The sequence below is a fragment of the Oryza sativa genome, chromosome 6 (genome assembly GCF_034140825.1).
Source record: "Oryza sativa Japonica Group chromosome 6, ASM3414082v1".
NCBI lineage: Eukaryota > Viridiplantae > Streptophyta > Magnoliopsida > Poales > Poaceae > Oryza > Oryza sativa.
In genome coordinates, this window is record NC_089040.1 from 15,427,818 (window position 1) to 15,499,906 (window position 72,089).

Genomic DNA, 72,089 nt, shown 5'->3' on the forward strand with positions numbered 1-72,089 from the left:
GGATTCTTCTCTATCTCCTCTATCTTATACCAAAGAAAGCCCCCAACAAATCCGTTATCTATCTCACGAATTTTGGCCTTTTTATTCAGGTGAACTCGAGATAAATCCTAACTTCCTTCACCAAATCCATCCGTTCCCGAGCCGATTTCCTCCACCTTTGCCTATGAATAGCATCCCCTCGGCCTCCTCTTCTGTTTCCCTCTGTTTCCCGAAGTTTTCCCTGACCCTAGCCGCCTCCCCACGTTTGCCTTCTCTCTCCAACTCCGGCCGCCGCTCCAGCCGGCAGTACGCGTCGCCTCCGCCATCTCCGGTCAGTTCCGCCACTTCCCACCACTCCGCAATGTTGATCTCTACCCCGGCCATCGGTTTCCCAAAGTCAACTCCCGCTGGAAGTGTTCCGTCATCATGAACCAGTGGGTTGCCATTGCGTTTTGATCTCCGGCGAGGCCCTGCTGCACCTCCCGTCGTCGCCTTCGGTCGCCGCCGCCTCCAATGGATTCGCAGCTGCGAGGAGAACACTGTCCACCATCTCGTCTTCGCCAAAGATTGCTGGAACGCCGCTGTCATCGTTGACCAGTACCTCACCGCCGTCCCGATCTCGTCGCTGGCCATCTCCTTCGTTGTTCGTCGTTGTGTAAGTGTTGGTAAGGATCGTCGCGTCCTCCTCTTCCTCCCCGTGCTTTCGGTTTCCGCCGTTCTGCCGCCGTTTGCCGTCCTCACCGCCGAATAGAGCCGCCGGCGTCGATCCCACGTGGTTGCCATGTCATCACCTTGTCAAGCTGTTGTCCCTACCATCTAAGTGTCACGCCGTCTCTCAGATCCCACGTGGTAGCCATCTAAAACCTTAGATCAGATCTATCTGAGCCATCCAATTTTGGTCAACTAGGTCAAAGTTGATCTCAGCCGTCCAAAATCAATATAAATCCTGTTATTCCTTTTCAATGGCATATTAGTTCTTTTTACTATATATCGTCTACTAAATTCATTCCAATAATTCCGAGAGGATACATTAGTCTTATATCTCGTATATAAATTATTTGTAAATTGTTTAATTAATTTGGAATAGTCTTTTCTTTAATAGGTTTAATTGGAATTAATCTTGTAAAATTCATAACTAATTCATACGAAGTCAGAATGAGGCCGTTCAAGTCTCATAATTCATCTAAAATCATGACCTATATGTTTATTTACTTTTTATGTACTGTTTATTTGGTTTTTATTAGTCTTATTCTTCGTTTTGCGTGTTAGCTTGTCGTTTCCGTCGTTGCGAAGGTTCGTGAGTGCGTCGGAAGTGTTCAAGAAGATTAATTGAAGACCGATTATTGCAAGGCAAGTCACACAGATCCCAAACAACCCTTTGAGCATGTTGAACCTATTTAAAGCTATTGTTTTATTTTAACTTATGCATTATTTTCGAATGTCATCGGGTGGTGAGCCTTTCCCAATTAATTGTGGCCGGAGATGACTTTATTTTCCAATGGATTAGCTTGGACCTTATATATTGATTAGCTTGGACCTTATATATTGGATTGGTTTAGCTAAATCCTATATATATAATTCCTTAGCCATGCATAGAAACATTAGTTCATTAATGGGATGAATCATAGTACATTATTATTTATGGTTATATTTAATGGTAGCTCACGATGGTTAATCGTGTTATGATAATTAATTGATAATTAAAACCTGATTAATGGTGGGTTGTGAGCACATGGTTTTGAAGGTCGTGCTCATGACAATTAAGGACCGGTTCGCCAACCACAAGCTAGCGTGGGCAATGGCTTTACCTTTTGTACAGCATGGTTCATTGCGGGGCACCAGATTGAAAAGCGGCGAGAAGTCCGTGGGGGTCGCTGGGGAGTCCATGCCTCTAGTTTTTTTTTGAGGGGGTGATTATGATCCAGGAATGGTGCACTGTGGTGAGTTGTGTTGTGCGAGGGGTACTGTCACAGTCCCGTTTCAAGGTACCGTGGTGGTACTGAGAGCATGGTGACATGTTTTAGGGCTGTGTCTTGTGGGTACAGTGGTACATCTCTAGCCAGAGTAAAACTATTCGAATAGCCGTGCCCGCGATCATGGGCGGGTTGAGCAATGTTTTTCATGATTAGTCTCACATCTCTCACAATAATTATGGATGTTATAGCTGGTAATAATTTGCTTAGCTCCTGGTTTAGAGTTAGATCTGTACAGCCGGGTATGGTTGTTCAGGATGGTTGGGCCTAAGCAGCATGGGTGTGTTGTTCAGTGTTGAATAACATTGATTAATTACTCTACTGTTTTTCAATTCTCAAATGTCTGCTAAATGCTGCTTTTGCAAATGAGCCTATATTATGCCATCCTTTGGTATCCTTGTGCACTTGCATATTTGTTGTGTGGCTTGCGGAGTATGTCATATGCTCACCTTGCAATAATCAATCAACCTCAGTTGAAGAAAAAGGATCCAGAAGGAAAAGGCGTTTCGCTTATACCCAGTTGAGCTGCCTATGGGAGTGGAGCTGAAGCTATCGCTAGACCGTTATTCCGCTGGTGTTTTTTTTTGTTTTGTAAATATGTAACGTTATTATTACGATGGATTTGTATATTAAATTGTCAGTTTGTGTACCTCCGTTAGTTCCTGGATGAGGATTCTATGCACAAATTAGTTCGGAAATTACTAGTGAATTTCCGGGCATGACAGAAGATTACCGACAACTCCGGAATTCTTCCAACTTCTTCTACTCTACTCTCTTCCTATTCTAGTATACAATATAGTACAATAGAGCCTCTTATAATTTAGCTCAAGCTTGGAATTGTGTCTTAAAGTGAGTGAAGTGAGGTCTTTATATAGGGGTAGGTATGACGGTTGTACTATGCGAATTGTCGGAAATGCCCCACAACCGCCATCAGGAGATGATCAAGACCGTCCATGCCAAAACCTGGGATCAACGATGATAACCAAGGTTCGGCCGAGCCAGGGGGTTCGGCCGAACCTGGGCTGGGCCCCCCTGGCCTGGCCTCTGGCCTGGCTTCTCTCATGTTCCTCCTCTATCCATTCTTCGGTGTTTTTGGCTGATTCTTCTATATTTTTATGAAGTTCACAACCCATCCTTGTGTGGATACACATTTCTCCTTCACTTTAGTCTGGTTTTCCTCCCAACATCGGGGTTTACCACCTACATACAAATATACACCAACACTTGTGGAATATGTGAGATTAAGCACCTATCACTATGTTGAATGTTTTATTATCTGGACTTTATGGAGATGTTGGCGGTATAGAATCAGCATTTAACAGCCGCCAACAAAACCCTCCACACTTAGCTCTTTGCTTGTCCCTGAGTAAAGGTTAGTGTAGAATGAATTCCTTCAAGATACGAATCAAGCATATAAATCATTCACAACCATACCTGCACCTGTGAACTTTATCAGTGGCTATCTTACCATCTTGAGTAATTGATAAATGGAATGATCTCGTTTCCAGTCCTTCTTGCTTCTCTGTTAGACTCATGGGATTTTTATGAATTTTCGCAAACCAACTCTTTTCCTAATATTGACTTTCTCTCTTGTCTCTCAAAGATATATATTTTCTTTTTGGATCCTCACCAAGGCAAAATGTGCCAGAATTCACCCCTATTCTAAGGCTGATATGTGGAGCTTGGTAGGGATAAATTGTGACATACCTACATCATATATGTTGCAAAGCCAAAAATATGGACTCAAAAAGATCATCAGTCATACTCCTAGATCAAGGGACTTTATTTGTGGTGGAAAATGGAAAAGTGGTGGAAATGATTCTAAGTTTGTCCTATACTTCCTTCTCCCTTTTGTTTTCTCAGCATGAATATGGAAGGGTGTTAACGACCAAATTTGGTAATCTAAGGATCGGATGTGAAGGAGGAATCAAGACGGAGTTCGAGATAGAGATTGTCCCGGAAACAGAGTGAGGATCGGCTGAAGTTCGAATCGGCTACGACTAAGATCGGCAGAGTTCGAGTCGGACAGGGTTAGCCGATCGAGCCGAATTCGACAATATGACACGGCATATGTTGTCGGGTTTGGTTGACGTGCTTCATGATGATTGCCATGCATGGATAGAGTCCTGAGAAGGCAATTGTATCTATTAATTAGGATATTTTATGTAATTTCCTAAGAGATATGTTTGGGAAAAGTCTGCTGCAAAGACTTATGGTATCTTAGAGTTTGTTAGAAATAAGAGTCGTGTCCGATATGGACATATTTTGTAATTCTCGAGTATAAATAGACCCGAACCCCATGTAATCAAATTAACACACACGTTCAATACAATCTCGACGCATCGCCACCCTTTTTACTTTCGTTTTGTTTCGACAAGTTCTTGCTTTCAGGTTGAGCTGCATCGGTTTCGATCAGAGGTAAAACTTGTTATGGCAGCTTGCGTTCTCGGGATTAGTGCTTCCATCTTTATGATACTCTAATCTTATCTATGTAATTCGTCGACTTATCATATATCTTACATAATCTCCGGCAATATACAATCGGCTAACATCTGTCAGTAGAAGACAGCCGATAAGGTTAAATGTCGATGTTGACTTAGATTATATAGGATATCCACCACTCTATGATACATCCAACGGCTTGATTGTCTAGATATTGTTCTTATTTTCATACTTATAGCTGCATCAGTTGAGTTTGATCTTATGAGTCATGATTAGAATCTCAATCTCTAGCCTGTCTTTGGTTGCCGATTAGGGTAGTATCGGGGTTTCAGTCGATTTTATCTGATTTAACTATATTTATCTTATATGCTTTATTGACATGTTAAATCCGCCCTTTATGTTAAGATCTTGTTGCATTCAAATATATTAGGCTTTCGGTTTGATATATACTACTTGCTTTAATATCTTAATATAGAGTAGTATCGGAGTATTAGTCGATACATGCTAGATCTACCTGATCGGCTATGCTATGAGCACATATAATCTTGTTGTTAATATATATTTCAATCTAAGTAATTTATACTGTCTCGGCATGGCGACTGATCTATCCCAATCACTTGATTTAAGTATATATCGACACAAGGATTATATATTGTTAATATTGTTAACGACCAAATTTGGTAATATCAGCATCGGAAAAGAGGATTAGATCGAAGCGGAGTCAAAGGCGAAGATCGATTCGAGAACAGAGCAAGAATCGGCTGGACTCCAGATTGGCTACGATTAGGATCTGCTGGGTCCGAGTCGGACTGGGTAAGCCGATATAGCCGATTCTAACAATACGACTTGGTGTATGACATCGGGTTGAATTGATATTCTTCAAGATGATTGCCACACATGGATAGAGTCCTAAGAATGCAATTGTATCTATTAATTAGGATATTTTATGTAATTTCCTTATAGATATGTTTAGGGCAAAAGTCTGTCGTAAAGACTTATGGTATCTTAGAGTTTGTTAGAGATAAGAGTCGTGTCCGATATGTACATAGTTTGTAATTTTCGGGTATAAATAAACCCCGAACCCCATGTAATCAATAAACACACACGTTCAATACAATTTCGGTGCATCGCCACCCTTTTGCTTTAGTTTTATTTCGACGAGTTCTTACTTTCGAGTTGAGCTGCATCGGTTTCGATCTTCAACAAGAGGTAAAACTTGTTATGACGGCTTGCGTTCTCGGGATTAGTGCTTCCATCTTTTTGATACTCTAATCTTGTTTATGTAATTCGTTGAGTTATCATATATCTTACATAATCTCTGGCAATATCGCTATCTAATCTTCAATTGGCTAACATCTATTGGAAGAGGGCAGCCGATTAGGTTAAATTTTGACGTTGATTTAGATTATATAAGATATCTACCATTCTATGAGACTTCCAGCGGCTTGATTGTCTAGATATTATTCTTCTTTTCATACTTAATGTTGCATCAGTTGAGTTTTATCTATTAAGTTGTGCTTAGAATATCAATCTCTAGTCTGCCTTCTGGTTGCCGATTAGGGTAGCATCGGAGTTTCAGCCGATCTTATCTGATTTAACTATATTTGCTCTATATGATTCGTTGACATGTTAAATCTACCATTTATGTCAAGATATTATTGCATCTAAGTATATTAAGTTTCTGTTTGGTATATTCTGCTTGTTTTAACATCTTAACATAGAGTCGTATCGGAGTATTAGCCGATACATGTTAGATCTATCTGATCAGCTATGCTGTGAATATATATAGTCCTGTTATTAATATATATTTCGATCTAAGTGATTTATACTGTCTCGGCATGGCGACCGATCTATCCCAATCACTTGATTTAAGTATATATCGATATAAGAATTATATATTGTTTACATCTACAGCCGATCGAATAGATTTAATTCTTTATTATCTATTTACAACCACCGATTGATTTACATATGACATCGGCTCAGAGATAAATGATATGTCATCGGCACTTAGCCGATCGACTATCGTTTAAAGGTTTAACCCCGGTTTCTTTGTCTTTATTTCTTGTTGATTGCAGGATCAAATCACCTGGCACGCTAGCATACCCGAAGGCATAGTTTGGACTTGCACTGGAGTTAAGCAGATCTTCCAGGCCTCGTGTTTTACGTCAACACGTTTTTGGCACGCCTGGTGGGACCGATTAGAAGTCAGACAAGCAGTTTTCCTAATGGCTGAGAAACTGCCGCCATCACCATCCTTGGCTAGTCCATGTTCTGTTAAAGAAAAGATCTAGAAGTTAGGTTTGTCAGAGGTTAATGAAAGGAACATCGTGACCATCAATCCAGAAAAGTTTACACCTGATCAAAAGAAAGATTTTGAAGCGATGATGCAGCAAGCACGGGATCAGTTCTTGAACTCATTCATGCAGACCTGCAAGGGAACACTTGTTCAGAAGTACAAAGTGAAGGTAGTTGCTGATGATCCTGGGACCAATTCTTCCAAGGATGAAGAAGGGAAACAGTCTCCAGATGGCTCGGCTCAATCGAGTGACAAATGTGCTACAGATGGTTCTCTGGGAAATCAAGGTGACAACTCTCAAGGAGTACACGGAGTTCAAGGTGATGGTGCTAAGGGAGTTCAAGATGGAGGTGTTAATCAAGACGGCAATGCAGCACAGTTGCAGTTCAACAACTTTCAAGATCTGGTTGATTATGCTGTACACCATACTTTGATCAATCAATCTGGAATATTAACCAATACTTTGGCAAACATGCTGAAGTCAATGGTTGATGGTTCAATGGCCGAGTATCAAGCTACAGGACCAGTTTACCTACAAGGAGGAGTATTCCCTAATTATCGGCCATTAATCACCGATAATCAACCAGTCGTCCAGTCAATCCCTCTTAACGACCATGGGCCGATTTGATTGCAGATGTCATGAAGGAGCAGTTTGGGCTTAGGCCGAAAGATGCTGGAAATTTGTACCGACAACCCAATCCTGAATGGTTTGAGAGGGTTCCTCTACCCAATCGGTTTAAGGTGCCAGACTTTTCAAAATTTTCAGGGCAAGATAGTACATCGACTTATGAGCACATTAGCCGATTTTTAGCCCAGTGTGGCGAAGCATCGGCTGTAGACGCCTTAAAGGTTCGGTTGTTCTGGTTATCTTTGTCTGGATCGGCCTTCACTTGGTTTTCTTCTTTAAAATATGGATCAATTAACAGTTGGGCCGATTTAGAAAAGCAGTTTCACAACTATTTTTATAGTGGGGGTTCATGAGATGAAATTGTCCGATCTGACATCGATCAAGCAAAGACATGATGAGCCTATGCATGAGTATATTTAGAGAGATGAGGAATAAGTGCTACATCTTAAGCTTGACTGATGCCCAGTTAGCCGATTTGGCTTTTTAGGGTATGATTGCTCCAATTAGGGAGAAATTCTCATCTGAGGATTTTGAAAGCTTGTCCCATCTTACACAGAAGGTAACCATGCATGAACAAAGGTTTGCAGAGGCTAGGAAGAATTCCAGGAAGGTTAATCATGTTTGTCCTTATATATATGGATCGGATGATGAAGATGATGGTTCTGAGATAGCTGCAGCCGAATGCGTAAGAAGTAAAAAGGTTATACCATGCCAATGGGTAAAGAACTCAGGGAAAGAGGAAATGTATGACTTTGATATCACTAAGGCTGACAAAATTTTTGAGTTGCTACTTCGAGAGAAGCAGATTCAACTTCCTACTGGTCACACAATTCCATCGGCTGAAGAGTTGGGCAAGAAAAGGTATTGCAAGTGGCATAATTCCGGGTCTCATACGACTAATGATTGGAAGGTCTTCAGGCAGCAGATCCAAGCGGCTATTGGAGGCAAAATCAAATTTGATGACTCTAAGAGGCCAATGAAGGTTGATGGCAATCCTATTCCCGTTAATATGGTGCATACAGCTGGCCGAACAGCCGATGGGGGTCGTGCAAGAGGTTTTCATGTAAATTCGGCTAAGATTATCAACAAAAATCAGAGGAAGTATGTAACAACCTGAAAATTTAATTAGTAGTTTACGTGTCATATGTTGTGTTTCTGATAAAATTATAGGAATTTCAAAAACTTTCTTGGAAAAAAAATTCTTCAGATGATCCTTATGTTTAAAATGGCTAGAAATTTAAACCTTTTGCTAGACTTTTGTTTGGGATGATGTCAATCTTTAGCTATCATTATAGGGAAAGCATTTTTTTTCCAGAAAACAAAATAACCCTATAACCTTGGTGGCGAAATCTAAGTTTCTGGGTTAAGGAAGAATCATCCAATTTTTTAGAGAGTGCTTTGACGCTAATAAAATTCACCAACACAACTAAAGACCTACTCACCAATATTTTTCCTTGCACGAATGGAACAAGAATATAAGAGACTAAGCCAACTCAATACCAGATAATTCATGAAGATCCACCTTTCTTTTTCTCCCTTTTAGCTTTTAAGCCAAGTTGAAACCTCTTTGTATTTAACTATAATGAATGACCAATCGGTAATTTTGTAACTCATATTTCGCTTATTTGATAATCTACCCGATCACGCATAGCTTTTGGCTAGTAGATTAAGTAACTAGTGATTGTATGCTTGTGTACCTGGTTGTAGTGTAGTCCAGTTTATTGGCTTAAATGATTTTCTTTGTTTGGCTAATTGGTACATGTTAAATGAACATAGATACTTTGTAACAAATCTAAGCAACATAAAATTCCATGAAGGTCCTCATGTCAATTAGACAACCTAAGATGACCACTGTAAAGGTTTCATCATTTTATCACCCTTTTTACTACCTCAAATATATCAGTCAAATATAGTTACAGTGATTAATTAGAAACCTAATCAGGAAAATGAAGCAACTCCTAAATGTGCTTAAAAATTGATCAGAAGGATATAGGTTTTATAATTTATTCAAATACTAGATTATTTATCATGAGTTAATATATTTTTTCTAGAATTTTTACACTTAGTTTTGACCTCATTGAAATTCAATTTAGTTCTCAGCATACCCCTTTTCACCTTTTTGCCAGAATTAAAATATTTCGAATTTTTGAGTGAAACTTTGAAAAATGGAAACTAGGTATCTCTAGCTATACACACACCAGATCACCCATTTTTGGAATTCTTGTAGCTAGGTCAAACTAGTTAACCAAGAAGGAGAGAAAATTCCTAAAAATTCACTAATTTCATTGTGTACCTATGTTTCTAGCCTTGCTTTATCTGTCCTATGGGCCCAGTTCGACTTGGTCCCACATGTCACTGACCTGGGCCCGCTCCATATCTCCTAGACCACCTCTTGGGCATGCAACCCCACCTCAGGAACTTAAGACAGCAAGAAAAACCCTTCATCTTCCTCCTCCCTTTCTATTACCAGCCACTTTACGTTCTTCCTTGGGCTGAGCTCCCTCCCCACTTTCTCCCCCAAAATCTTCTTCAAACATCCAAAACCAAACCCTGCATGTCACACCTTTGGATCCCTGGGGCTCTAGGTTTTCCATCCATCCAAATATCTTGCACATGCATGGCCATTTGAGAGAGATCGGGAAGGAGGAACAGCAAGGAGCTGCAGGCTGTGAGGTTGCAGCAGCTGGATGACACATTTCTTTTCTGTGTTGGTAAGTTCTTTCCACATCCATGGCTCCCTACTTGAGTTCCTATAATACTGACAATCCCTTCTTTCTCCACCTCCCTATGGGTCACCGATTCAAATCTTGAGAGCAAAGAGCAGCTACAATTCATATATCTCCACTCCGGCAACAATAACCCATGTTTCCTTTGAGTTCCTCTGTTTTGGTGAGTTCTCATGTCTCTACCTCCTGTAGATTTATGTTCTTAGCTTTAGGATCAAGTACTCACGGTGCTTTTGTCCTGCAAGTAGCGCAAGGTGAGTTTTGTATTGTTCTTCCTTGTACTACTTGATCGTGCTCTTTCTATATTGATAGTTTGATACCCTTCTCTGGTAAACCCGTGTACCTGGCACTGCAACCTCACCAAATGTAGGATATAAATGAGCTCACACCTATCCTTCTGCAGCCATCAGTGGATCATGGTGATTTGCATTAGTGATCCGAGTCATTGTTGACTTTGTCGTCCCTAAGAAAATTAGGGCCAGCCTGCTGCACCTCATCCTTTGGTGAGATTTTTCAGCACCTCGGCAATTTGTTTTCTCTCACACAAAAGGACCTCACAAAGATTGCCTTGCCACTGAACTCCACCACCAATAGCTAGTAGTTGGAAAATTCTAGGAACACTGTTCTTGGTGCTTTAGGTAGATTGTTAATTAGCAAGAAGCATGGGGATATTCAGAGGAGGATGGAACTAAAGTCACTTGGTAATATCTGAGAAAGAGATAACTGGAGTTACAATGTAATTACACTAAATTCATGTGCTAATAATTACTGAACTAAATCAATTATCCCCCCACATAGCTTATGCACCTATATCATTTCTTTCAATTGTAAGCTATGAAATCAAATTTCTGCTAAGGGGCAGCCAGTAGCAGTTCCATTTGTCACATTAAGTCAACGCGCATAGTTACTTCATTCCAAGTCTAAATTGGTGATCGTGCTAAAATAGCACCCCGCATGCGAACGGGTGCCACCGTGAAGTGGCGAGTGTCGTGTTCTCCTCAGGGACCAAGATTACCGGCAAAACACTCCTTATAAAAGCTAGATCGATCGAAAAGTTGGAAAAGATACTGAATAGAATCTTGGAAAGAAACTGAAATTAAAACTCCGAAAACTATAGATGGGCAAACTACTAAGTACAGATCAGCGAAAGGAAGTGATGGGGAGAAAGAACAGAAAAGAAAGAGTGGAGGCAGAGTGCGTCTAGCAGGAATTAGAAATATTGAGAAAGAAGTAGTAATGCTAATCTGAGAATAGAATGGTCGATAGAGAGAGTGAGAGAGAGAGAGACGAAGAAAGATCAGGAAGGAAGTGAAGAGGTGAAAATTGAAGAACTAAACTCTACTACTATGAGATCAGAACAAAGGACAGGCTTAAACACTAATAGACTACAGAAACTTGAAAAGAACACGAAATTGCAGAAAATAAATCTACAGAACTGAGTCTAGACTTTTTTTTTTAGCTTTTCAAGTTAATACAAGAATCTAGGGAAAGCTAAAAGGAAGAAACAAGTTCTCAGAAATTAAACTACTCAGGCTAAGTAAAGTAAAGAAAATTATGGGCAAGATAACTATATTTTATACTATACGAAATAACTAAATTAAAATCCCACTGATAACAAGCAACTGATCGACTAAACGCACAAAATCTAAAGGCAACAATAGGGCATTTAAATTTAGAACAAAATAAAGCTTCTACTGCAAAATAAAACACAGACTCAGACCTAGGTAACTCAGATTTCAGCAATTTAACAACAGAGAAGCTAATCTGGACAAAAAAAACACTATGTTCCAGTATTAGAAGTGCAGGAAAGTAAATTTACAATCACAGTGATCAAATCTCTGAAATAAAGCACAAGTTTTTATCTAACTGAGGATAGGAAAGAATAAACCCAAGTGATGAAACTGTTGTCGAAGCACTGGAAGTAGGATGAAGATTTTTAGGCAGCAGTGAAGAAGAAGGTTGCAGATCGGCGTCCTGGAAGTAGAGCTTGAAGCACCAGCAGTAGCTTGGCGTCCCTGGTGTAGAGGCAGAAGCAGCAGCCACAGATCGAAGCAGAACGAGCAGCAGCAGTGTTGAAGACGAAGAACCAGTAGAGGATGCAGATCGGGTCGTCTCGCACTTGGAGGAAACTGAAGCAGCAGCAACCGAAGGCTGTGGGGGAGGGCTTGCAGCTGGTGGTGGTGAGGACGTCGCCGGCTATGGCCGGTCTCCGGCGACGGCGGCGTGGTGGCGCAGCGAGGAAGAGGAGTATCGATTTGTGAATTTTTTTGTGGAGTGACCGGCTCAGCCAAAGAAAGAGGAGCAATTCTCCTTAAATATCGATTAGGGAATTTCTTCAGTGTAGTGGCGGCTGGGCAGGGAAACCCTAACAGGGTTCTTGGAATTTTACAAAAGACCACCCAATCTTCCTCAAAAACCAATATTCAGTCCATTCCTTTGATTACTTGAAGAAAAATCCATGTTTGCTCTAACATATTTTCAGACATGGTCTTCTATGCATTTCCGAGCTCCAATTTGCAGAAATTGCGCCTAGTCACGCCAACCTACAAAACATTGTCAAAGCATATAAAATGGCCCATTTTAAACTATAAATTACTAATTTTAACTATTCAGCAACACAAAAATCGATGTATTATAATAAGATGCTATGGGAAAAAGCATGTAAACACTGGACAAATTTCATGATATCAATTGGGTGATTCAAATTGTATTAGAATCAATGAATTTGGCTCCTTGGTGTGATATAAATTTTATTCACGTAAGGTTGCTAAAAATATCAGTATATGGTTGGGTCTGTTTGCTTTATTTTCAAAAGTTGCCATTTTAGTGTATATGGCTGGTTAGTTGTGTATCTCCTAAGCTAGAGCAGCAAATGTAGTTTTTATGTCAACTTGTACGCTGCCCACTGTATTTATCTATCAATTTATAGAGCATGTTGCATATGCATGGTTATTTGAATGTTATTTGCATATTTGTCTTTTATCGGTAGATTCAGATGTTTCGGAGTACGTGGAGCAAGAACCTGAGATTGAGTGTGATTATCTGCAGCAACAAGGCGAGCACCTAAGCATCTAGCACCCATGTTTTACTTAAATTCCTTTGGTTGCGAATCTATTTATATATATATATATATATCTGCATTTGCTTAGTTAATAGTTTTGGGTGACATGGTCTATAATTAATTGGTGCATTTAACTTAGTTATATATAGCTGCCATATACCTATTACACTCCTGGTTGGGAATAGTTGGGATGTTTTATTCATTATGCTCAGTTTTGCTTAGTGGGGATACAACTATATGGCTGGACAGTTTTGTTAATTCTGGGATATGGACAACTTGGTTAATGGGCTAAAACTGGAGCACTTACATTAAATAATGGTTGATGAAATATGATTGACTTGGACGAGTGGTAGGGCGATGATGGGAGGTATGTTTCCCCTGATGCATTAGCTCCATCTGGGTCGTTAAGGACTGATCATTTTGACGTCTATTCAAGCACCCTACGTACTTACCACATGTCGTATCATGGGACCGGCTTGTTTGATTACTCAACCCACTGTGATCATTTACGCCCATCGGAGAAACGTGAGGATTTGGGATCCGCGGAGTGCCTGGTTGGCCGAGGTATGGCAGGAGGTATCTCCCGCGTGGTGAGCCCGCCTTAGTCACATCACATGCACGTGACTGAGTCGTCGGGGGGCCCGGTGTGGTTTAAATGGTTGGGGTGGGGCTAGGAAAGGACATGTGATGAGCTTGAATCACTTGTAGGTCGCATCTGTGTGGTGGGCGGCATTTGATCCTTCTTCATCTCGTGTGGGTACAGTTGCACACCTCTGATCAGAGTATAATCTATTCGAATAGCCGTGTCCACGGTTATGGACAATGCTTGATGCGTGCCTCAGTTATGTTAGTATCAAACTTGGGTTATTCTGGTGGGTTTATGTTTGATGCTGATGTTGGCAGGTTGTGCCATGATGATATGGACTTTGGTAGTTCCATGGTGGATGTTGTGAGCACCGTTTGGGCTCATTTACTTGTACCTTTCAGATTAATTTGCTTGCTGTCCAGAATTTTATAATGTTGCTAATCAGTTTATTGTGTTATCGCTTCCACTCATATCTTCTCAATAAAATTGGCTTTATGCAAATGTTGAACTTAGGTTGCTCTAGGTTAAGGTAAACCTGCATACTTCTCTCTCCCATTATATATATATATATATATATATATATATATATATATATATATATATATATATATATATATATATATATATATATATATATATATATATATATATATATATATATATATATATATATATATATATATATATATTGGGTAAGACTCGCGAGTACAATCTTGTACTTAACCTGGCTCCGCTGCATTCAGGTGAGAACTCTGGCGTAGAATTGTGCTTCCTGTGTGGTCACTGTTCTGTCGGGGGCCGCGAGGGCAGTGAATGATCTTCTGCTATCTTCAGCTTGGCTCTTGCCCGGTTGATTTGCCCTTGTGGGGTTGTGGCATCACCGGCTTTTGTTTTGTGCTTCTAGCTTTTGTTTGAATCTTCCACTGCTACTTGTGTGCTGTTAGATGGGACCTCGGACCCTATTCTGTGCCAGATACTTGCTGTACTTAACCCCTTTTTATGCACTTGTGATGATGTTCCAATTGCTTGCGATGAATGTGTGAGGCTAGTCGCATTCCTGGGGACTAGCTGAGCATGAGTAATGGGTTTTGATTGCTTGAGATAATTGGGAATAGCGCTTTGGATCGAGGCACTGGGGTATGCCTTGTTTTCTGGTCGCCGCCTTCGTGTGGTTGACGGGCATATGATGGAGTAGCCTGGCAAGTTATCTTATGGTTATCTCTTGCGATCACTACTCGGCATTCCGGTTATTATAGCAGAAGGTGTCAACCGTGATCATGGACACATTGAGGACGAGTGTCTTTTTTTATGCGTGTTTGGATCCCACTCCAACAGTATGTGGTGGTCGCGTTGGACACTGGATGGTATAATACTCGGGGTGTCCACGAAGTATGAAAAGCAGCAGGAGAAGAATTATGAAGAAGATGATGATGGCTTTGATCCTTATTGGGGTTGCGAGTTCTTTAGATTTTGTTGGAATGAAGGTATGAGGCTGCCATCTATTGAGGACTGTCCTGGGTGCAGTGATGATGCGGAGAGATCAAGCCGATCATATGGTAGGGGCAATCGGCTGAGGCAGGCAAGACTTCCTGTTCATCAAAGATTGGGTCTAGTGAACCAAGATCATGGCCAGGAGGACAATGAAAACAGGAAAACTCAATGGTGTCCTTTTGGTATCTTTACGAAGAATCAAAAGAGAAGGGTTCAAAGATTGAGGAACAGAGAGCGCTTTCGGGAAGTCGAGCAGGAAATCAACCATCGGCTGAAGAAAACAAAGCCGAGGCAGGAGTGGCGTGTTAAGAATAAAGTTCCTGTAGCCGATGAGGCAAAAAGGTTGGTTAAGGGAAAAGGTGTTGTAACTACTTCGGTCAATATGGTTTTCACATTGCCTGCCGAGTTTGGGATCAAGCAAGCCGATATCGACGAAGTTGAAGAAGAATCGGCTAAGTTGATTTTGTCACCAGAGCAGCTAGTTTTTGAGAAGCCAGAGGGGATGGAGAATCGACATCTTAAGCCATTGTATATAAATGGTTATGTCGATGGGAAGCCGATGTCCAAGATGATGGTCGGTGGTGGAGCTGCAGTAAACTTGATGCCTTACACTACATTCAGGAAGTTGGGCAGAAACGCTGAAGATCTCATCAAGACAAACATGGTGCTCAAAGACTTTGGCAGCCATCCATCAGAATTCAAAGGAGTTTTGAATGTGGAGCTGACAGTCGGCAACAAAACCATCCCTACAACGTTCTTTGTCATCGATGGGAAGGGTTCTTACAGCTTGTTGCTTGGAAGGGATTGGATTCATGCTAATTGTTGCATTCCTTCAACCATGCATCAATGCTTGATTCAGTGGCAAGGCGACAAGATTGAAATTGTGCCAGCTGATAGGTCAGTCAATGTTGCCAGTGCCGGTTTAGCTCTTTGGGAGATGGATGGTCTTGATTGTTTATCTGGAAAAGTTTGGCATAGAGATTTTCTAAAAGTGTCCGATTTTGATATACATCCAATTGAAGATGGAGAACCCAAGCTATTATTTTGAGGGCGTCGTGGAGGGTTCAGATGTCTACAACAAGGACACAGCAGATGATCTCGATGACAAACAAGGACAGGGTTTTATGTCGGCCGATGATTTGGAAGAAATTGATATAGGTCCAGGTGATCGACCAAGGCCGACATTAATTAGTAAGAATTTATCTACAGAATTTAGAACCAAGTTGATAGAGCTGTTGAAAGAATTCAGAGACTACTTCGCTTGGGAGTATTATGAGATGCCTGGACTCAGCCGATCGATTGTTGAACATCGGCTACCTATCAAACCAGGGGTTAGGCCACACCAACAACCTCCGAGGAGATGCAAAGCCGATATGCTTGAACCTGTTAAGGCTGAGATTAAACGATTATATGATGCTGGTTTTATTCGTCCTTGCCGATATGCTGAGTGGGTTTCTAGTATAGTTCCTGTTATCAAGAAGAATGGTAAGGTCAGGGTGTGCATTGATTTCCGAAACTTGAATAAAGCTACCCCGAAGGACGAATATCCAATGCTGGTAGTCAACCAGCTGGTTGATGCTGCGTCAGGGCACAAGATTTTGAGTTTTATGGATGGAAATGCAGGATACAATCAGATTTTTATGGCCGAAGAAGACATTCATAAGACAGCTTTTAGGTGTCCTGGTGCAATCGGCTTATTTGAATGGGTTGTGATGACTTTCGGCTTGAAGAGTGCTGTAGCTACATATCAAAGAGCCATGAATTATATATACCATGATCTAATCGGTTGGTTGGTTGAGGTCTACATTGATGATGTGGTTGTTAAGTCTAAAGAGATAGAAGACCACATAGCCGATTTGAGGAATGTTTTTGAGAGAACTAGAAAATATGGCCTCAAGATGAACCCGACAAAATGTGCTTTTGGTGTATCGGCTGGCCAGTTTTTGGGATTTCTTGTTCATGAGAGGGGGATCTAGGTGACTCAAAGGAGTGTTAATGCGATCAAAAAGATTCAGCCTCCAGAGAACAAGACAGAACTACAAGAGATGATCGGCAAGATAAATTTTGTTAGAATGTTTATTTCTAATTTGTCTGGAAGGTTAGAGCCTTTTATACCATTGTTGAGATTGAAAGCCGATCAACAGTTTCCTTGGGGGGCAGAGCAATAGAAGGCTTTGGATGATATTAAGGAATATCTTAGCTCTCCTCCTGTTTTGATTCCTCCACAGAAAGGAATACCTTTTAGATTATATCTATTAGCTGGAGAGAAGTCAATCGGCTCAGTTTTGATTCAGGAGCTTGAGGGAAAAGAAAGAGTTGTATTCTATCTTACTCATCGGCTCTTGGATGCAGAAACTAGATATTTCCCTCTGGAGAAATTATGCTTGTGCCTATATTTTTCATGTATAAGGTTGAGGCATTATCTACTATCAAACGAGTGTAATGTCATATGCTAGGCCGATATTGTCAAATACATGTTATCGGCTCCGATTTTGAAAGGAAGGGTTGGAAAGTGGATATTCTCTTTAACTGAGTTTGATCTTCGGTACGAGTCACCGAAGGCAATTAAAGGACAAGCTATAGCGGATTTTATTGTGGAATACCGTGATGATTCAATCGGCTCGGTCGAGATTGTGCCATGGACTTTATTCTTTGATGGATCGGTGTGTACTCATGGTTGTGGTATCGGCTTAGTTATAATTTCCCCTAGGGGGGCATGTTTTGAGTTTGCTTATACTATCAAACCTTATGCAACTAATAATCAAGCTGAGTATGAGGTAGTGCTTAAAGGATTGCAATTACTCAAGGAAGTTGAAGCCGATGCGATTGAAATCATGGGGGATTCTTTGCTGGTAATCAGTCAATCGGCAGGGGAATATGAGTGTAAGAATGATACATTAATGGTTTATAATGAGAAGTGCCAAGAATTGATGAAGGAATTTCGGCTGGTTACTTTAAAGCATGTATCCCAAGAACAAAATATTGAAGCTAATGATTTTGCCCAAGGGGCGTCGGGGTACAAGCCGATGGTCAAAGATGTTAAGGTCGAAATTGCAGCAATGACAGCCGATGATTGGAGGTATGATGTGCATCAATATTTACAGAATCCATCTCAACCGGCTTCTAGGAAATTAAGATATAAGGCGTTGAAGTACACTTTATTGGATGATGAGCTTTATTATCGGACGATTGATGGAGTGTTGCTTACGTGTTTGAGTGCCGATCAGGCTAAAGTTGCAATCGGCGAAGGTCATGAAGGAATTTGTGGTACTCATCAATCGGCTCATAAGATGAAGTGGTTACTTTGGCGTGCAGGGTATTTTTGGCCGACAATGCTGGAAGATTGTTTCAGATATTACAAAGGGTGTCAAGATTGTCAGAAATTTGGAGCAATCCAGCGAGCGCCAGCGTCGGCTATGAATCCTATCATTAAACCATGGCCATTCAGAGGTTGGGGAACTGATATGATCGGCATGATAAATCCACCATCGAGTAAAGGACATAAGTTTATATTGGTGGCGACCGATTATTTCTTTGAAGAAGGTTGATGCTGGGGATGCGATACAGTTTGTTCAAGAACATATAATCTACCGATTTGGTATTCCTCAAACTATTACCACTGATCAAGGTTCAATTTTCGTGTATGATGAGTTTGTTCAGTTTGCCGATAGCATGGGTATCAAATTATTGAATTCTTCACCGTATTATGCACAAGCTAATGGGTAGGCTGAGGCATCTAACAAGAGCTTGATCAAATTGATTAAACGAAAAATTTCTGATTATCCTCGACAATGGCATACTCGGTTGGCTGAAGCATTGTGGTCTTATCGGATGGCTTGTCATGGATCGATCCAAGTCCCTCCTTATAAAAATGCCGATTCTATACCACCAACATCTGCATAAAGTCCAGATAATAAAACATTCAACATAGTGATAGGTGCTTAATCTCACATATTCCACAAGTGTTGGTGTATATTTGTATGCAGGTGGTAAACCCCGATGTTGGTTGGAAAACCAGACTAAAGTGAAGGAGAAATGTGTGTCCACACAAGGATGGGTTGAGAACTAAATAAAAATATCAGAGAATCAGCCCAAAACACCGAAGAACGGATAGAGGAGGACCAGGAGAGAAGCCAGGCCAGAGGCCAGGCCAGGTGGGCCCAGCCCAGGTTCGGCCGAACCAGGGCCCCAGCCCAGGTTCACCCGAACCCCCTGGTTCGGCCAAACCCTGGTGATCACCGTTGATCCCAGGTTTTGGCATGGACGATCTTGATCATCTCCTGATGGCGGTTGCGGGGCATTTCCGACAATTCGCTGTCGTAGGCTCTCCGGACCTTCCATTTTATTTGAGGGATGAAGTGAATAATTCAAGTCATCAAACAAACATAATGAAACATGCGATGCCTTGAGAGAAGAATATTGGAGACATTGCTGACCCTTTAGCCTGCCAATCAACTTCAGCCTGAGATATGCCCGTCAAACCACTCGAAGACGGTGACCAGATGTGTTACACATTCCGAAGACTTGACAAAATGGCTAAAGATCTACAACATCTCAAATATTCTTAACTCATACTTATCTGAATCTCGTTCCCAGGATGTGCACTAGATTCACACTTTCATCTCAAGCATGGTTATACATAGCAAACACAAATAAGATGAAAGCAATTATAAACTACATCTACTTTAGTTACACGGCCGACTGGCCAAATAAATAATAGAACAGCGGAAGCTTGTCTATCTAATCCACACGCCGCTCTTGACCGTGAGCACGGCTAATCGATTAGTTTTTACTCTGCAGAGTTTGTACACTTTACCCACATGATACGAAATAATAATCATGCAAGAGCATGGCACGCGATACATAAGTACCCGATTTATTACCCGCAACAAAGCTTTTCCAAAATTCATGATTTAGCCTTACACCAGCACGATACGTGTTCCTCCATCCTAGTCATACTGGAAATATGACCTAGAGCCGTTAAGTGGCGGGCCCACGCATTGAGCTTAACGCCGTGGTGGCGGACACAACGGGAACCCACCCACGTGGCACAATACCGTTGTATTGGACAGACTTAGTCACCTAAACTACCACGTCAGGGCAAATAGGAAGTTCCTCTGAATCATCGACTAATTCCTCAGAATTATCGACTAACTCATACACACCGACCTACCAGAATGTAAGGCTAAACCATAAATAATTTACTAAGCTTGGGCTATCCTATACTAGCACATGTGGTTGTACTGTATACGAAATGAACTGACATTGACTGAAGTCCTTAGGTCGGTTTGGGCGCACACTCCCCCTATCGGTACACATCTAATCACCATATGTGCACCAGTTGAGGCCCAAACCTAAAATCCATGTTTTCCACCATTTTATTTATCAAAATCACAAGTATTAAAGTTCTGTCCAGATTATTTAAAAATCAATTTTCATGTTTGTAATGAGCCCATAATGACAAGGAAGACCATTCTAAGCATGGCTAAGCATTATAGTAACCTAGTGTCACGAAAACTCATATATAAAGTGGTATAGTCATATTGTTCCTAAGGTTAGGAATGAGAGATAAGGATATATGTGGAGTTAAGGTGATAATGCAAGTAGTAGGAGTTTGTCTATCAAGTTTAACAAAATTTTTAATTTATTAGTGTACAATCGACATGCAAGATTTGCAAACATTTTCAATAACCTCCAAAACATATGTTCAAATTGATCAAAGAGAGGGAGGTGGGACTTGCCTTGTAACTGGAAAAAGTCAGCACCTAAATCACTTCTTCACCGTTTAAGCAATCATCTATACAAAGTACACGTTATGCAGTTAAACACCGAAATATGCGAAAAATCCAAAATGCTCTAAAATGCATGATTTGTGCACAGTGGATAGGTACTGGTCTAAAATGAATTTAGGTGAAAGAATTTCTATTTTATCTCATTTCATTTGAGAGTTATGAATTTTAGAAGTTTGCTCGGTATAGGGTAGTATTTACTTTGGTAGTGTTACAAAATATTTTTATAAAGTGATGTTTATTAAGTTTGATTTCACATAGGTGTAGAGGTGTGTTTTCTAAGACTAATACATCTGGTTTTACAATTTTTAGAGTTATTATGTATTCTTTATGTGGTTCACAATTTATAACGTGTTCTAGGCATATAGTCTCTATGTGTACATGGCTTTGGAGATTTAGGTCCAGAACTTTCTCTAACTTGCTAGTGATTATAAAATGAGGATTTTAGTTAACTAATCTAACCTTAGTTCATAAGCTTATGATTTTTATTATCATGGTTCATATTTTTATAAACTAGGGGAGCTCTAGTCTATGCTAGCAATATATTATATCAACCTAGAAATTATTATATGAGCTAAGTTCTTCTAAGTTTTGGCAGATGGGGATGGAACTATGGTTCCACTGGTCCTAACAAGTTTTATTTGGATTTATTTGGAGCTACCATGCATATACATATATATATACATATATATATATATATATATACACACACTGTTTAGTACCTATTCTATCAAATTATGGTTTAGAACTATGGTCTGTACAGAGGGTGCAATAATTCACTCTACTAGGTTGAAGTATATTACTTGCTGGTTCTATAGAAATTTGGTTTACTTCATTTAGACTAAAGATGAATTTTTTACAAATTTTACAATTTAAGGTATGCTCCATGTTGCTTATTCCTTACATAAATGCTTAGGGGTTCTTATTATACTGTAAGTGCACAACTCTATGATTCTACAGAACTTGAGTTTACTCAAAAAGGATCTAAGATGAATTTTACATAAACTTCTAAAGTTCAGCTTATGCAGAACTAGTTATTTTAAAGATAGTAGTTTTAGAGGCATTTGATGTAAAGTGTGTATATGTTTTAATTTACTTTGTTTTTAGAGAACATGTTGGTGGATCTGTAGAAACTATGTTTGCTCTAAAATGAGTTGAAATGAATTTTGTATGCATTTTATAATCCTGTGCATGTTTTATATGTGATTTTACTTAGATAAATTTTAGAGACAGAAATTGTATTGTGAGTGCAAGTTTTTATGCAATAACACTAAAGTTCTTGATTTGATGAGTTAGAAGTAATTTGAATTACTCTAAGATGAGTTTACATGCTTTTACAAGTTATGGATTTTACAAGTTTACATGCTTTTCTGTTGAAAATATAAAGCTTTAGGTATTTCATTTAGATTTTTCCAGAATTTAAATAGACTAGAAAAAATGCCTGTGCGTTGCAACGGGTAAAAAAGTTTTTGATTGCTATATATTATACTCCTTCACTTTTCATCCACTCTCCCATAATATCATCTTTCCGTTTTTTATCAAAATCAAAGCGAATCTCGACATTCTCTTTCTATTTTTATCAAAATCAAAGCGAATCCATAGAAGTCAGATAAAAACGACAACAGTAAATCCGGTGAATTAAAAACAAATGATGAGGTAATAGAAGGAATCAATTTTTTAATTAATCGAAGGAGGAAACGTATGGGGGAGGCAAATCGACAGTGGCGCGCTAGGGGTCAGCCTGGCGACTTTAAAAAAACGTATCCTTACCGCATGCCAAAAATACGACTTAAAACGGATGAAAAGAACTCAAAAAAGACAGCGACAAAAAAGCAGTGGAAAAAATAAAAAAAAGCGGACAAAAAAGGATGGAAAAAATACCTGTATTTTTTAATTAGGTATATGGATATATATTTAGATTTGCAAAATTTGTCAAACCACATGAAAATCACAAAATTATATAACGTATATTTTTTACGTTAATGACTTCTATGGTCATCTCAATATCATATCAGTGTTGAAAAATTAAAACTTCCAAGGTCCTGAACATCAATGTGTGAGTACTAACCTGGGGTATTTTTACAAATATTTTTATAAATAGTATTGTTTATCCTATTTCTATAGGATAAACAATACTATTAGGGATGGAAATGAAAAACTGCTGGAGTCAGATGCCACGTGCACGTTCGCATGTGGCCTTTGGCAGCGGTGCGGTGACTCGCCATACATCTCTGTCAATTCACACTCCATGTACTGCACATGATTTCGCACAGAGAGACAAAGGGCGCACAGCCTAACCACTCGGAGCGAGCGCCGGGCGCCTCGATTTTTCCGCCCTCATTATCTCCTCGTTTTTCCCCGATCCTTTTCTCTTCCTCTTCGTCCTCTCCATTGCGCATCTTCCCTTTCCTTCCTTTTCTTCTTCTCTCCTCAGCCGACGATGCCCTCCATCTCGTCCCTCCCACCCTCCCCCCACCCACGGCGGCGTCGCTCGCCACGGCGCCCTCCCCCTAGCCGGCGGCGCCCTACCCTTGGCGGCCAGTGCCTCCGCCGCCGCTCCCTCCACCTGGCCGGCGGCGTCTTTCACCCGGTGAGCAGCGGTGCGCGACGGGCCTGGGAGCGTTGGCTAGCGATCTACTCCTCGGCGTCGGCAGCTCTCTCCTTCTGCGAGCGGCAACGGGCGGCGGTGCCTCTCCGCCCCTTGTCTCGTCTCCCTCGCCATGAGGCCACGGGAGGGCTCGACGGTGGTGGGCGGCCGCCAACAACAAGGTGAACTGGCTTCGCTTTCGGCGCCTACCTGTCTCCATCATCGCCAAGCCAAGTGTGGAGGTCGACGGCACACTCGAGTCCCGACTCATCCTCCTTCGCAAGGGTGCGCGACAGCTAAGCACCCGCGACCTCTGCGAGGAGTTCTGCCTTTATCGGATCTCTCCACTTGTCCGCGAATAGGGGGCGTCCGTTAACAAGGACGAAGAGGTGCTCGGGCTTCCCCGCCTCGTTCTTCCTTCCGGTGCCGAACGTGAGTTTTTGTTTTACCTCTCTACATTTTTTTTGGGTGTGAAGATATGTTTCGACCCACTCCGTTTTTTTATTCCCTTTTTATTCAGTCCGCACATTGGAAGATGCTGAGGCAGAGGCGGCGAAGATGGTCGGAGGCCTGACCACTGCCGAATTCGACCGCTTGCTCCAACGTCAAGCCGATGGGAGGGCGAACCGCGTTCATGTCGGCGAGTTTACTAGTCGATCGATCATTTCCAAAGCCGCCGACGACGACGTTGGGACATCGAAGAAGCGCAAGCGAGCCGTTGCGAAGGGTGGCCAGGTGCAAACTCGTCGCGCCACCAAGGACGCGCCCAACACCGACGCGGACGAGGAGGATGACGACGAAAGAGAGGCCGGGTCTAACGAAGAGGGCGGATCGCACGGCTACACCCCCAGTCCAGTCCAGGCGAAGGCTGGAGCGAGCTCTGATGTTTCGCCCGTACGTGCACAAGATGTTGCTGGCACGAACATGCTTTTGGCTATTTCGATCTTCGCGGCGAAACAAGGGGCGATCGCCAGAAATAAGAAGGGAGGGGTGGTGCAAGTCGCTGGTGGCTTTACCGACAGCGAGGGGTCGTCTGACGGGACGCCTACTTCGCCGGCGCTGTGACGCATTGGCCCCCGGAGGAGGCGCCCGTCGCCGCCCCCTGCCAGCGATGCTGAAGCGCCGACTAGGGGCAGTGCTTCGGCTCCTGCCGCTGCTTCGATCGGGGCGATCAAGTCAGCGGAGGCGAATACCACCAAGGCCGAGAGAGTCGAAACGGTTCCTTCGACGAGTCATCAGCGGGAGGGGAAGGCGCCGTCGGTTGAGATGACCGTGTCTGATATGACACTGACCGCCCGCACTTTGTTTCCGCGGATTTCGCCTCTCGGCCAGAGATCGCCACTTTCGTAGATGGGGTGTATCGGATTGTTGCGCCGTCCGACGGCCTTGGTCTCTTTACCGAACTCAAGGAATTTGGTGAGAGTTGCACGGCTGCGGAGAGCTTATTCGTGCAGGTATGAACTTTTCCCTTCGCCCGTATAAGTTTTTTGTGCCTTTCGTCCTTGGTGTACTAAAATGGATTCGGCTTCCCTTACCCAGGGTCTCGCGGCGCACCTGAGCGCGAAACGGTCTGCCTTGGAGAGGCTAGACGGGTACTGGCTTCACCTTCGGAAGACCGAAGAGGACCTCCGCCACAAGGAAGACGAACGCCGTGTCGTGCCGGACGCCTTGAAAAAGGCGAACGCGGAGAACAATTCTCTTACAGGGGAAAACAAATCTCTCCGCACCGACCTGGAGGGGGCGAACAAGAGGGCCGTCGAACGGGAACGCCAACTTGCTGCGGCCGAGTAAAAGATTAAGTCTCTTTAGACCCAGCTTGTCTCGGCCGAAGCTGTTGATGAGACTTTGGCGCCAGCGACGGAGTCCGCCAAGCAAGCCTGCAACACTCTTAGGCTAGCTCTCAACGACCTTGGTGCGCGCGCGGAGGGCGCTTCGGGTGACGACGGGACGGTGTTCGATTTTTTCGAGTGGACGCAAGATGCGGTCGGCTCAGTTGTCGAAGTGGCTGGCGCGTACGGCGATTGCTGTGTGCAAGTTGCCGCGGTTTTCGTGCTCAGCCTCCTTCACGAACATGGTTGTGACCATGTTGATGATTTTCCTCAAATCGTGAAGAATGATTGGCCCGAAAATGATCAATCCGCCGCGTCAGCCGTGAAGGCCTTTCGGAAGGGCTTCTAGGAGAACGGTGGTAGGGATGGGGCGAAGACCCAGCTGCTGCCGACGCTGGCTAAAGGTCCCAGACCGTCGGAGGCAACTACCGGTCATGAGGGTGAAGGCAATGAAAGCCGAGACCACCCTGAGGTGTGAGGCCCTTCGTCCTCGCGTTTTTGTTTTCTAGACTTTTGTAGTCGTAGTTTGTTTATAAGTATTTTGCATGTTCGGATAGTTGCCGTAACCATCTTGTAGCCGCTGTGGAAAGTTTGTATTTCGCCAACTGTCCGTCTTTATTGCAATACGTGATTGATTTGGTTAGCGTATTTTTCCTTTTCGTTGTACTTTATGTCTTATTGGCAGGGTCTTAGCCGAAAGTCGTGCGTTCGGCCCCCCTTTGGAGATTGGCAAAATAAGAATGAGAAGTTCGTGGCGATGAAGGGCTTGCCGAAGATCAAGTGTCCGTTTCGACCCGTTTTACCGCGAGATGTTGATAAACGGCAATAGCTATAAGGTTATCAAGGTAGCGGGATGGATGCGTGCGTATCCAGGGCGAACCTTGGAGGACTACGACCGCTACCATGTCGCTCGCCGTGAGGATAGCACCAATTTCTGGCGAAACTTCAATAGGTCGAGTCGCCAAGAGGCGATCGCCCATCGCCGTTATAGCTTAGTTTGTGCTTGGCCCCCGTCGCCTTTAAGGGTTGTATACGATATTAGTAGTGACGACGAACCTTGTACGCCGGTTTGTAACGTAGACGAGGGCGAATGTATGAATGATGATGTAATTTTTTTTATGTTTGTTCACGTAAATAGAACATATTTTTGATTTCGTTTTCCTGATATTTCGTGAGTTTTCATACATATCTTCATGCTATTGTTCGCATAGTCAGTTAGTCACTATCATGCTTTTGTTAGGTCGAAACGTGTCGGCCCCTTAGCGTTCTATAGCGAGGAGATATGTTTATTTCTCAGCTCTCTTCTTCCGTTTTCGGCTCATGGAAGGCGTGCTATGAAGCATCGTGGCCTATGCGTAAGCCGAGTACAACGGCGTTTTGACTTGTATATTCAAAATTCGAGCTGTTGCAGTTTCGCTATTTAGTGAGCTATGCTTCGACCGATTCGTTTTGCCCCCCTGGCTCGTTCGCTGATTAGGCGTTTGCCTTGGGATTTTTCCATGAAGACATCACTCACAAAAAAGGAAAGTAAGAAGACATAGAGATTTTTATACTGGTTCAGGCCTCCAAGGTGGATAATAACCCTATGTCCAGTTTTTTTTCTTTTTCCATTTTCCTCTTTTTTTTTCTTTTTTGTGCCGAACGGCTTACATAATATGTACATTTTTACAATTGGCGAATATGGTGCCACCATTTTACACATAAAAGCGTCTAAGGGAAACGACATTCTAGGAGTGGTCGAACTCTTCGCCCTCCAATGTTACCAGCTGAAAAGAACCCGTTCGAGATCTGCGCTTGACTAGATATGGTCCCTCCCACTTAGACTCCAGCTTCCCGACTGCCACGGGGTTCGCCTTTTTCCTTAGTACGAGATGGCCGGGCCGAAGCTCTGTCGGGCGAACCTTTATGTTATAGGTTGCCGAAGTGCCTTACGAGTACTTGCGCATGTGTTCCAGTGCTTCGACTCTCACCCCTTCCAGGAGTTCGAGCGACACATCACGCTGATCTTCGCCCCCGGAAACCATCACCCTTGGTGAGTTAGCCCCTAGTTTTGCCGGCGTCATCGCCTCATCTCCGTAGAGGAGCATGAAAGGGCTGAACTTTGTTGGCCTTGTGGGGGTCGTCCGAAGGGCCCAGGGAATGGATAGCATTTCGTTTGGCCATTTCCCCTTCGCCGCCCCCTCAAGTCTCTTCTTTAAGGCCTCGAGGATGTTTCCATTTGCTCGCTCGGCTGCCCCGTTCGACTGCGGGTGTGCGAACGAGGCGAACTTGATTTGAAATTTAGCCCCTCGCACATTTCTTTGAATTTTTCAGAATCAAACCGCTTGCCGTTGTCGGTGATGAACTCCTTCGGTACCCCGAATCGGCAGATGATATTTACAAATTTCTGAACCGCTGCTGCAGTTATTGTGCCAAGTAGTTCGGCTTCAATCCAGCGAGAGAAGTACTCGATGGCTACAATGGCGAACTTGTAACCGTTTCGCACCACCGGGAATGGGCCAATGATGACTAAGCCCCATCTTGCGAAAGGCCAGATTGGCGCGATTGGCTGTAGTTCGTACTGTGGTGCTGTTTGGCTTCAGCCATGCCGCTGCCAGCTTTCACACTTTTTGACCTATACAACACATACTTTGAGTACGGTTGGCCAATATATGCCTTGGCGAAATAATTTTGATGCTATTGTCCTTGCTGCGTGGTGTGCTCCGCACATCCCCTGGTGTATTTCCTTTACCATGTCCTCACCTTCATGGGCTGCTGTATTCCGGTTCGGTACAACTGCCCAGAGATTAACTTGTACTTCGCGGCTCTAAGCTGCAGCTGCCTCGCCGTTGCTTCGTCATCCGGCAGCCATCCCTCTTTGAGGTGCTTGACGAAGGGCGTTCGCCAGTCGTCCGGGTCTTCGCCCAGTTCAGCTTGGTCAATTACCATGATGCATGTGCTGTCTTTTGGCATACATGGTGTATAGAAGACTTCGAAAAAGACTCCTGGAGAATGCGGTCCTCCGCAGGCTGTTGTTTTTGCTAACGTGTCAGCTTCCTTGTTCTGGCCTCGGGGCAAGTGTTCGACCGTTATGCCGGCGAAACATTTGACCATAGACCGAACGGCCTCCAGGTACTTTCTCATTCCTTCTTCTTTCGCCTCAAAGGATTTGTCGACTTGGCTGGCGACAAGCTTTGAGTCCGTCCGGACTAGCAAACGCCGAACACCCAAAGCTTTCGCTTTCCTTAGGCCCATTCACTCTGCTTCATATTCTATTGTGTTGTTGGTTGTGTCGAACTACAGTCTTGCTGTGTAACGAATTGGAACGCCCCCTGGCGAAGTCACGATTGCGGCGATGCCCGGCCCTTTGTGAGACCACGAACCGTCGGAGTGCATGACCCATGGTTGTTCGACCGGTTCAGGCTCTGGGACAGTCAGCGAGGACTTGGGACTTGATCGTGGTGCGGGCGACAAAGTGTAGGCCGAAAGGTGACAGCTCAGCAGTCCATTTCCTTAGGCGCCCCGTAGTTTCTTTTCCTCGATGATACTGCGAAGGTACCACGATTTTGTGGGCTTGGAAATAGTGTTTGAGCTTTGATGAAGCCATCACCAGGGTGTAAGCAAGTTTTTCCATTTCAATGTATCTGGCCTTCACCCCCTAGAGAGCTTTGGAGATAAAGTATACTGGCTTCTGGCCTACTTCGGTTTCTTGTACCAAAGTTGCATTGACAGCAACGAGTGAAGCCGCTAGACAGAGCCAGAGTTCGCTCCCTGCCACTGAGCTAACTAGAGCTGGAGAGCTTTGGAGATACCGCTTAAGCTCTTCGAAAGCTTTTTGGCACTCGGGCGTCCAACGGAACTTTCCTGCCCCTCGAAGGGTCTTGAAAAAATGCAAGCCCCTTTTGGCTGCTTTTGACAGGAATCGACTAAGTGCCGCTATTCGCCCCGCGAGCTTTTGTACTTGTCGTACGCTCGATGGTGGCTTCATTTGCTGAATGGCATCGATTTTCTCAGGATTCGCTTCGATCCCCCGTTCGGACACAAGGAATCCCAACAACTTACCAGCACGAACACCGAACACACATTTCTCTGGATTTAGTTTCATGCCAGCTGCGCGTAGGTTGTCGAATGTCTCTTGCAAATCTGATGCGTGGTCGAAGGCCTTGCGGCTTTTCACAACATTGTCATCAACATAGGCTTCGACATTTCGCCCCAACTGCGACCCCAGGACTTTGTACACTAGCCTGGCGAATGTAGCCCCTGCATTCCTCAGACCGAAAGGCATTCTGAGATGGCAGAATGTGCCGAAGGGCGTGATGAAGGCTGTCTTGGGGATGTCCGCTGGGTTCATGTGAATTTGGTGATATCCGGAATATGCATCTAAGAAGCTCATGAGTTCGCATACGGCGGTCAAATCAACCAGCTAATCGATCCGGGGCAATGGAAAATCGTCCTTCGGGCACATCTTGTTGAGGTCCGTGAAGTCGACACACATTCGCCACTTGCCATTCGACTTCTTCACCAGTACCGGATTTGCTAAACACTCTGGGTGGTCAATCTCTTGTATCACCCCTGCTTTCAACAGCTTGTTCACCTCTGCTTTCGCTGCCTCTTGGCGATCTGCAGACATTTTCCTCAACTTTTGCTTCTTAGGCTTTGCTTCAGGCTTGACTGCGAGATGGTGCATGATGAGATCTGGCAAAACACCCCCTACATCGTATGGTCCCCAAGCGAAGATACCAATGTTCTTCTTAAGTACAACCAGGATGCTATCAACCTCTTGTTCGCTCAGGTCTCCACCAAGCGATATGACTTTGGCAGGGTCGAAATCATCTATCTGCCACTGGATAACCTTGCCGTGGGGGAGGGCTTTAGTATTGGCTTTGTTTTTTCTTGTCCTTTGACCTCTAAGGTGTGGACTTCCCTGCCAAAAGGGGTCACTGTGACGGCCGAAGGCTAGGAACCCTTGACAACTATCACACCGGCTGAGCCAGGCATCTTCAGCTTGAGGTAGTTGTGATGAGAGACTGCTTCGAAGATGGCGTTGTAGTTGTAGGGGATGTCGACAATATCGAAGAGTATCTCTTCTCCTCTTCTGTTCTCTTGCGAGCCGAAGGCAACTTTGATGAGGGCTTGTCCCAGAACTTGCACTGCTTCGCCTCCAAACCCTCTAAGTGAAGTCGGTGCTTGAGATAATGCCAAAGTTAGCAAACCCATCTTGGCGTATGTCCCCGCGAATATGACATCAGCCGAACTCCGTCGATCAAGATGCGCTTGACTTCAGAACCAGTCATTTCTGCCGAAACCACCAACGGGTCCTGGTGCGGGAAAAGAACTCCTTCAGTATCCTTTGGCCCGAAGGATATTGGCTGCGACAAGTATCTTGGGACGCCATCACCTGCCGAGACAATGTTGTGCACTGTTTGAAGTTGCATCTTCTTTTGCCGTTTCGACACTTGTGAGGAGGGATCAGATCTTGTAATGACCTGAATTACTCTTCATTGCACGTCTTGGCGTTGTTCTACTTGAGGTGCTTGGTTGAAGGCCGCTTGGTTGCTGCTGCCTTGGCGCTTGAGCATTGCCTTGTTGCCGAATGTTTCGACACTGCTCGGTTGTGTGTGAAGAGCGTCCATGAAAGGCGCAGTACAGGTCCTTCTTGATCTTCTTGCGAAAGGGTTGTTGCTGTCCGCCTGCTTGCTAGCGTTGAAATCTTTGCGGAGGGCATGTACCTCTTCGACCGCCATCACTGCCTTGCCAGCTCGCTCGGTTCTGAATTTCTTCCATGTCATGGGAGCTTGGTTCGGCCTTGGATGCGGTCCTTGGTTTGCCGGGGGGGTTGGGTGAACCTAGACAGGTGCCGAACATACAACTTGAGCTTGAACCTAAGCTTGGGAGTTGGCTTGTATGGTGGCCGCTGCGGCCGCGGATGCCTTGTCGTATTCGACTTGTATCTCTTGCCTTCGCTTGGTATCTTCTTCACCTCAAGCATATCCATCAATTATGCGAAAGAGGTGCTCGATTGTTCTGGGCTCCTTGCGCACGAGCTTTCTTGTGAGTTCGCCCTCGAGCAGGTCGACCGAAGCTACGTGGACGACAGATGCTTCACCTATATCTTGCACCTGGCACCGTGCCTGCGAAAACAGGCATATGTATTCCCTTGTCGATTCTCCTGGCCTTTGGCGAATGCCAAGAAGGACTTGTTGAGTTTTCGGCTCCTCATAGGTACCTCAAAAGTTAAGGACAAAAACATGACGCAATTGCTCCCATGAGTAAATGCTGTTAACAGGCAAATTGAAATACCAAGATCTAGCTATGCCATCGAGCGCGAGGTGAATTACCTTCGCCTTGGTATTCTCATCGCCATGAGCAGCTTCAATTGCGGGTTCGTAGATGGATAGGAACTCTTTCAGATCCGTCTCTCCCGAATACCGTGGGACTGGAGGGTACTTGAACTGGGACGGGATAGGGTGATTCTTGATTCCCCAGCTGAGGGGCAAACCCATTTCGGCACCGGGCTTGACCATAGCCCCTTGCTGAGCATGCCAGCTCAATTGTGGGTATGGAAGTGCGAACGACGAAGCCACAGCTTGCACAGGGGGTTGAGCTGCAGGCGTCGATTGGTGTCCCGTGCCGAACATCATTGCCTGGTTTTGCTGGTCCACCGAAGTGACTTGCATCGCCGTGGCTGGGTCGAACATGGCTTGATTCCAGACCTGATTCGACGATGGGGCTGTTCCGTATCCTGAGGGTACGGCTTGTGCGCAAGTCGTTGTTGCTTGGGCCATTGTACTTGGGTCGAACTGTGGTGATGGACCTTGAGGCGAAGGCCCTTGAACTTGACTTGGCAAGGCGAACTCTCCCACCAGCTACTCCGCCGGTGCACCCTGGCTGGGGCTTCCCTCGGCCTGGGCCGGAGGCGAAGCTCTTGGTATATTGCTGTGGGATTGATTGAGTAGTTGCAGAAAAGCTTGGAATTGTGCTGGCAAGGTCGAAGCTGCTTCCATCATCGCTTGCGGTGTGTGAGTAGGCTTCGGGTACTGGGCGGGAGGTGCTGCCGGGCGAACCGGTGCCGTGACCATCTGTGGTGTCGGACGCACGGCACCGGCTTGGGCGGGCTTGGCGAAATATACCGGTGCTTGCACAGTGTGTGGAAGGAGAACTTGGGGCTGAGCGTAGAATTGCTGGGAGTGGGCCTTGGCTTGTCTTGCTGCCTCGTACGCTTGCTGCTGCTCTTGCATCTGGCGAAGCGTATCTTGGAGTTTAGCCATATTCTGACGCATAGCCCCCATATCAGCTTCAGCTTGTGCTTTGAGGTTGGCGTTGGCTTCTGAGGTGGTGATCGCTGCTGACGTCATAGCTAGTTAGCCGAAGGCGGCAGTCGAAGGCGCCCCTTGTGCTTGGGATGACAAGACTACATCTCTTACCTGGAGGGCCTTCGCCGCTACTACCGCTTCCGCCGCTTCTGCATCAGTCGAAGCCGTGGGCGCCGAAGGCGGGACAGATAGCGGCACCACAAGAAGCGGCGCCGCTCCGGCATTGTCCTGGGAGGCCGAAGGCTCTGCTCCCTCTGCGGCTACCATCTCCCCTTCGCTTCCTCCTTCCTTCCGCTTGACAACTCTCTCCTTGACGATCTTCTTCTGTGGCATCAGTGGTCTCGCTCGGAGTTTCCCACAGATGGTGCCAGTTATTGTCGAATAGACAACTGCATCACGTCGAAAGACGTGGTTCTCTCAACAGTGGTTGGAAATAAAAAACAATTGTATTACTTAGTGAAATTTTTTTGGATTCCCCTATTACATGGCCCTAGGGGGCTATTTATAGCCCTGTTACAGATTCCCCCCTTTAGGGTTTAGGTTTTACAGAGGAATTTACATGGTTACCCTTATGATAGGGACATTATTGGGGGTACACAGTGTCCTTTACATATATGGGCCTCTAATGGGCTTAATGGCTCGGCCCATCTATTTGCCGAACTCCCCCAAAAGCGCAACGGCTCGCTTGGCTTCCTTACGGTGGGGTTCGGCACTTGGCGAAGCCCGTGCCCTCGTGCCAAGGCTTTCGCCTTATCGTCTTCGCCTGTGCGGCCCCCTGATGAGATCTTTGCCTAGCGAAGCCCGCATATCCCGAGTCACGGCTTTCGCCTGCACGGTTTCCTTTTCAACCTTCACCGCTCGCCTTTGGCATAAGCTTGCCGCCTAAGTTCTTGGTTTTGGTGGGTTCGGCTGAAGGCCCTTCGTGGTGTACCTCCAACAATTACTACCATATCGCATACCCATAAATACTTACAACGAGTAGCACTTAAGGAGGTTGGTGTCGATCGCTCGCACCCTGTAGTGGTCCCATAGATCTTTGAAGTCTACGGCAATGAAGGCAGAAGGCCCAAGGAACGGCTGAGTATCGTGATGGCCCAACATGGAGGTCTCTCTATTCTTCCTCCTTGTGTTGGACTTCTCCATGTAGTACCCGTGCAACTCCTTGCATGCAGGGCCCATCTTGAATAAGGCATCGTCTCCGACCAATGGCATGCCCAATGTGGATTCGGCCGGAGGCTTTGGAGGAGCTAATGGTACCTTGCCAAGATCAAGCTTCTTTGGGGCCAGAACAGTCCCTTGCACCTTTCCTATTCCTCTCCCCGTTCCAGCAGCTTTTCTGCGTGTGTCAAGCTTGGGTGGAGAAGATTTCGCCCTCTTGCTCCTTTTGGCAGGAGGGGAAAGGTGCGGCTTGCTATCGACCTCCATACCGTCGTCCCCAAAATCTGTATCATACTGCAATTGGAGATGTTCATCTCTTTCTTCAACGGTAGGAGGGAGAGATACAACAGTTGGATGGGGACGCGTCGGCGGCGAACGAGAACTTGACGCTGGCCTTGGAGTTATATTGATCTCAATGCTGTGCTTGGGCCATTGAATAAAGGTCCCACGTGCAGCCCGAAGGGTCAGAATCTCGTCATTAGGTGGGTGCGGGATAGTGAAGCCAACCCAATCGGGCTTCACTAAGTCCACCTGAACTTTGGCATTGCCGGCTTGCAGCTACGCCCCATGCACTCGGGTCTCCGAGGTAGGCTTGAACGCTTGACCCTCTGTGGCAGGAATTGCAAATCCTGGTGTCACCCTAACGGCTAGGGTACACGATGTGGGTTCCTGCGATATATTCATTAGTGTCCTTAGAATATGTTATAATGTATTGTGTGCTAATACAATATATGCCTTTTTAAGTTGTTTTTACCGTTATGTGGTCCACCGCGGCGGGGCCTTCAGGCTGTTCTGGCGGTGACTCAGTTGATGCGCAGCTGCTACGCCTCTGCATGGGGCTCACTTGTACTATGGGACTGGGAGTGGCATCGGTCGACCTATCCCTGATGCGTGCCTCCACCCGTGCCTCCATACCTAACAGCTCGGCGTTTAGCTCTTCTCTAAGCTCTTGTTTAAGCTCCACCCGAAGTTGGTCCTTAAGGCATGCAGTTTTTGCGTCTTTGAAAGCTTGTGCTTCTTGTATTTCCATGCGTATTGGGGAAACCCAAACTTCCATGGAACAGTGAAGCCAATGCCCCTTGTTCGTCCATGGTGTTCTTCGTTTTCCAACGCTTTCGTGAGGATGTCATCCTCACGTCTTTGTGAGCAGACCTCTTGGGAGGCCTATCTCTCAGCATTTAGTTCAACCTGGGGTAGAGTTAGGATGCGTTAGATGAAAAATACAATACAACATAATGAAACTTATTCTATGTGTTCAACTTATGATTTTCTGGTACACCGCTTGATCTTCGGGATTTGGGAACAAAAGAGTTCCGTCACTATTCTTCTTCACCTTTGCCCTTGTCCAGTTCCTTGCCCGCTGGACCGGGATAACAGCAAGCACCTGCGGGGTGTTACATTCTGCTGCAGCTTCATCCTCCTTGTCCCATTCTTCATGTTTCCCCGCGTAGCCTCCAGTGCCAAGCCGGTGCGGGTGAAGGTTGTTTGCCTGCAGATCCCTGTAGGCCTGGCTTTTTGCCCGAGACTCTCGGGTTGATTTGGCGGCATGGAACTCATCCCACATGGTTCAGATGATGAATGGGTATTTCTGAAATGGTTCTGGCTGGGCGGGGTTGAGGACGTACTCCGTGACCAGCGCGTTGTCTTGAAATTTTTCCAACAATTTCCCATCTTGTGGATAGCCTGTTGCTTGAGTCCTGCCTCGGCCTCTGTAGGGTATTGGAAGCTTTGCTTGAACTGCCTCCAGGCCTCTTCTTTTTTCTTCTTGAGGGACCAGATCAATGTGGTCCTTCAGAATAGTGAAGTTCCGCCTCCCTAGAACAGCTTTCGTTGGAGCCATCGGATATCCAACCTCGTTCACCTCTGTTATGGTGTACACTTCCTTAGGAATCTTATTCTGGGTCCTAGGATTCCAGCTCAAAGTAGTCCCAGTAGTAGTCGTCGACATTGGTTCGCCTTGCTACGACATGTCCTATGTGACTATTGTACGGGAAGAATGTACTTTTTAAAAGAAAATTTACATCTACACACATTCTCTGATGGTTTGATATACCTCTATCTCCTACCTTCGTTCGCCTCGTCGACGGAACACGAAAATCCACGCTCAACAAGGCTGGAGCAGCCGGGAACTCGATCTCGACATCCGTATCCCACTTGAACTTGCTATCAATGTCACTACCATAAGATAGTGGCAATGATAGCAAGTTCAAGTGGGATTCGGATGTCGAGGTCGAGATCCCGTCTGCTCCGGCCTTGAGGAACGTGGATGCTACATATCTGCTGACGAGGCCGACGCAGATAGAACACACAGGCAACCAAAACCCTTATTATCCTTGTTAAAAAACAATTGCACTAGATCCCTAACGTTATCGTTAGCAAACTCCTAGATTGCATCCAAGATCATTTCATTCCGTGTAGACTGTAACCCGACCAAACCAGATTTGGCAACCGGAACACTTCGTATTCTCCTAAATGTCATAATTTCACTAAGTTCATTTAATAACAGCCCTATGCATATCAATCCCATTTCCCTCAAAATCACACAAAACAGCCCATAGTACACAAGTCATGACATATAATAAGTTTGGCCTCAGTTTTGCTCATGTTCTTTCCTCAAAAAAAAACAACAAATGTAGATGGTCTGTTCTTATTGAAAAACCCCAAAAATCCAATACTGCCACTCCTCCCCCAAAAAAAAAAGAACAGTAGAGGGTATGTTCTTATGTAAAACCCAAAAAATCACAGGTGTATAAGGTCTGTTCATATGCATTAAAAAACCCACATTTAAACCTAAACAAGAACAAGAGTGAGGCCGGCCCAAAAATGCATCCATTTTGCAAAACATCCCATACTACCACTCCCCCAAAAAAATGAGCAAGTGTAGAGGGTCTGTTCCTATGCAAAACCCAAAAATCATAGGTGTATAGGGTCTGTTCTTATGCATTAAAAAACCCACATTTAAACCTAAACAAGAACAAGAGTGAGGCCGGCCCAAAAATGCATCCATTTTGCAAAACATCCCGTACTGCCACTCCCCCCCAAAAAAATTAGCAAGTGTAGAGGGTATGTTTTTATGCGAAACCCAAAAATCACAGGTGTATAGGGTATGTTCTTATGCATTAAAAAACCCACATTTAAACTTAAACAAGAACAAGAGTGAGATTAGCCCAAAAATGCATCCATTTTACAAAACATCCTATACTGCCAATCCCCCCCCCCCCCGCAAAAAAAATGAGCAAGTGTAGAGGGGGGTCAGTTCTTATGCAAAACCCAAAAATCACAGGTGTATAGGATCTGTTCTTGAGCAATCATCATTGGCTATTCATCACAAATATATCCATCATAGCCCATAGCATCCCAACATGGCATTTCCCCCCAAAAAATCACAAATTAATTCCATCACAGCCCACTGCATCACAACATGGCATTTCCCCCAAAAATCACAAATTAATTCCATCATAGCCCACTGCATCCCAACATGGCATTTCCCCCAAAAATCACAAATTAATTCCATCACAGCCCACTGCATCCCAACATGGCATTTCCCCCAAAAATCATAAATTAATTCCATCACAGCCCACTACATCCCAACATCCCCCAAAAATCATCCAACTATACAATGCAAAAAACATCCACTGCATCCATACAATTCATCCATGCACTGCATCCATTGCATCCACAATGCATAAAAAAAACAAGGGAGGGGAAGCATACCTGGGAGGAGAAGAAGCAGCGGAGAGGAGGCTGGCTTTAACATACCCGAATTTTAGGATGAAGAAATTTTCATCAAAACTAGTTGAAAGGAAAGTTCTCCAATTTTGTGAACCAAAAATTTCCATTTTAAACACAGGAGAAATTGATCTAACTCTTGCTGGTATAAAATTTGAGAGCAAATTAAAACCTTTTCATTTATAACCTAGGACAAAAATGTAAACTTATTTGTAAGCATACATACTCTCATAGGACATGTTTTGACTAGAGCCCTTCATATGCATTTGGATTTTTGATTTCCATTTCATAATAGGTCTCATGAATAATAACTAAAATCTAGACAAACAAGTAAACCATTAGAGCCTAGTGCTAACTATTGGAAAATAATACATAGGAAGCATAATACACCTTAAAATATATCAACAAGGCCAATGTTAAGCCCCACAAAACTAATTTGGGCATCCATCTGAAGACAACTCATGAACATGGAAGTGAACAAATAAATTAACTCATATAGGGTATATTCTATCTTAATCATCTCTATAAGCATTCTCTTAATTTAATACTAGAGTAAACTTATGTATAAATAGGTAAGAAGCTTATGACGTGTGTAAGGTAAACTATAATTCTAACATATCAACATCACCTCAGGTTAAGGAGAGTCCAAATGTAATTTTTATAAATTTACTAGATGCATTTATGAGGAGGAAACACATATATAAAGATAAGTCTTGCTAATTATCTAAAATAATTCGTGCAAGATAAAATCCTGGGAAAATCCATGTAGGCACCACTCAATATATATAACTCACTGTAATTTTGGTACAGTTTAATAACTAATTTGGTACCTTAAATAAATAAGTCAAACCAGTTAAATAATAGACTAAATATATTTCTTAATCAGCTAAAACAATACTTAACCAAAATGTGCATTAAACTGTATAGAAGTGCATGAGTGAAATAATTTATTCAAATACTAGGTTAATTATCATGAATAAATATAATTTTTCCAGAATTTATCTTCTCTGTTTATGTCTCCTAAAAATTCAAACTAATTTTCAATGAGCCCATCTTCTTCTAATTTCTGTGAGCAAACTATCCATGATTTTTGAGTGCAACCAAAGAAAATAGAATCTAGGCATAAACATCTACCACCAGTAAAATCTATACGAATTTATCTGCTCCACACATTAAAGTATTGAGATGCAAAGTTAGAGGGAGAGAATTAATCTGAAAATCGTTCAAAAAATCACTTTCACCCAGTTTTCTACCCACACCTCTCCCTTCAACCTAGTTTACTTCGTCTTGGCCCCACCTGACAGCCACTAGAGCTTGCTCCAGCTCTGTGAAACCTTTCCTCCACCGCTCCAGCTGACCAGAGACAGCCAAGAGAGAGAGAGATCGGCGCCGGCTGGGTTGGATGCGTGTGCACGACGTGTCCATACCTCAAAACGCCGAGATCCTCCTCTACTCCTCTCCCAGTTGTATCGCCTCTCCTTCCTCTCCACTCTAGCGCCGGAGAAACCCAGGGAGAGAGCTCCAGCTCTCCCTCTTACCTTTCTTTCGTCGCCGGCCGCGGGAGAGACGACCGTCATCCTTGACAATAAGCCACGGTCATCCCCATCTTTTTCCTGAACCATTATCTTCTCTCTATGCCAATCATTTTCTCTGTTTACATCACGTCATTTCATCCACTACAGCAGCGGGAACACGACCTCGTCCATGGGAGCTCGGAGGACGTTCTGGAGCGCCGTTGTTTTGTCATCATCGTCGCCCGGCTGAATCCATCCATCTCAAGCCAAGCCACTGCGCTGCGAAGCTTACCTCAACTTCCTCTTCAAGATGCCTCAAGAATCACCACCGGATATGTCAAGGGCGTGGAGAACGCACCCATTTCTTCCTCGGCGCTGATCTGAACCCGTCGCCGTCGCCGTCATCGATTCCTTCCTCTCTGGTGAGCTATAGTCCAATTCTTCAAGCGCACACCATCTCTATGACCTCACAACCCTTGTGCATGCCTTCCTTTAGCAGCTCGTCGTCCCATTCGAGCCATCGCCGTTCACCCGAAGTGGAGCATCATCGCCGGGATGATTCGCAAGCCATCGCTGACGACCACACTTCGCCAACGCTAGCCCGTAGCTTGGTGAGTGTTGGTATTTCTTAACGATATTACTAGAAATATAACCAACAATGGCGCAGAAATACTCCTGGTATATTATGGTCACAGAGTTCATCCGCAAGCGCACGGATATACCATTGTAGCATTTCATCCGAGAGTATTCCAAGGGTATCATATTTGTTTTATCCTGTGGGAAGATCATGTAGAGAAAACTTGACTAATAATTTATATATTACTTGTGATAATCATATCCTCAGTAGGGGTTAAGATAATTGTTGGTATTTCTTACGATTAGATATAAAATCCGCAAGCGCACGGATATACCGATGTAGCACTTCCCCTACAGAGTATTCTAAGGGTATCGAATCCAAGGGAACGTGTGTGGTCAGATCTTCCTCCGGTTCATCCAAGGACACCAAGCAAAATGATAGGCCAGGATAGAGAGGGTTTTCTAGTGAGAAACAGTTTCTAGAGAAAGCTTAACTTTAATCCTAATGCAATACTTCTAGCACTAGCAACCCGATGTTCCTAGATGTTGCTCTACTACGTATCCGGACAGGGAGGACTTAAGTGATCTCGAGGGCTGTCAGCACCTCTACACCCACCTCAAACGTACTGTGGGATACGCAGCAATTACTGAATAACAATTACCTAAACAACACGTCTAAGCAATTAATTATCTACTTTAGTGTTTATAACTCACCAAAGCAATCACTATATTTTAGTTGATTATAGTGAACAATAATCCCGTATGCTATTTAGGAACTAACCAAGACATAATTCTCACAAGATAAATGTAAATTACTCAGGAAGAATATTATATTGAATTCAGAGTAATAAACAGAATAAAAGAAATATGAGAAGATTACCGATAACTCCGGAATTCTTCCGACTTCTTCTACTCTACTCTCTTCCTATTCTAGTATACAATATAGTATAATAGAGCCACTTATAATTCAGCTCAAGCTTGGAATCGTGTCAAATGAGGGAGAGGAGAGGGGTATTTATAGTGTGGAGCTTGCTTGGGAGTGTGGAGAACCTCCATGGCATCCAATGAGCATATTCACTCTCCTCATGCCAAGTGTCCATTTGGATGATGGTTGGAGCGCCGAAAACGGTCATAACCGTCATTAGGAAGCAGTTATCTACCGAACTGGACTTGGGCCGGGGCGAACGGCCTCTACCGGGGTTCGGCCGAACCCCTGAGTTCGGCTGAACCCGAGATAGCTCTGTTTGCTCCAGTTTTCGTCCCGGACACTCATTTTGGGCCCCTCAATTCATTGGTATGAATGTTTGTGTAACATACTGCTGTAGGCTCTCCGGACCTCCCATTATATTTGAGAGATGAAGTGAATAGTTCAAGTCCAAACAAACATAACGAAACATGCGACGCCTCGAGAGAAGAATATTGAAGACATTGCTGGGCCTTTATGTCACGCCCGGAAATTCACTAGTAATTTCCGAACTTATTTGTGCATAAAATCCTCGTCCAGGAATCAGCCGAGGTACACAAACTGACAATTTAATATACAAATCCATCATAATAATAACGTTACATACTTACAAAAGAAAAGAAAACAGCAGCGGAATAACGATCTAGCGATGGCTTCAGCTCCACTCCCACAGGCAGCTCAACTGGGGTATAAGCCAAACGTCTTCTCCTTCTGGATCCTTTATCTTCAAAGGAGGTTTGATTGATTATTGCAAGAATGAGCATATGACATACTCAACAAGCCACACAGCAAATATGCAAGTGCACAAGGATACCAAAGGATGGCATAATATAGGCTCATTTGCGAAAGCAGCATTTAGCAAAGAGTTAAGAGTAGTAAAACAGTAGAGTAATTAATTAAAAATTTTAATCAACACTGAACAGCACACCCATGCTGCACAGGCCCAACCATCCTGAACAACCATACCCGGCTGTACAGATCTAACTCCAAACCAGGAGCTAAGCAAATTATTACCAAGTATAACATCCATAATTATTGTGAGAGGTGTGAGACTAATCACGAAAAACATTGCTCAACCCGCCCATAACCGCGGGCACGGCTATTCGAATAGTTTTACTCTGGCCAGAGGTGTACCACTGTACCCACAAGACACAACCCCACATCATATCACCATGTGCCTCAATACCACCACGGTACCTCGGAAAAGAGTTGTGACAATACCCCTTGCACAACATAACCCATTACAGCGCACCTTTCCTGGATCATAATCACCCCCTTATAAACAAGGCATGGACTCCCCAGCGACCCCCGTGGACTTCTCGCCACTTCTCAGTCTGGCGCACTATAATGAATCACGCTATACAAAAGATAAAGCCGTTGCCCACGCTGGCTTGTGGTTGGCACGATAAATGTTTCACAACAGTAGCTCGCGAACCGGTCCTTAATTGTCATGAGCACGACTCTCAAAACCATGTGCTCACAACCCACCATTATCAAGTTTTAGTTGGCAAGTAATTAATTAACCAATCACGATTAACCATCGTGAACTATCATTAAGCCATCCTTAAATAATAGTGAGTCATAAGTTATCCCAATAGTGTGCTAATGTTTCTAAGCATGGCTAAGCAATCATAACTAATATCTAGCTGAACCAATATATAAAGCCCAACTAGTCAAGTTATAATAACCCAAGGTATCAAGGAATAGGGTAATCAATGCAAACTGGCCATAACAAAGGAATAGGTTCACACCACCCGGTGACATTCGAAAATAAATGCACAGTTGAAATAAATAGAGAATTTAAATATAGGATCAACATGCTCAAAGGATTGTGTTTAGGATCTGTGTGACTTGCCTTGCAATAATCGGTCTTCAATTAATCTTCTGAACACTCCTGACGCACTCACGAACCTTCGCAACGACGGAAACGACAAGCTAACACGCAAAACGAAGAAAAAGACTAATAAAAACCAAATAAACAGTACATATAAAGTAAACAAACATGTAGATCATGATTTTAGATGAATTTAGCAACTTGAACCACTCAAAACCGAGTTACGATGATTTAGTTATGAATTTCCGAAGATTTAATCTATTAGAAAAAACTGGAAAAGGAGAAGATGATGACGTCATGATGACATCATCAATGGCCGGACTAAGATGGCGACCTCGCCGGAGATTGGATGGTCGGCTGCGACTTTGGAGGACATGAACACGTAGAGGACGACGAGACGAACCCAACGGTACTCACCCTCGAACCAAACGACGAACGACGACGGCCGGCGACGAGGTCTGTTGGCGGCGCGGCTTCGGTCGACGGCGGTGACGGGGCTCCGGTGACCGGCGGCTTCGGGGGTCAGGCGGCCGGGATTCTCCACACCTCGGCGCACCTTACGGCGGTGACGGCGACCGGCGGCGACGACGGAAGCGGCGGCGCGACGCGGATGGAGCTCGGCCGGCGACGACGGCGGGGTGGAGCACGTGGCGGCGGCGCTACGAGGCACGGGAGACCACGGGAGAGGGGGCAAACGAAAGAGGAGGACTAGGGGGTCCTATTTATAGCCTTGAAGAGATCGGACTCCTCCCGCAAGAAATCGATCCGGGAAAATCAAAAACTCGGTTTTGGAGATAAACTCGAAAACGAGTTCGATTCGGATAAGATACTCAACGATTTGCTCCGATTTTTGGGGGTAAAGATAGAGGAGGATAAGAGGAATATTTCCCCTCAGCAAAATTGGAGAAAAAGAGCAACGGGGAGGCGAGATTTGGAAGGAAGAGGCGGCGGCACTGTGCACGGCACGGCTGGCTCGGGCTCTGCCTGAGTTGGAAGATGAACAGTAGCGCAGGGAGGGAAAGTAGACTTTTCCGGCTGAGCTGAGAGGAGAGGAGGCGGCTCAGGTTGGGCCGGCGGAAGAGAGAGGAAGGAAAGGAAGGAATGGGCCGAAAATGGCCCAAGCTGAGGAGGAGGATTTTATTACTTTCCCAATTAAAATAATCACTTAAATGATCTTTGAATTATTAAAAATACTTCTAATGCTCAAATAATTTCAAGAAAAATCCTGAAAATACTTGGACACTCAAAGTACTTAACAAAATTACAATTAGACCATTTAATGATTAATTTAATATGTGGTTAATTACTGAAATGCTCTTTGTATGATTAAAAATTAGGAATTGAGCTCCGAAAAAATCTGAGAAAATTCCAGAGAGTTGACTTAATCATGGAGAATTTAATAAAAAATTAAATCCATCCATGCTTTATATTTAGGAAATTTTATTTCCCACATTTAACTTCACATGTAAATTAATGAACATTTAATATAAATTCTATTATTAATTTATTAAATAATTTATAAATCCTGAAACGAAAATCAGGATGTGACACTTTAGCCTGCCAGTCAACTTCAGCCTGAGATGTGCCCATCAAACCACTCGAAGGCGGCGACCAGATGTGTTACACATTCAGGAGACTTGACAAAAATGGCTAAAGATCTACAACATCTCAAATATTCTTAACTCATACTCATGTGAAGCTAGTTTCCAGGATGTGCGGATGTGCACTAGAGTCACACATTCATCTTAAGCATGATTATACGTAGCAAACACAAATAAGATGAAAGCTATTATAGACTACATCTACTTTAGTTACACTGGCTGACCGGCCAAATAAATAATAGAACAGCGGAAGCTTGTTTACCCAATCCACAAGCACACCGACTAGGGGTTTACCCCATTAAGTTCAAATCCTAGAAGAAGCAGTCAAAACCTGCATCACTCAAAGACTAAGTTTAAAACCTGCAAGCAAAAGGTTAATTCAACGGCAAGAGTCAGTACATTATTTGAAATAATATACTGGCAAGCACCAAGACAAGCCTAACACTCTACTTGTAAGGAATATTATCAAGGAAGGCATAATATGGTTCGTTTTAGCATAAAGCAAGTTTTGTTTGCATAAAACACATTTAAATCTGATTTGCTTTCAAATAGTTTTCAGCAAGCTAGTACTTAGCATATGGGCATCAAAGTAGACATTAATCATGTATGAATATGCACCTCATTGCCATCCATGGCAGCAAGGAGATCATTCTCAAATCTCATCACAATTTGAAAGTAAATTTCAGCATTTAGAAGAATAAACACAAGTCTATACTCAACACATATCCATATGCCGCTCATAACCGCGAGCACGGCTAATCGATTAGTTTTTAGACTCTGCAGAATTTGTACAGCTTTACCTACATGATATGAACACTCTAGTTTGTTTCGAGTTTGCAAGACTCTACCACATTCTACACGTTGAATATAACATACCCAAGCCTGTAAACCTGAGAACTAAATTTAATTTAAATGCATCATGTGGTTTTGGAGTGATTTTAATTGTTTTTGGATCTTAATCATCTCATCATCACATGCAATGATAGGCCTAGAGTCACAAAAACAATTAATCTGGAAATTATATGCATCCAAAAAAAATTCTACAAAAATTCTCAAAAATACCTTGATATGTCAGAAATCAACCCACAAATTTTCAGAATTTTGTTTAGTAAGGTTTGCTAACTCCTTGATCTACTTTAATATCTCCAAAATCCTGAAAAACTGCTTAGCAGATTCAAACTTGCTCTCCCTGTAAAATTTATTTCAAAACCTCTTTTTGATGTTTGGTTTCAGCCAAAGTCTTCTACTAACTTTCTTCTAACACCCCGAGGAGTGGCACACCCTGGATCACTCTCTAACCCTTTCTTCTCTCCCTCCAAAAATCCAATCAGCTGTTAACTGCACTGTCAACTGCTGCTAACCAACACTGTCAACACATGTTCATTACTCCATCGAACCTAAACCAGAGACTTCTAACCCAACCCACTTCAGCACATTTACTCTCCACATCACCCCCGACCAAGAGGATCTCTAGCCCAGGTTTCTTGCTGTTGACAGAAAACACGAGGCCTGGGAGATATGCTTAACTCCAGTGCAGGTCCAAAACTCGCCTTTGGGTATGCTAGCGTGCCAGTTGATTTGATCCTGCAATCAACAAGAAATAACGGCAAAGAAACCGCGGTTAAACCTATAAACGCTAGCCGATCAGCTAAGTGCCGATGACATATCATTTATCTTTGAGCCGATGTCATCTATGTATCGATCGGCGGTCATAAATAAGTAAGAAGGAACTAGATCTACTCGATCGGCTGTAGATATTAACAATATATATTCCTTATATCGATATATACTTAAATCAAGTGATTGGGATAAATCGGTCGCCATGCCGAGACAGTATAAATCACTTAGATCGAAATATATATTAATAACGGGATTATATATGTTCATAGCATACTCGATCAAATGGATCTAATATGTACCGACTAGTACTCTGATACCACTCTATACTAAGATATTAAAACAAGTATAATATATCAAACAAAAATCTGATATACTTAAATGCGACAAGATCTTAACATAAATGGCAGATTTAACATATCCATGAAGCATATAGAGCAAATATAGTTAAATCAGATAAGATCGGCTGAAACCCCGATACTACCCTAATCGGCAACCAGAAGGCAGGCTAGAGATTAATATTCTAAGCACGACTTAATAGATCAAACTCAACTGATGCAGCATTAAGTATGAAAAGAAGAACAATATCTAGACAATCAAGCCGCTGGAAGTTTCATAGAGTGGTGGATATCCCATATAATCTAAGTCAACATCGATGTTTAACCTAATCGGTTGCCCTCTACTGACAGATGTTAGCCGATAACAGGTTAAATAGTGATATTGCCAAAGATTATGTAAGATATATGATAACTCGACGAATTACATAAACAAGATTAGAGTATCGTAAAGATGGAAGCACTAATCCCGAGAACGCAAACCATCATAACAAGTTTTACCTCTTGTTGAAGATCGAAACCAATGCAGCTCAACCCAAAAGCAAGAACTCATCGAAATAAAACTAAAGCAAAAGGGTGGCGATGCGCCGAAATTGTATTGAACGTGTGTGTTTTTTTATTACATGGGGTTCGGGGTCTATTTATACCCGAAAATTACAAACTATGTCCATATCGGACACGACTCTTATCTCTAACAAACTCTAAGATACCATAAGTCTTTACGGCAGACTTTTGCCCGAACATATCTCTAAGGAAATTACATAAAACATCCTAACTAATAGATACAATTGCCTTATCAGGACTCTATCCATGCGTGGCAATCATCTTGAAGCATATCAACTCAACCCGATATCACACACCAAGTTCCATTGCTAGAATCGGCTGTCTCGGCTCACCCAGTCTGACTCGGACTCAGCCGATCCTAATCGTAGCCGATCTGGACTCCAGCCGATTCTCACTCTGTTTCAGGACCGATTTCCGCCCTTGATTCTGCTTCGATCTAATCCTCTTTTTCGATGCAGATATTACCAAATTTGGTCGTTAACACTTGCCCCCCAAGTCCGGAATATTTGGTAATGTTTCGGATTTGCCCTGTATCGACTCCTAGCTAGTTTCGCACTCTGCCGTTTTCCGACCATTACCCTCAACGCTTTAAATACTAATCACCGCCCTGAAAAATCTTCACCCCGTTACTTCCGTTTTCACCGCCGAAGCCAACCTCATCCCCTTTCTCTCCGGCGATTTCCCCGACGCTCAAGGCGACCCCAGACAATCCCATCTCCGGCCAGATCTCCGCCCGTAGTGATGTCGTCCTCCTCCAGCCCATCTACCACACCGTCGGCCGAGTACGCTGAGGTAAGTTCTCATCGGCTAGATCCCTTTTCTTCGCATGAAATCGATTTCCCTCTGCCTCATCTTGTTTTCTTCTTCTCTATCTTTGTTCGCATTTGTAGCATCCCTCCAATCTGATAGCGATTCCCAGCCTATCGCACGAAAACCATTACTTTATTGGTCCAATCGGCAATCTTGACCCCATTGATTTTATCATCGGTGAAACTAACAGAATCCCCTTTCTAGGTCATTGGAAGAATATTTTTAAGTCTTGGCCATCTCTCGAGAAAACCACCCCTGAGAAGAGTTGGACCACATGGTACAAGCGTGTATCGGCTAGTAAGAAAGTTCACTGGGATGAGATCGGGATCGGCCAAGCGCTTGCCCTTACCATAGCCAATTCCGCTAAGGACGAACCTCTGATGGCTGCCGCCACCTATTTCTAGTCCAACACCATCAATGCCTTCTTGTTCAACCAAGGGCTGATGACTCCAACTTTGATCGACATTACCATGATCACCGGATTAGATGTAACTTCATCGGCTAATTCTATGAGCATGAACACCAAGAACCAATTTGACTTCAGGACCAAGAGCATAGGTGGTTGGTCTGGTTATGTGGCAGCATATATGGGCCAAGGATCTGTTACTCCTTGAGAGCATGTGGCCTTTTTACTCATGTGGTTGGGAAAGTTTCTTTTCTGTGGATCCAGTTGTGGCCCTACAACCAATTGGCAATTTGTAGCCGAAACCCTAAAATCAAAGAAACAACTTCCCTTGGGCAAAATCCTCCTCGGCTATCTATACCAAATATTGAACAATGCATCGGCCAAGATAGTCGTCGGCTCAGTAGTTGGGGCAGGTGGACCATTGTGGCTGCTGCAAACCTAGCTAAATCTGATAGTCATGAAAGTTGTCAATCGGCCATCCGTGACAGAAGCTGAATTTCCAAGGTTGGAGCCGATTATAGAAGATGACGGAGAAGAACGCACCCATCGTAGGTGCATGTCTTATGAAGAATATGCATCCACACCAACCGTTGCCGGAGCAAAACTATCGGCTGAACTACTCAAGGATTGGTTTTGCAGTTTTTATCAGAGCTTTCATAAAGATGCCCGAATCTGGTTTCCCTATGAGGACTCAATGGACCTAGATCTCCCGTCAGACTTTAGGTTTGAGGACATCAATCATGAAAAATACCAAATATCCAAGGAAGTTCTCATAGCTGCAATCAGCCCATGCATCCTTCCTGTCGGCATTCATCAGGGAATAAACATCCAAGTCTCTTATGAATTTTACCACCCAATAAGCTCGACTAGACAACTTGGACTGGGTCAACTCCCAATTGGCTTATTCTTTACCGATAAGATCCAGTGCCGAGGAGAAATCTCATCATCTTTGATGATGGATCGGCTGCTAAACCTCCAAGGACCCCCTCTAGGCAGTATTGATAACATTGAATTGGCAGGATTCAAGAGCAGAAACTTTGACAGATGGTGGGGCGAATGGAAGCTGCACCTATTTCATCAATCGGCTTCGATGTACATGATAGATCTATTCCCTGATGTCATACCCCAGGTAAACCTTATCATTATTAACCTGAGTAATTGTCAGCCGATTCATTACTTGACTAATCTCTTGTTCTTGTTCTGCAGACAATCGACTCTTCCCCTCCACGCCAAAGCAACAGTGGCAGAGACATTGAATATGCTCCAGGTCTAATTCCCAATGGAGGTGGGCCATCTCCCCCTGTCATCGGCTATCATGCCCCCAGGACTTCAACTCTCCTCCAAGGCCTAATCAGGGAACCAGCCGATGCAGGCAGGAAAAGAAGAACTAGGTCATTGGCTATGGACGCATTAGCTCCAGCTCCAAAGAAAAGGGCCAAATCCAAGAAAACCAAGTCGACTGATGACCTGCCTTCTTTGGATCCATCCATCGAGCAAGCTCTAGATGAAGAAGAAATTGACGAGGCTGTTGACCAGGCTCCCGCTGATGTAAGTGATACTGAGGAAACACCATCGGCTTCACCCAAGCAAACTCCTCCGACTCCTTCTGCGCCAGTTCATTTTTCAAGATAAAGCAGCTCTCTTTGATCCCTTTTGTAATCACTTCACTTTTCGGCCGATCACTCACAGAGTTTATTGTTGCAGAAGAAGAAAACTGCTATGAAAAAGAAGCCAGCAGCAACAATTTTCAAACCGGCTCAACCAGTAAGATATTTTAATTCTTTTATTAGTTGATATCAGCCAATTTTATCTAACACTTGTTTCTTTTACAGCATCCTCCTCCTCCTCCTTCTCCTCCTGGACAACAATCATCAAGTGACCGAACTCCATCGGCTGTGGGGAGTCATCATGTTGAGGAAGAAGTACAACCAACTGCTCCTGCTATCCCAGTAAGTTTTCCCTTGATGCAAGAAATTAGATCGGCTATATCTACTTAGCTCTCAATCTTCCTAACATTGTTTCTGCAGGTTTTAGCCGATCTCTTCTCTTTTGACATTAGAGATTATCTTGATGAGGCAGAGGAAGATACTTCGAGCAAAGCTCTAGCCCCCTTATCCGATGATGTAAAGAAAACACTTGAAGATATCTCCCATCGGCTAGAGGCCTCCTCTTTAGATAGCTTAGTGGTCGACTGTGGGTCGATTAGGACACGACTGCATGAAGTTCAAGCTCTGATTCCCGAAGAACTGGCCGACGTCCTTACTCCAGCCGCTTATCTCGAGCAGCATCAATTCAAGCTGGAAAAATGTCACGCCTAGAAATTTAGCCCAAATTTCTAGACTATTTTGTGTATTTAATCCCTGTCCAGGACCAGCCAGGGTACACAAAATGACAAGTAATATACAGTTCCAAACGTAAATAAAGCGTAAAATACTTACAGCAGAGGCACTTAGTCCTCACACCGAAAGAGAACGACAGCAGCGGAAAAAGCGATCCTAGCGGGGCTTCAGCTCCTCTCCACAGGCAAAGCTCAATTGGGGTCTGAGCCTTGGTCTTCTAACTTCGTCTTCAGCTCAGAAGCACTACACTTCTGAAAAGGGGGAAATAATAGCAAGGCTGAGTACAACCACCGTACTCAGCAAGCCACACCATTGATGCAGACGTACAAGGGGAACACAAGGATGGTTTGTGGCTATTTGTATAAAGGCGGTTGTAAAACATTTTATTGAGAAAAACAGTAAAACTGTTGAGTAATTAAAGTAACATTAAATCTCCACTGATCAACGCTACACCACGTTGAACAGGCCCAACCAACCCACCTGAACTACAGTGCATTGAGTCAATTTATTAAAGTGGGACTAATCACGGTGAATCTGGTCGATCGCCCATAACCGCGGGCACGGCTATTCGAATAGTTTTACTCTGGCCAGAGGTGTACAACTGTACCCACAAGACACGATTCCACACATGTCGCCATGCCCCAAAGTATCACCATGATACTGCAAAGGGGGAAATCGTGACAAGACCCTGCGCATAACCCTCCCCTAACCATCCACACCACGCTAAGGTTTCACCCCCACCCCTCAAAAGGCAGTGGGCGGTCTCTCTTGCGCCGCAGTGAATCCGGCAGCTGGACAACCGGACACCCCGGCCGACCCAACTCCATCACGCCCACCCTCGCCACCGGTGGCTAGGAAAGGGTCAAGCTATACTTCAGATCAAGCAATTACCCACTCCCGCTTGTGGTAAGCACGGTAAGTCTCCCAGGGTTTCCCGTGAACCGGTCCTTAACTGCAATGGGTGCGACCAGCAAAACCATGCACCCACAGCCCACCATTCAGTCGCATTTTAGTTGGATAAATACGACCATGAAACATGGCTAGATGTCTCGAACACGCAGCTCATTCTGATCCTAAAAAGGTCTAATACTGCAGTTATCCCATCAAATGAGCTAGTGGTAATTAAGCATGGCTAAGCATATAATTCTAGCTAGGTCACATAAGTAACATGAGCTAGTCAATTTATTTGATGAACCCTGAGTTCCTCTCGACACTCAAGGCTGTTGTTGGCCCGATCTTTCGGTGAGTTGTGACAACTACGATTTGGGAGAAACGTTGACGATCCGACTACAACCGTACGAGACGTTGTGTTGCGCCTTAGCGATCGATACACCTCTCCGTTGGTTGTTGATCTTGCCGGTGCAGATCAACCCTATTCCTGCAAGCAAATCGAAGAAACAAGCAAGAACAAGATAAAAGCAATCTGATATTGCAAATAGGAATTTAATACAAATGATAAATTGGGGTTCCGAAGAACAAGCAGACGGACGGTCTAGCCGACACGCGCGCTGCAAGCAAGTAGCAATGGCTAAACTTTAATCTAACAAAACCCGAGAAACCTTGAAGGGGTAACTAGCTATATATAGGGGTGGGAGGACGACCTAGGGGTGCCTAGGGTCGTGCTCCACCAGCTTGGGGCGCACCCCACATGGGCCCCACCTGGGCCGGGGTCCCAAATGAAGTTACAAGCCCATAGGCCCATTATAGGTGACGCAACACATTGTTCCTGTGATTCTGGCCACACGAGATGGAATTTAGAGAAGAGGCTGGATCCGTTAGAAAGAGGGCTCCGAGAGCTTTCTATCAAGTACTCACAGGCCGAAAACGGAGGTCGTATGCAGATTCGGTGGCCGTTTGAAGTCAGCAGTGTAGTAGGTGGCCGAATCGGATTCCAGCACTTGGAGTACTTGATCTCGATATCTTCTTGTTCATCCATGATGTCAGCAATGATTGCATCCGTGGTAGCCATGGTCACATCATTATTACCCAGGGTTGACAAAGGACAGATATCAAGTAAACATGGCACAAGCGAGCAGATAGGTAATACCCACATCCCATGTAATTAGCAAAACATGCATATTTATTTGCAAACGGTAAAACATTTGTAAAGTAGGATCAAAACGCTCAAGGGGAATGTGTGACTTGCGTTGCTTCTTCACTTGGATCTTCTGAACACTTTTCCTCGCGACCGCGAACTTCCGAAACGACGGAAACTACATGTTGGCACGCAAAACGAGGAAAAACTCTAATAAACACCAAGGAAACAGTACATAAAAAGTAAACAAACATGTAAATCTCAATTTTAGATGAATTTTGCAAGTTGAATGGTTTGGGCGATTTTATGTGGTTTGGGCGCGAGGGCGCAGGCGGGAGAGGCTGGAATCGTGGGCGACGTGGGGCGGCATATGCGCGGCATGGCGGCTTCGGCTCTGGAGGCCGAAGGTAGAAGGAAGAGCTGACAAGTGGGGTCTTCGGGCCCACCTGTCGGCGAAAGGGGGAGGGGAGTCAGGGGGTTATTTAGACTTTACGCGAGGGGAAGGTGAAATGGGCCGACGGCTTAAGAGAAGAGAGGGGAGGCCGACTGAGGAAGGGGGGAGGAGAGGGGCGCGGGCCGCGGGAGGGGAAGGATTCTTGGGCCGAAAACGGCCCAAGGAGGAAGGGGATTTTTTATTTTGTTTTCTTTTTATTTTAATTGATAAAATGAACTTTGTGCTATTCAAATTATTTCTCGAGCTCCGAAAATTCGCAGGAAATTTCAGAGAGTTTTTTTAGGGCACAAAGAATATTACAGAATATTCCCGGCCAATGATTTTTAAAGGAAAATTTTAATTCTCCCATTATTTCACTTAATTAAATTGAATTAACTTTTATTTAATTTCTAGAAAATGCATTATTTAATGATTTTTAGTCCCGAACAAAAATCGGGGCGTTACAAAAAAACCAAGCTAAGACTAGCCGAACGTTGGAAGCGCAAGGAGATTGAAGCCACAATCCAAGTCAATCGACAGCTTGTGCATGAAGAAAAGGTCAAACTTGATCAACTATTTGAGGGTCCGATTAGGTCCAATATTGACCGGCTCGAAGCTCGCAAGATCGAGCTCTTGGCACAACTTGAAGAATGCAATGCTGAGCTGGACATAGAACATAAAAAAATAGCCGATCTCCCAAAGTCTGTCGAAGAGCAGAAAGCAAAACTCAAGAATGTTGTTGATCTGACCAAGTCCCTAAAGGTTATTTCTGGAACTGATGCTCAAGATGCTCAAGCCATTGAAGAAGTAGAACAAATTAGGCAAAGGGCTATTTCAGCTATCCAGCAATACTTGTCTTGGTGACTTTCTGTGTAATAGACCTTAGAAATTTTTTGTAATCGGCTAAGATACTCTAGTACTTTACTGTCTTGACAATCCTTTGTGCCGATTAATACAACTTCTCAATTCGCACAAAAATTTTCATTTTTTGTATATATGTGCCCCCCTAATTCTACAATGTCAAAAGCGAGAAAATTATAAAAACAACTAAGGGCGATATAACAATATCGGCCATTGTACATCGGCAAACCACTACCGATTACAATAGAAAAACAACTAAGGGCGATATAACAATATCGGCCATTGTACATCAGCAAACCACAACCGATTACAATAAAAAAAAATCTAAGGGCGATATAATCATATCGGCCATCTCAAGGCGATGCAAACACATCGGCTATCGTGTATTGGCAATCATCAGCCGATCATGCATTAACCCAAACACTAGGGTAATATTTCTTCAAGTATTTGCCATTTAATGCTCTTCCATAAGACTTCACCATCGAGTCCTTCCAACATGTAAGCCCCTTTAGACACTACTTTATGAATCTGGAACAGTCCATCCCTATTCGGCGACCACTTGCCAAATTTGCTATCCCGAGTCCCAATCGGCAAAATCAACTTCCATATAAGTTCACCTTCCGAAAAATCCTTGGGCACCACTTTCTTGTTATAGTGTCGAGCAATTCACTCCTTATCCCTAGTAACCTTTGCAAGGGCTCGCAACCGCGATTGAACCAGATCTTCCCTCTTATCGGCCATAAGATTGTAATACTCATCAACTCTTAAATCCTTTTGTAGTTCCGTTCTCCTGGAGCCGATCCTTGTCTCCCACGGCAGAACAGCCTCATGGCCATAAACAAGTTTATAAGGAGGGACCTAGATCGATCCATGACAAGCCATCCGATAAGACCACAATGCTTCGGCCAACCGAGTATGCCATTGCCGAGGATAATCAGAAATCTTCCTTTTAATCAACTTAATCAAGCTTTTGTTAGATGCCTCGGCTTTCCCATTAGCTTGTGCATAATATGGTGAAGAATTTAACAATTTGATTCCCATACTATCGGCAAATTGAACAAACTCATCGGATACGAAAATTGAACCTTGATCAGTTGTAATAGTTTGAGGAATACTAAATCGTCATATTATATGCTCTTGAACAAATTGTATCGCATCCCCAGAATCAACCTTCTTCAAAGGAATCGCCTCTACCCATTTGGTGAAATAATCGGTCGCCACCAATATAAACTTATGTCCTTTACTCGATGGTGGATTAATCATGCCGATCATATCAATGCCCCAACCTCTGAACGGCCATGGTTTAATGATAGGATTCATAGACGACGCCGGCGCTCGCTGGATTGCTCTAAATTTCTGACAATCTTGACACCCTTTGTAATATCTGAAACAATCTTCCAGCATTGTCGGCCAAAAATACCCAGCACGCCGAAGTAACCACTTCATCTTATGAGCCGATTGATGAGTACCACAAATCCCTTCATGAACTTCACCGATTGCAACCTTAGCCTGATCGGCACTCAAACACTTAAGCAACACCCCATCAATCGTCCGATAATAGAGCTCATCATCCAATAAAGTGTACTTCAACGCCTTATATCTTAATTTCCGAGAAGCCGATTGAGATGGATTCTGTAAATATTGATGCACATCATACCTCCAATCATCGGCTGTTATTGCTGCGACTTCGACCTTAACATCTTTGATCATTGACTTATACCCCGATGCCCCTTGGGCCAAATCATTAGCTTCAATATTTTGTTCTCGAGATACATGCTTCAAAGTAACCAGCCGAAACTCCTTCATTAATTCTTAGCACTTCTCATTATAAACCATTAATGTATCATTCTTACACTCTTATTCCCCTGCCAATTGACTGATTACCAGCAAAGAATCCCCCATGATTTCAATAGTATCGGCTTCAACTTCTTTGAGTAATTGCAATCCTTTGAGCACTGCCTCATACTCAGCTTGATTATTAGTTTCATAAGGTTTGATAGTATAAGCAAACTCGAAACATGCCCCCCTAGGGGAAATTATAACTAAGCCGATACCACAACCATGAGTATACACCGATCCATCAAAAAATAAAGTCCATGGCACAATCTCGACCGAGCCGATTGAATCATCACGGTGTTCCACGATAAAATCGGCTATAGCTTGTCCTTTAATCGCCTTCGGCGATTCATACCGAAGATCAAACTCAGTTAAGGAAAATATCCACTTTCCAATCCTTCCTTTCAAAATCGGAGCCGATAACATGTACTTAACGACATCGGCTTTGCAGATGACGGTGCATTCATTGGACAACAGATAATGCCTCAACCTTGTACATGAAAAATATAAGCACAAGCATAACTTCTCCAAAGGGGAATATCTAGTTTTTGCATCCAAGAGTCGACGACTGAGGTAGAATACAACTCTTTCTTTTCCTTCAAGCTCCTGAATCAAGACTGAGCCGATTAACTTCTCACCAGCTGATAGATATAATATAAAAGGTATTCCTTTCTGCGGAGGAATCAAAATTGGAGGAGAGCTAAGGTATTCCTTAATACTATCCAAAGCTTTCTGCTGCTCTGCCCCCCAAGTAAACTGCTGACCGGCTTTCAATCTCAACAATGGTGTAAAAGGCTCTAACCGTCCAAACAAATTAGAAATAAACCTTCTAACAAAATTTATCTTGCCGATCATCTCTTGTAGTTCTGTCTTGTTCTCTGGAGGCTAAATCTTCTTGATCGCATTAACACTCCTTTGAGTCACCTTGATCCCCCTCTCATGAACAAGAAATCTCAAAAACTGGCCAGCCGATATGCCAAAAGCACATTTTGTCGGGCTCATCTTCAGGCCATATTTTCTGGTTCTCTCAAAAACCTTCCTGAAATAGGCTATGTGGTCTTCTATCTCCTTAGACTTAACAACCACATCATCAATATAAACCTCAACCAACCAGCCGATTAGATCATGATATATGTAATTCATGGCTCTTTGATATGTAGCTCCAGCACTCTTCAAGCCGAAAGTCATCACAACCCATTCAAATAAGCCGATTGCACCAGGACACCTAAAAGCTGTCTTATGGATATCTTCTTCGGCCATAAAGATTTGATTGTATCCTGCATTACCATCCATAAAACTCAAAATCTTATGCCCCGAAGCAGCATCAACCAGCTAATCAGCTACTGGCATTGGGTATTCGTCTTTCGGGGTAGCCTTATTTAAGTTTCGGAAATCAATGCACACCCTGACCTTGCCGTTCTTCTTGATAACAAGAACTATACTAGAAACCCACTCAGCATATCGACAAGGACGAATAAAACCAGCATCATATAATCGTTTAATCTCAACCTTGACAAGTTCAAGCATATCGGCTTTGCATCTCCTCGGAGGTTGTTGGTGTGGCCTAATCCCTGATTTGATAGGTAGCCGATGTTCAACAATTGATCGGCTGAGTCCAGGCATTTCATAATACTCCCACGCGAAGCAATCTCTGAATTCTTTCAACAGCTCTATCAACTTGGTTGTGAATTCCGAGGACAAATTCTTACTAATAAATGTCGGCCTTGGCCGATCACCTGGACCTATATCAATTTCTTCCAACTCATCAGCCGACATGAAACCCTGTCCTTGTTTGTCATCGAGATCATCTACTGTGTCCTCGGTGTAGACGTTTGAACCCTCCATGACGCCCTCAAAATAATAGTTTGGGTTCTCCATCTTCAATTGTTGTATATCAGAATCGGACACTTTTAGAAAATCTCCATCCCAAACTTTTCCAGATAAACAATCAAGACCATCCATCTCCCAAAGAGCTAAATCGGCACTGGCAACATTCACTGACCTGTTGGCTGGCACAATTTCAATCTTGTCGCCTTGCCACTAAATCAAGCATTGATGCATGGTTGAAGAAATACAACAATTGGCATGAACCCAATCCCTTCCAAGCAACAAGCTATAAGAACCCTTCCCATCGATGACAAAGAACGTTGTAGGGATGGTTTTCTTGCCGACTGTCAGCTCCACATTCAAAACTCCTTTGGTTTCTGATGGATTGCCGCCAAAGTCTTTGAGCACCATGTTTGTCTTGATGAGATCTTCAGCGTTTCTGCCCAACTTCCTGAATGTAGTGTAAGGCATCAAGTTTACTGCAGCCCCACCATCAACCATCATCTTGGACATCGGTTTCCCATTTACATAACCATTTATATACAATGGCTTAAGATGCCAATTCTCCGACCCCTCTAGTTTCTCGAAAACTGCCTGCTCTGGTGACAAAATTAATTTAGCCGATTCTTCTTCAACTTCGTCGATATCGGCTTGCTTGATCCCAAACTCGGCAGGCAACGTGAAAACCATGTTGACCGAAGCAGTTACAACACTTTTTCCCTTAGCCAACCTTCTTGCTTCATCGGCTGTGGCTTCATCGGCTACAGGAACTTGATTCTTAACACGCCACTCCTGCCTCGGCTTCGTTTTCATCAGCCGATGGTTGATTTCCTGCTCGACTTCCAAAAAGCGCTCCCTATTCCTCAATCTTTGAACCCTTCTCTTTTGATTCTTCGTAAAGATACCAGAAGGACACCATTGAGTTTTTATGTTTTCACTGTCCTCCTGGCCACGATCTTGGTTTACTGGACCCAATCTTTGATGAACAGGAACTCTTGTCTGCCTTAGCCGACTGCCCCTACTAAACAATTGGCTTGAACTCTCCGCAATATCACTGCACCCAGGACAGTCCTCAATAGATGGCAACCTCATACCTTCATTCCAACAAAATATAAAGAACTCGCAACTCCAATGAGGATCAAAGCCATCATCATCTTCTTCATAATGCCTCTCCTGTTGTTTATCATACTTTCCCTGATATTTGTTAATAATCTTAGCCGAATTTACCTGAAATCCTATGGCACGACCCCCATCGGCTGTTCGGCCAGCTGTATGCACCATATTGACAGGAAAAGGATTGCCATCAACTTTCATCGGCCTCTTAGAATCATCAAATTTGATTTTACCTCCTTCAATAGCCGCTTGGATCTACTGCATGAAGACCTTGCAATTATTAGTCGTATGAAACCCAGAATTATGCCACTTGCAATACCTTTTCTTGCTCAATTCTTCAGCCGATGGAATTGTGTGACCGGCAGGAAGTGGAATCTGCTTCTCTCGGAGTAGCAAGTCAAAAATTTTGTCAGCCTTGGTGATATCAAAGTCATACCTTTCCTCTTTCCCTGAGTTCTTTACCCATTGGCATGGTATAACATTTTTACTTCTTACCCATTTGGCTGCAGCTATCTCATCCTCATCATCCGATCCACATACATAAGGACAGACATGATTAATCTTTCTAGAATTATTTCTCGCCTCTGCAAACCTTTGTTCATACAAGGTTACCTTCTGTGTTAGATGGGACAAGCTTTCAAAGTCTTCAGATGAGAATTTCTCTCTAATCGGAGCAATCATACCCTGAAAAGCTAAATCGGCTAATTGGGCATCAGTCAAACTTAAGCTGTAGCACTTATTCCTCATCTCTCTGAACCTCTGAATATACTCATGCATAGGCTCATCATGTCTTTGCTTAATTGCCGTCAAATCAGACAATTTCATCTCATGTACCCCACTATAGAAATAGCTGTGAAAATGCTTCTCCAAATCGGCCCAACTGTTAATTGACCCATATGGCAAAGAAGAAAACCAAGTGAAAGCCGATCCAGACAAAGACAACCGAAACAACCTAACCTTCAAGGCATCCACAGCCGATGCTTCACCACATTGAGCTAAGAATCGGCTAACATGTTCATAAGTTGATGTGCTATCTTGCCCTGAGAACTTTGAAAAATCTGGAACCTTGAACCGGTTAGGTAGAGGAACTCTCTCAAACCATTCAGGATATGGCTGTCGGTATAAATTTCCAGCATCTTTCGGCCTAAGCCCAAACTGCTCCTTCATGACATCTGCGATTAGATCGGCCCATGGTTGTTGTTGAGGCGTTCCTTGAGGCTGCTGTGGCATGGGCTCAAATTGGTTGTACTAAGGAACAAACTGGGGTTGAGCCGATTCTGCCTGCTGGTATTGAACTTGAGGTGATGGCGGCTGATATTGATAGTTCAAATTGACCCCTTGGTAATTCTGAAGATCCGGCTGGATGTTGCGCACCAAATGCTCGGAAATAACCTGAGGTATCACCGTGCCATCTGGTTGTACGTGATGAACTAAGTGCTCTGGGACAGCTTGATTTGCAGCATGCTGCATAGGCTGACCACCAAGCGTTGCAAACCAAGACGATGCATTCATTGAGCCTTGCTGCTGAATCGGCAGAACAACCTGTTGCCTAAATGGCGTCTGCTGAATCGGCTGCAAAACCTGCCGTCTCGGTGGCGTCTGCTTGCTGAGTTGGTTCCACAACCTATTGGATTGGGGGTGTTTGTTGAATCGGCTGCACAACCTGCTGCCTTGGCGGTGTTTGCTGAATCGGCTGCTGCTGGGTTGGATCAATGGTGTGTTGAGGGGGTAAGAACATAGATGCAACATGGTCCTATGTTAGCCGATTCACATTCCGTTCAGCATACTGTGGTGTTTCTCTCACCAACAATCGGGGATTAATTAATTAGCCTGGAGCCGAAGGTGGTGCAGCAGATGCAGGAGCTGGTAATGGTGCCGTCGGCTGAGCCGATGGCGCATTAAGTGGGATCGACTGGACAACTGGTTGATTATCGGTGATTAATGGCCGATAATTCGGGAATACTCCCCCTGGTAAGTAAACTGGTCCTGTAGCTTGGTATTCGGCCATTGAACCATCAACCATTGATTTCACCATGTTTGCCAAAGTATTGGTCAATATTCCAGATTGATTGATCTAAGCATGGTGTACAGCATAATCAACCTGATCTTGGAAGTTGTTGAACTGCAACTGTGCTGTATTGCCATCTTGATTAGGGCCTTCACCTTGAACTCCCTGAGTACCATCACCTTGAACTCCCTATACTCCTTGAGAGTTATCACCTTGATTTCCTTGAGAACCATCTGAAGCACCTTTGTCACTCGGTTGAGCCGAGCCATCTGGAGCTTGTTTCACCTCTCCGTCTTTGGAAGAACCAGTCCCAGGAATATCAGCAACTACCTTTACCTTATACTTCTACACCATCGTTCCCTTGCGGGTTTGCATAAATGAGCTCAAGAACTGGTTGCGTGCCTGCTGCATCATCGCTTCAAAATCCTTCTTTTGATCGGGTGTCAACTTGTCTGGAGCGATGTTCACGATGTTGCCTTCATTAACCTCAGATAGGCCCAACTGCTGTATCTTATCTTTAATAGAACTGGGGCTAGCTGAGGACGGTGATAATGGCGGCTTGTCATCCATGAGAGAAACCTTTGACTTCTAATCGGTCCCACTAGGCATGCCAAAAGCGTGTTGACGGAAGACATGAGGCCTGGGAGATCTGCTTAACTCCAGTGCAGGTCCAAAACTCGCCTTCGGGTATGCTAGCGTGCCAGCTGATTTGATCCTGCAATCAACAAGAAATAATGGCAAAGAAACCACAGTTAAACCTATAAACGATAGCCGATCGGCTAAGTGCCGATGACATATCATTTATCTTTGAGCCGATGTCATCTATATATCGATCGGCGGGCATAAATAAGTAAGAAGGAACTAGATCTACTCGATCGGCTGTAGATATTAACAATATATATTCCTTATATCGATATATACTTAAATCAAGTGATTGGGATAGATCGGTCGCCATGCTGAGACAGTATGAATCACTTAGATCGAAATATATATTAATAATGGGATTATATATGTTCATAGCATAGCCGATCAAACGGATCTAGTATGTACCGGCTAATACTCCAATACCACTCTATACTAAGATATTAAAACAAGTATAATATATCAAACAAAAGTCTGATATACTTAAATGCGACAAGATCTTAACATAAAGGGCAGATTTAACATATCATGAAGCATATAGGGCAAATATAGTTAAATCAGATAAGATCGGCTAAAACCCCGATACTACCCTAATCGGCAACCAGAAGGCAGGCTAGAGATTAATATTCTAAGCACGACTTAATAGATCAAACTCAACTGATGCAGCATTAAGTATGAAAAGAAGAACAATATCTAGACAATCAAGCCGCTGGAAGTTTCATAGAGTGGTGGATATCCCATATAATCTAAGTCAACATTGATATTTAACCTAATCGGCTGCCCTCTACTGACAGATGTTAGCCGATAACAGGTTAAATAGCGATATTGCCAAAGATTATGTAAGATATATGATAACTCAACGAATTACATAAACAAGATTAGAGTATCGTAAAGATGGAAGCGCTAATCCTGAGAACGCAAACCATCGTAACAAGTTTTACCTCTTGTTGAAGATCGAAACCGATGCAGCTCAACTCGAAAGCAAGAACTATGTCCATATCGGACACGACTCTTATCTCTAACAAACTCTAAGATACCATAAGTCTTTACGGCAGACTTTTGCCCGAACATATCTCTAAGGAAATTACATAAAACATCCTAACTAATAGATACAATTGCCTTCTCAGGACTCTATCAATGCGTGGCAATCATCTTGAAGCATATCAACTCAAAATGTCACACACCAAGTTCCATTGCTAGAATCGGCTGTCTTGGCTCACCCAGTCTGACTCGGACTCAGCCGATCCTAATCGTAGCCGATCTGGACTCTAGCCGATTCTCACTCTGTTTCAGGACCGATTTCCGCCTTTGATTCTGCTTCGATCTAATCCTCTTTTCCAATGCAGATATTACCAAATTTGGTCATTAACACTTGCTGCACAAAATCGACCATGAATCCCCTCCAAAGATCGTTGGCAGGCAACCCTCTTTGACTTAGCCTCCAAGGCTATTTTCGAATTTCTTTCACTGACAGTGGGCCCCACACCCCCTGGGACCCACATGACAGCCTCCCACTCTCCCCTCGCAGCATCCACCGTCCCCCATGCCCGATGGATGCCCAAGGAACACAATGAGTGCACCAGCCACCTCTCTCTCTCTCAATCCCCCACTCCACTCTTCCTTATTTCCCAAGCCAAAGCACCGGAAGCAACAGCACACTCCCCACACTCGCGTTCCAAGTCCAAGAAAACAAACCCCACGCACAGAATGCCCAGAGCTCGGCCATCTTCCCCGGCTCCGGAGACTTAGCCGTCGTCGTCGTGCATCCCCGGTGAGTCCCTCTCTCTTCCCTCCTATGGAACGTGACCTACGCATCACGCCGAGCTCACCCGTACCCCTTTTGCCCTAGGACCAATCTGTCGAGCACGTGGTGGGCACCGTCCTCGCCGCCGGCCACCTGAACCGCCGACGCCGCTCCGGCCGCCGTTCCTCACCACCGAAGCAACACCAAGATCCGGTGAGTTTCTGTCGGATTCCTCGCGCATGCACCCTCTGTGGCTCATCCCTAACACCCCCATACTCTCGAAGTTGCAGTTCGCGCCTTGAGTCGACCCGGCGACGTCGATGCCGGAGTTTTGCCGCCGTTGGCCAACAACCACCGTCTCCGCCACTCCCTGGACCTCGCTGCCTCTGTTTCTCTGCTTGGTGAGCACCCTGGTACCATATGAGAGCACATGCACTAACCCTTTGCACTAACCAAGCCTCTGCATGCACATGCATGGGCATACCGAGACACACCGCCGCTGTAGCTCATGTTCCATGGGCTACAGACCACCATTGCCCTCACCACCACCACTGGCGGATGCGCAAGAACGTTCTTTACATTTTCTCTTTTGTGCTCGAACCGATTCGATCCGTCGATTGCCGCCGGTGAGGCGTAGACCGAGCTCAGCCATGGCTGCTCCTGATGTGAGCTAGCTGGGAACTTCATTTCTTGAATTTGATCGACTCGATCTAGGGTCCAATCTGAAAACTGCCATGACTCATATTACTATAGCAGGACCTTGATGGAAATAAACAAAATCATAGGGACTCTTAATAAAGTTTGCTGTCCAGGTGGCAGAAGAAGTGCGGGTTGATTCCCCCAACTTCCGAGGGCCTCTCTGCAAATCTCCTTTCACTGTCCTGTGGACCCGGCTGGAATTCAATTTCGAAAATTGATTTCTATTTTGGTTTAAAGCAGAGAACGAGCAGAACTTCTAATATTTGTAGAAAATTCATTTTAACTTCAAAAATTGTGAAACCACTTCTGTTAACCTTCTAAAATCATTCTCAGTAACTTTGTAAAAGGAATTTTGTTCATTTCTGTACAAAAATGTTGCTTAATAAAACTTAGCCCTTTTTAAACCTTTTTAATTGTAAAATGCATATCTCTGTAAATAAAAAAGTGACAAAATAAAAATTCCTTCACCAGAAACCACCTAAGACCAGCACACACTCACTGCATAAGTTTCATGCATTTTGGTTTTTATGCATTTTTGTATTTATCGTATACGCGTATTTTGTATAGAGGAAGAATACGTCGAAGAAGAAGAGGGTGAGTTTGTTGACGACCAGGTTCAGGAGTTTGCAGACGAAGGCAAGTTTGCCCCTCCTTTGACCACATTGATCCTATGTTTTATTGGGCTAAATGATTCTATTGCAAACATGCATACGTTAGCTAGTATTAATTTTGGTAAAAAAAATTATATAAATGTGGGAATGGTAGATATGACCTAATTGCTGCATAATCCACCTTGAAATATTGAATCCATGCTGGTTGTAACCATAGAGTGCTTTTGAATACAATTATTGTGTTCTTTGGGATTATACTATGCTTATATTGCCGCTATAACCTTATATTCGGTTACCGCCTTGCAAATTACTCGTTTTGATAAATGTTATATGTGAAAATGGTTATTTTGATGTTGCTGGACAGAAATTTAAATGTGTGAGTATTGTGAACTGAAAATGGAGATAACTTGTTTTTTAGACTTGGGCGGCGAGTGGTGTACATATGGTGGTAGTTGTACACCGATAGGGGGAGCGTTTGCCTGGATCGATTAAGGACCCCACTCTATGTCACCAACTAATGAAAACAGTACAAACCACATATGCTAAGTATGGGCTGGCCTCAACCTATTAAGTTGTTTAGAGTTTAGCCTTGCATCTTGGTAGGCCGAAGGGTATGGGTTACCGGGTTTTGGTAACTTATCGGAACTTCCTATGGTTTGTGATATGATGAAATTGATTAATGACATGTGGTATGTGATGATTTGAGCGGGTAGTCTGTCCAATACAATGGTGTCATGCCTCGTGAGGGATTCCGGGCTGGGTTCCTTACGGCGCTAGGTTAAAGCGTGGGCCCGCTACCTAGTGGCGCTACCTTGCTAGTAGCGTGGGTAAAACACACATCGTGCTGGTGCAAGGCTAGACAATAAACAATGTAACGGTTTCGTTATGACCTCTAGATCACACTCAATGTGTAGAGTCTGGTGATACCGACGGGTATCGGACAAACTAGAGCGATCCATATCATGTGGGCTTAAAAGTTGTACAAACTCTGCAGAGTCTAAAACTAATCGATTAGCCATGCTCACGGTCATGAGCGGCATGGTGAAGTGTCATGAGTATAGTTGGTGATTTTGATAAACTCTTGTGAACTTGGAAAATGGTTGGAATGTTTTGTTTATGAACTTGGGTAAAGTTCGGTGAATGGTGATGAGATGATGGCGAGTGGTGATGATCTACCTTGAGGGGGTAGATGTGTGTTATTTATCCATTTACATTACAAGTTTTACTTACTCTATACTATTGTTATAAAATTCCGTTGCGAAACATGTTGTGAACTAAAATTGGCATTTATGCAAATTAACCTATACACAGCTTATCCTTGAATATGGCCAACATGTAGTATGCTAGGATTGTTTCTGACTTGCCAGTACATTAATTTGATTAATGTACTGATTTCTTGCTTTCTTTTACTTGTTTTTGCTCAAACCCCGCTGCAGTTAATGACTGTTTCGATGAGGAGTTTGATGCAGCTTGTGATGTTGCAGATTTCCAGGATGGTTCTAACTAGGGATTTACCCTAGTCGGTTTGCCTATGGGCTTTTGGGTAGCACGCTTACCGCATGAACCAATATTTATGGCTTGTCGCCAAGTACTACTTAGAACCTTATTAAGACTATTTATGCTTATTGCTTAGAACCACTTATTATTTTGATATCATGCTTGAGATGATTTATGTGAGACTATGTTGCATTCCTGGGCGACTAGTCCCACATGAGGATGGGTTTGAAATGGTTGAGATAACCAGGGAATATGCCTTTGTTGAGATCGAGTCTCTGGGGTACGCTTTTGGTCGCCACCATCGAGTGGTTGACGGCCATATGACATAAATGACTGGTGTGGCTATTCCAACGGTTGTCTTCTATTTCATATCCAATGGCTTAGAGCCTATGTAGTGCACTCTTCAAGACATGTCGGGGTCTGCGATGAGGTTGGATGGTTATCGTATTTATTTGGGCTTTATTTGAGACCCCATCCATCCAGATATTTCGCGCTGACATGCCTCGGAGCGTTGCACCACCTAGGCTTTGGGACGTCCTCACATTGAATGTGGTCTAGAGGTCATAACGAAGCCTTTACATTATTTATTATCTAATCCTTGCATGAGCACGATGAGTGTTGTTCCACACTAAGTCTAGAATCTTAATGTCATTATATTGGAGGGGTCTTTACCAATATAACGCCATAGGCAAGCCGATACAGTCGCTTCCTATGTGGCACTCAACGTTGTACGTGAGGCGGAACATTACAGTCGTCCCCTCACGCGGAACAGTATAGTCGTTCCCTACCAAACCATAAATAAAAGTGAGGCGAAACGTTACAGTCGTCCCCTGATAAACATCATACACATAAAAGGCGGATCGGTACAGTCGTCCCCTTTGCATAAACACAAATAGCCCTACAGTTCACTCGTAGACACTATCGCTACTACAACGGCCTCCCTAATGCAAGGATAGATAATAAACAACTTAATGAGCTAAGGCCATCCCATACTAGCACATGTGGTTGCACGGTATACATAATGAACATACATTGAGTGAAAACCTTAGGTCGGTTTGGGCGCACACTCCCCCTATCGGTACACAACTAATCACCATATGTGCACCACTTGAGGCCCAAACCTAAAATTCAAGTTTTCCATCATTTTATTTGTCAAATACTTCATTTATTCATCTATGTCCAGAATCTAAATAAAATCATTTTTCATGTTAATATGAGCCCAAGTGATAAGTAAAATCATTCTAAGCATGGCTAAGAATATAGTAAACTAGTGACAATGTAACTCATATTCCAAGTAGTAATAGGATATAATTACTAAGGTTAGGAATGAGTGATATGGATATATGTGGGGTTAAAGTGATAATGCAAGTAATAAGAGTTTGTCTAACAAGTTTTACAAAATTTTAATGTATTAGTGTACAATCGATATGCAAGATTTGCAAACATTTTCAATAACCTCCAAAAACATAGGATCAACTTGATCAAAGAGAGAGGGAGGTGGGACTTTCCTTGAAACTGGAAAAAATCAGCACCTAAATCACTTCTTCACCGTTTAAGCAATCATCTAAATAAAGTACACATTATGCAATTAAACACCGAATTATGCGAAAAATCCAAAATGCTCTAAAATGCATGATTTGTGCACAGTGGATAGGTACTGGTCTAAAATGAATTTAGGTGAAATAATTTCTATTTTATCTCTTTTTATTTGGGAGTTATGAATTTTAGAAGTTTGCTTCGGTATAGGATATTATTTGCCAAGGTAGTGTTATAAAATATTAAAATATTTTTACAAAGTGATTCTTATTAACTTTTACTCCACAGAGATGTAGGGAAGTATTTTCTAAGACTAACACATTTGGTTTCACAATTTTTGGAGTTATAATGATTTTCTTATGAATTTTACAAGTTATAACGTGTTGTATGCATATAATGTTTTACATGCATATGTCTTGAGAGCTTTATATCCAGAACATAATACTTCTTGATTGAGTTGAGTAAAAGGAATAATTTGGTTAACTAATCCATTTTTAGTTCATAAGCTTATGGTCTTATTATCGTGGTTTAGTTCATAAGCTTATGGTCTTATTATCGTGGTTCATATTTTTATAGACTAGGGGAGATCTAGTCTATGCTAGTACCTAGAAATTACTATATGAGCTAAGTTCTTCTAAGTTTTGGTGGATGGGGATAGAACTATGGCTCCACTGGTCCTAATAAGTTTTATTTGGATTTATTTGGAGCTACCATGCATATATATACTTATTCATATGTATTGTTTAACCACTATTATGTGTTTAGTACCTATACTACCAAATTAAGGTTTAGAGCTATGGTCTGAACAGAGGTTGCCATATTTCACTCTACTAGGTTGAAGTATATTACTTGCTGGTTCTATAGAAATTTGGTTCACTTCATTTAGACTAAAGATGAATTTTCTACAAAATTTACAATTTAAGGTATGCTCTATGTTGGTTATCACTTACATAAATATTTAGAGGCTTTTATTACACAGTAAGTATATAATTTTATATTATAACTTGGAAGTATATGTTTTGGTAATTCTACAGAACTTGGGTTTACTCAAAAAGGATCTAACATGAATTTTATATAAACTTCTAAATTTCAGCCCACAGAAAACTAATTATTTTGTTTATACTAGTTTTAGAGACATTAGGTACAAAGTAAGTATATTATCTTATTTCACTTTACAGTGGAGAATAAGTTGGTGATTCTGTCGAATGTGAATTTACCCTAAAATGAGTTGAGATGAATTTTGTATACATTTTATAAGTTTATGTATACTTTATGTATGATTTATCTTATATGAATTTTAGAGGCTAAATTTGTACTGTTAGTGGAAGTTTTTATTCCATAACATTAAATTACATAACTTGGTGAGTTCATAGAAATTTGTTTCATCTAAAAATGAGCTATATTTAATTTTATATGGATTTTACAAGTTTTAGGTACTTTTCTTTTATAATCTCGGATTTTTGTTTCCAAAGGGTCCACTGTCAGTGATTTGCGAATATGCAGAAAGACCCTTCAGGTTTTCTAAGAATAAACCCGCAGTCCTAGGCCCATATGCCATTGAGTGGAAAAGTTACATATTGAATCTTGGAAAAAGTACAAATTACCCCTCCGAACTATCACGGTCGTCCGAATTACCCCCTACCATAAAACCGGACATTCTTCACCCCCAACTATGCAAACCGGACGAATTACCCCCCTCGACCCAATCCGCGGTGGTTTTGGTCTACGTGGCATACGCGTGGCAGTCCAGTCAGCAACTTATTTATTAAAAAATAGGTGGCCCCACCTGTCAGTTTTTTTTCTCTCTCTCCTATCCCCCTCTCTCTCTTCTATCCCTCTCTCTCTCTTCTCCTTCAGAGTTCAGACGCGGCGGAGGCAGCAAGCGCGGGCAGGGGCGAGGTGAGGTGAGGCGGCAGCCGCTGGGAGGCTGCGTGCTGCGGCCGCATCGACCTCGGGGGCCTCCCGGTGGATGGCGGCGGCGCGAGACGAGGGAGCGGCGGACGAGCGGATGGCAGCGCGCGGGGCTGGGCGATGGGCAGGCGGCGGTGCGAGACGAGTGGGCGGGCGCTGGACGATGGACGACTGCATGCAGCGGCGGAGGCGTCGGTGCATGGCGACGGCGCGAGACGAGGGAGCGGCGGACGGGCGGACGGCGGCATGCGGGGCAGGGCAGTGGGCAGCGGCGAGGGACGAGGAGGCGGCGCGAGACGAGGGGGCGGGCGCGGGCGGTCAGCGGCGCGCGATGGCGGAGCCCGACCTGGGACACAGAGCTGGCGGGCGCGCGAAATGAGGAGGCGGCGGCGACATGGGACACAGAGCCAGCGTGGCGTGGGATGCGGCAGCGACGGCGGACAGGGGCGAGGGCGGTGGCTCGCTTGGGCGGACGAGGGCGGAGGGAGGGGAGGGGTCGCGACGAGGAGGGAGATCGTAATGGGGAGGAACATGCACACGACAACGTTCGCGGTGAAGGAGCTCGACACGGACGACGAGGAGACCGAGGAGCGGGAGGCCGCCATGGCTAGCATCCTCGAGCTCTACCGCCGCAACCTCATCGAGCGCCAACCTCATCTACCGCCGCTCACAGCCGCCTCCGCGCCCACCCGCCTCCGGCCTCGTCTCCTTGTCTACCGCACGCAGCCATCCTTGCCGCCAGCCGCCCGCCGCCCGCAGCCATCCCCACCGCCGGCCGCCCGTCGGCGTCGGCTCCTCGCTAGCCCGCCGCCCGCAGCTATCCGGCCCATCCCCGCCGCCATCCGGCCTATCCCCGCCGCCGGCCGCCCGTCGGCGTCGACTCCTCGCCCGCCCACAGCCATCCATGCCGCCGGCCGCCCATCGGCGTCGGCTCCTCGCCCGCCCACCGCCCGCCGCCGGCCACCCGTCGGCAGTCGGCTCCTCGCCCGCCCGCCGCCTGCTTTGTTCACCGAGAGAGAGGGGGAGAGAGGAGTGAAAAAGTAATGCTGACAGGTGGGCCCCACCTGTTTTATTTGTTTTTTTTTTGCTGACTGTACCGCCACGTGTGTGCCATGTAGGCTGAAAACCGCTTTGAATCGAGATCGGGTTGTAATTTATCCGGTTTTAAGTGTTTGGGGTGTCAAATGTCCAGTATTATAGTTTATGGGGGTAAATCATACTACTGCAATAGTTCGGGGGGTAATTCATCATTTTTCCTTGAATCTTATAGTTGTTTAAATTCTCGAAATGAGGTCCCTGTCTCAGTACAGAGGCAGAGCAACCATGGCTGAGCTCGATCTCGGGCTCGCCGGCGGCGTTTGGTGGCTTGGTGGGGTTGAGGTCAAAAGATAAAATGAATAGAACGTTCTCGCGATTTTATTCCTCTTCGGGTGGCAGTGCATGTGCGCCTACAGCTATGTAGTGTTCAAATGGGTGCATGCATGTGTGGCTACGAGGTTCCTGGAGACTCACTGAAGGACACACTAGGGTCGGCGATGGCTGGACAGTGACGATGACCCGAGAAGAGTTCCGGCGGCGGCAGAGAATGGCATGGCGACGGCGTCAGCTTCTCCTGGCCTTCGGGCTGTCAAGGAGAGGAGGGGAATAGCTTAGAGAGAACCTAGGATGCTTTAGATGCGAGGAATTGCGCCGAAGCTCTCCCAGGTTTGAGGAATTGACGACGATGGCCGGCGACCGGAGTTGGAGAAGACGGCGATGATCTCCCTCGTCGGTGCACGATTCTTGGGGATTCTTGTGGGCTTTAGCAGAGGAGTTCATGGTGGTGTTTGTGGGGCAGAAGCTCGGCTTGAGATCCACCGGATTGACAGGAACGGCGACGCGATCCACGGCGGCGCTCCAGGCTTGCTCCAGATCAGCGATGGCGAGGTCCGCGTTCCCGAACGTCCACTGCATGAAATCGACTGAACTTAAGGGGAACGGAACCTGCACTGAGAGGAGACAAGGGAACGGACAAGAGATCGAGACAACCGCGGCTCAATAGGCGATGCGACGGTCGTCATCCTTGCGGCCGGCGATGGAGTTATGGGCGGCGGAGAAGCAGGGCTCTCTCTCTCGGTTTCATCGGCTCAAGAGCGAGAGTGAATGAGAGGTGACGCGGCTTTGAGTTTTGGAGGAGAAGCTTTCACGCTGCCACGATAGTGAACACGCATCGAGCACCCTTCTTGCCATCGATCTCTCTCTCTCGCCTGTGCTTGCCAGTTGAAGCGGTGGAGGAGGTAATGGACAGGGTTGGAGCTAGCCTTAGGCACTGTCGAGTGGGCCCAGATCGATGGAACCAAGGCTACGGAGAGTGAGATGGGTAGAAGTCTGAGTGAACTTGATTTTTAGTTTAATTTTCGGAATTATTTTCTCCTCTAACTTTGTAACTCCATAATTTAATGTGTGGACCAGATTAATTAGTGTAGATAATTAGTGTAGATTTTACTGATGGTAGATGTTTATATCTAGATTCCATTTTCTTTGGTTACACCCAAGAATAATGGGTAGACTGCTCACAGAAATTAGACAAAGATGGGCTATTCAAAAGTTAGATCAAATTTTTAGGAGACCTAAACAGAAGATAAAAATTCTAAAAAATATATATTTATTCATGATAAGTAATCTAGTATTTAAATAAATTATTTACCATATTCACTTATGTGCAGTTAAATGTACTTTTGGATGAAGTATGGCTTTAGTCGATTAAAGTTTAATTTGATTTCTTATAGTTGTCTGCTTTGACTGATTAATTTGACGCATCAAACTTAGTTATTAATTTGTACCAATATTACAGTGAATTTCTTATGCTAAACATAGTTTACATAAATTTTCCATGATTTTATCTTGCATAGATTATTTTAAAGAATTAGAATGACCTTTCTTTGTATATGTGTTCCTACTTCATAAATGCATCTAATATTATTATAGGGTTTTTTATTAAACTTCTTTTAAGCTGAGAAGATGATATTTGAGTTTAACCTTAAGTCCACATGTTATCTTCTCAAAGTTAGCTATAGATATGCTTAGTGAAATAATTCTTTTAGGTTATGCTCATGAATCCTAACATGAGATGCAAACCAAAATCCAAATACTTAAGGACCTAAGTCAAGTCATCCTTTATGCATATGCGTGCACACATGTATGATTGCATTTATGCTCAGGTTAGGA

General features: G+C 43.9%; 2 long non-coding RNA genes across 2 annotated transcripts; one reads left to right on the forward strand and one right to left on the reverse strand.

Annotated features, from left to right (window-relative positions):
• Positions 1-23,281: 23,281 nt before the first annotated feature.
• Positions 23,282-27,154, forward strand: LOC112939260 (uncharacterized). Its single transcript, XR_003242830.2, has 3 exons — positions 23,282-23,993; positions 24,082-25,015; positions 25,101-27,154. It is a non-coding gene; the product is annotated as an uncharacterized lncRNA (long non-coding RNA).
• Positions 27,155-41,068: 13,914 nt separating this feature from the next.
• Positions 41,069-43,446, reverse strand: LOC136356819 (uncharacterized). Its single transcript, XR_010741833.1, has 2 exons — positions 42,875-43,446; positions 41,069-42,558 (listed from the first exon to the last, which is right to left on the reverse strand). It is a non-coding gene; the product is annotated as an uncharacterized lncRNA (long non-coding RNA).
• Positions 43,447-72,089: the final 28,643 nt, after the last annotated feature.